General features: G+C 42.9%; 1 protein-coding gene across 1 annotated transcript; it reads left to right on the top strand.

The window, feature by feature from the left end:
- The first annotated feature begins 17,464 nt into the window (after positions 1-17,464).
- Positions 17,465-63,466, top strand: LOC118846697 (nuclear autoantigen Sp-100-like). The gene is given in 16 exon segments (XM_036755466.1): positions 17,465-17,553; positions 19,845-19,995; positions 21,028-21,205; positions 21,605-21,703; positions 31,739-31,843; positions 33,503-33,645; positions 41,080-41,127; positions 41,948-42,025; positions 43,523-43,570; positions 46,620-46,653; positions 48,879-48,992; positions 52,466-52,605; positions 54,430-54,495; positions 56,215-56,279; positions 56,281-56,331; positions 63,262-63,466. Coding segments are annotated over 15 exon segments (1,524 nt in total). The 5' UTR covers positions 17,465-17,553; position 19,845.
- The last annotated feature ends 8,108 nt before the right edge of the window (positions 63,467-71,574 follow it).

Here is a 71,574-nt window from a genome sequence, read left to right as displayed (position 1 = left end):
CAGGCTGGCCCCCTCTCTGGTTTCAGGATCTATCTCTGTGGAGAAAGAGGACCATAAACACCACAATCTCTCCCAGAAGTTACATTGGAAGGAGTGTTGAGGGGTGGGGAGGACAGTGAGGGAGAGGATGTTAGAATGTTTAGAAGGAAGTAGGGCTTGAACATTCATGACCTCAGGAACCTGCATAGGACTGGGAGATGCTGCAGGGGAGATATTTGGGGAGGGGGGAGGTCTCCAAGGTTCTCATAAGAAGATAATTTTTCTGTATTTGCTTTATGACCACAATTTTCTTAAGAAAGCTAGTCACATAACCAACTGGAGCTTGAAGAATTTAGTTAACATCAAATTTAAGCTCCAATGATTACCTAGTTGGTAAGGAAGAGAATTTCTGGCTCAGTTTTATTAGCTCTGTTTACTTAAGACATGCATAACAAGCAACTAGGTATAGCTCCTGGGTTAAAATGGTTAGTTTACAAATTCTAGCTTTATACCTAGTGTTTTCTGACTAGTTTATTATTTTACCTGACGTAGATCTTCCCCTTCTGCTATCTATTCTTTGCTGTGCAAATCTTTACATTCCCTTCTACCATTAGTAGAATTCCATGGTATCCATCCCACCCTATAAACTAAAACCTATATATGGTGCTGAAATGGCTGCCTGGGGTCCAGTGATTTTTGTAAACTGTGGGACTATGCTGATCATATAATAAATCAATTATGAAAATGTTTCTAGTCTTGCTAAGTATGATTGGTACTGTTAACCAGGGGTTTGGGGCAGTTGCCCTAATTACCAGTTGAGTCCAGACTATATTAAGCAGACATGGTTTTATTAGAGGGAAAAAATAGGCACGTATGCCAAGGCAACCAAGTACAGGGTACACTGGAGGCTGAGGCCTGCAGAGAGAGAGGGAGGGAAATAGGGCAGAGAAGGGGAGGAGAATGGGTGGTCTCTCCTTGAGACTGGTGGAACACGGATAGAGGGTGCTGCCTGAAAGAGCTGACCATAAGATTAGTTTAGGCCAGTTTGGACTGCCTCGGGTAGTTCTAGGGGTATACACCCCAGTAAGGAATCTGAGAACAAACAAGACCAAAGCAGAGATTCTTGGGAAATAAGCAGGATTCAGGTTCAGCTGGGGAAGTTCTGTCTGGCTCATTTCACTGTTAGCGCAGTTTCAGCTTCTTCCTGAGATCTAGGGAAAGGTAACTCATGGAAAAAAAGGTTAGACTCTGGTGTTCTTTCACAGCAGTAGCAACTATCAAAGAATCATTGGACTATTTTTTTATGTCATCTTCAATTCCACAAAGTTATGGGGCCAGAAATAGATGAAAAGTACTTGGGCAGGGAAATATACACTTGGCTAGCAGACAATAAGAGAGAAAAAAGAAATGGAAGAAACAAGCAGAGGAGGAATTAAAGTGTGAGAGATGGGTAAAAGTTAGAAAAAGTTAGGCTTCCACAGAAGAGTTAATTATGTTCCACAGAATAATTAATGAAGTGTCAGCTTGAACAAAGAAGGAGTAAAAATTAACCAGGATGAGGGTCCTAAGTCAATGGGAATAGAGTTTGTGGTTTTGCAGAAACTGTAGTTTCAGGATGTTAGGAAAACTGGTCTAAACTGGCCAGATAGTGGTCAGGGTTGAAGAGAAAACTGGGTCAAATGGCTGCCATGAGTGCTCAATCGGCTAATTGAATATTACCTTACACACCCAAGGGAGGAGTTTTCCACCATTTTTGAACATGGGACGTAAGATGAAGAGGGGGGAACATAAGTTGCATGTTGGGAGCATATAGGGAAGATTGTGACCCAGAAGGGAGCAGACCAATCCGTTCTCTGAAGGGAGGTACTGAGCTGATGATGTGGCATCAATCTATGTCAGTCTAAGAGAATAAAGTTGGTCTCACTCCTGTACTCCTCAATCCCTCTTTGAAAGAAGGGGGAAGTCCGCTCCTGGCCAGGAACATTTACCAATTCCTTTGAGTTCCTTAATAATAATAAATTGCCCTTGATGCCTGAATTTCAGTGTCAAGGGTATTTCTAACAATTGGAAGAGAAAAAAAATTGAAGGAGGGAAAATCTGCTGATGTCATAATGTCATAAGTGTTTTATTAAAATTTCTTTTCTACTTGGCTGGAGTACAGTAATTTTATTTGTAAGGAAAACCACATAACTAACTAAAGCTTTTGTTATAGTATAGAATTTATCCAAGACCTCCAATGATTAACTGGTTAGGGATAAAAGAATTTCTGGCTCAGTTTTATGATAATCATTACTCTAGTCACAAATTCCACGGTAACTCCTTTCTGTGTTTGCTGATCAATTTACAACTTGCTCTGATGTAATTTTTCCCTTTCTGCATCTTTGACATGGAAACCTCCTTCTTCTCTATACATTTTACAAGTTTATCTTTGAAATGTAAATGTTTACCTTTCCCTGTTGACATTTATAAAATCCAATTGTATCTCTTCTTAAAAATTTTATCAAACTAGAGACTATATGGGGCAGCTAGGTAGTGAAGTGGATAGAGCCACAGGACCTGGAGTCAGGAAGACTTCTTGAATTCAAATCTGGCCTCAGACACTTACTGAATGTGTGACCCTGGGCAAGTCACTTAACCCTGTGTGTCTCAATTGCAAACCACTCCAGTATCTTTTCCAAGACAACCCCAAATGGGTCATAAGGAGTTGGACACAACTGAAAATGACTGAACAACAACAAAAAGAGACTATGTAAATCTTAGGAAAACTTTATTTGGTGCTCAGTGGTCATTAAGAAAATGAGTCTATGTTATAAAATGTTTCTGTGTGTTTGTAATTGGCAGCAGTACCTATCAATGAATCCTTGGATGCTCCTATATTAAATTGACAGCCCACAAAGGGACAGGAATAGGCTGGAAAGACTGAGTCTTTCAGCTTAGAAGTCCTCCAGCACACACTAGGTAAAATTTCCCTGGGGAAGCGTCTAAGTGGAAAAACTTGACCAAAGATAAATTCTTTAGTTCTAGAAAATTGTAGTGATGTAGAGAACAGTGTTCTGTGAACTTCTGTGTAGCTTCTTGTATTGTGTGTTTGTCTCTTGCACTTAAACAAAATGTTGAATTCGGTTGCACTCAGTCTGACAGCCCTAGTAATGTCCTGATGACTTTGAGTCATAGGAGTCAAAAGCAAGGGTTGAACTGAGAAACCCTGAGGTCATAATTGGAGGTATCTGGCATTTTTTCAATTTCGATATCCTTTTATCCCATTTTCCCTCAGGCAAATGAGCAAGACACTAGTCAGTCTGTTGTGTGTTGTTTGTTATTACTGTACTTTCTGGGCTGTAATCCTTGCAGTCTTGGTTTAGAGCAAAAAAAAATAAAACCTGACATAAAACTCTGATTCGAGTGATTAGTGGTCAGTCTCCCGTTTTGGGTCTGTTCACAAGAATCCAAATCCGACATAAGCCTCAATACTAATGGGGTCGGGGGAGAGGGGAGAAAGGGTCAGAATTTGTCTTTGGGATCTTTCAAGTTACTGTCGATTATATGTCTGTCAACTTACTGTGTTGTCGTTGCCTTAAATCACAAAAAAATTTTCTGGTCTGATTTGGGGACTGACATAAAATTTTCTTGTGGTCAACAATTTTTTAAAGGGATTTATCAGGCTATAGTCATTCCATGCTGGTAATTTGGTTCAGAAATCATTTTTTGATATCTCAGGTCATCCCTAGTTGACTTAACTTCCAATCTGATCGGTCCACCGCCTCTAAAGACACCCCTTTGGGTTGTCTCTTGGCTGTCTGGTAATTCTGATGTATGACAATTTCAGATTCAGAAATTACAATTATTTCTGAATCTGCTCCTGGTTTTGAAGCTCTGGTTTAGTTAAATTCTGAGAAAAGAGAAAACAATTTAAAGTTTAAAATACAACTTCCTTGACCACCCCTGCCCCCAGGATATTTTTTAATTGAAATCTTGCTAATGCTTAAGTTAAATAATGACACTAGATATTTAAATTATCTGGGATTGTCTGTCATTACTACAATTCTAAGATTTTAATGACAATCTTTGCTGTTGTTCAGTGGTGTTGTTCTCTTCGGGACCCTATGGGTTTTCCCGGCAAAGTGATTCATCACTTCCTTCTCAAATGTGTCTTTACTTTACAGATGAGGAACTGAGGCAATGGGGTTTAAGTGACTTAGCCAAGGTCACAGATCTAGTAAGAGTCTGAAAGCAAGTTTGAAACCAGTGCCTCTATCCATTCCACTGCATGCCCTAAAAGACGATCATTATGACCCCTACGTGAATTGAACATGCAATCTTCTGATCTGGAGTCAGACGCTACCATTGTGACACGAGGCCTTCTGTCAGAAAAGGTCTTATTTTTTTCTTAAACTGGGACTTCTACTGTTCCCTTGTTTGGACTTAAAGTTAGAGACAAGTTTCAGGAAGTAGTAGGCATGTCTAGGGATTTCCCCTTTGTTTCTGAATTCTAGTGCACTAACTGGAGGAAGGGGCAATGAGATAAGATGTCCCTTTTTCCGGAACTCCTTTACCATACATTAATTATTTATGAAATGTGCTTTGAAAGTGCTAAAATATCACTGTGGGGCTTCAGGGGCAAAGGGACCTTTTGGTTATTCATCTGTCTCACTCTTTATTGCCTAGAGATATTCTCCTAGAGGACTCTTCAGAGAAGAGAAAAATAATAATATTTTTATTATTGTGAATACAATAGTGAATACAAACTAGTGAATACAAACTTTGATTCTAGGGGGCGAATTTTTTGGCTTACCACTCTAAATGATTTAACAAAGTGAAATTGTCTAAGTGAATAACAAGCTAAAACAGAAACTAGAATGACCTTTTGCTTCCATGAGAGAAAAAAAGAAAAACTTCTGAGATACTGTAAGAAAGAGATTTAGTGCCTGGTACAGGAGGTTTCTGAGTTAATTTCATTAGAATATCGAGGTAAGGCAGAGGATCTCTTAAAACAGTGATTTCCTTCAAGATAGGAATATAGCGTAACTCACAGCCTGAGAAAAGTCTCTTTGGACCAGCTTGTGATCTCTTAGGAGCTTCCATTTTGATCTGTGGGAAACAATGTTGACAGTTTTAGTTCAATTGATATACTGCTTATTTGGGAAGAGAAAGATTGAATAAAGTGAAGGAATGAAGTCTTGGAAAAATAAGTCTGAGATATGTTTGGGATGTCAGGGATGGAGAAAGTGGAGTTTGGGATCAGTGATGCAAGTCGAAAGTTTAAATAAAGAAAGTTACATGAAGTTGGAAACATTGGAATATGCCAAAGGAAAAGCCTGGGATTTAATAAAATACTGCAGATAAGTTTATGAAAGTTTTAGATCTCTCTAAGATAAGAAGAAAATGAAAAGATTTCTATACCTATAAATTTGTCAACACTATTTAGAGATATGCTTATTACAGTTGATTTTGAGAGGTCCTATGATCTCAGAGTTTTATTTCAGCTATTTAGATATTCCTGTTGATAACAGGAAAAGAGCCAGACTTATACCATGATCTATATTTGGCAGAATTCTATTTAGTTATTAATTTGCCAAGTGAAGACTTTAGAAATGTGTTTGCAGCATGGAATTATTTGAGTCTAGGGCAAGGGTGGGGAAGCTGCAAACTGGAGGCCACATGTGGCTCTCTAGATCCTGGAGTGCTGCCCTTTGACTGAATCCAAAATTCACAGAACAAATCTCCTTAATAAAAGGATTTGTTTTGGAAAACTTGGACCCAGTCAAAAGGCCACACCCAAGGACCTAGAAGGCCACATGTGTCCTCAAGGCCACAGGTTCCCTACCCCTGGTCTTAGGGTATTAAAAAAATCTGTCCTTGAAGAATGAATAGAGGTTATAATTCTATCTTTATGTGGGGACTATACAGATCTTCAAATATCAATTGTTATTATATTCAGCCCCAAGATCTTTCTTATCCATTACACAGGTCAATAGGAGTTTGGGGATAACTGGTGTCAACAGAACTTTACAACAATATAACAGGGATAACACAAAATAAGCATATAAAACAACATCATCATTCACCCCCTTGGACGAATGGGGCTCAAAATCTTGGGAAAGGGGTGAAGGTCCCCTCCTCCGTGGCTTCTTCTTGCTGAAATTGGAGGTAGAGCTGTCCCTGTCCCATCCGAGAGGTCAGTTCTTACAATTTAGATTTGAAGATCTTTCCCACTCATTAATAGGCCGTGTGACCTACTTATGTCACAGGAAGCCTAAGTCACCTGTGGTGGGAGGAGCTTGCTGAGAGAAAAAGGAAAGTGTGCCACAGGAAATCCAGACAGAGCAGTTAGATCTGAGGGAGAGAGCCAACTTGCTATCTGTGCTGTGAGTGTTGGTGGCAAGGCCCCAGCAAGGGGCGGGAAGATTATGGGATGGCTTGGTTCCCTGCTGCGATGTTGTATTTTAGATTCTTTGCTGTTATTATAAAGTGGACTTCCTGGTTCTGGAATTTGATTGTTGCTTGGATGGGTTGGATTTATTGGTTTTGGGACCTGATTCTCTGGTGTCTGAATAAATGGTTTATTTCTTCTACCTTCTACACAGAGAGTTTTATATTTTGCGATACAGAACCACATAGGCATATTGACAATTATCATCTATACTGTGATTATTGCCTTGCTAATATACCCACTGCCCCTTGCAGCCCCACCCATCCCCAGCTGTTATCACTTTAGGATTCACTCTCTTTGTCCACATCACTTTTTCTGTACCATCTTTGATGTCATCTACTCGCCTCCTGCCATTCTCTCTCCTTTCTCAAAGAGGGCCTCCTGTATTTGGCCTTTCATCTCATCCCACCTTCATCCTGAAGAATCTCCCCACCCCCAAACACCATGACTCCCAGTTCATCACCTCCTACTTGCGGCTGGCATGGAAGACCACATGGGGAGTGGGAGCAGAGAAAGAAAAACTTGAAATGAATAATAAATATAACATCTAGAAGATGATCTCACCAGTTCTTAGTCTAATGAAGAAGGCCAGAGATTGAATTTGAAGAGAAGAAACACAGAAGGAGGAGAATAGTCCCCGTGCCCAGATCCTCCTTTTAACTTCTGTGACATTGAATTGGATGAAGACATCCTAGACCTGAAGAGAAGGACTCAAGATGAAAGAAAAGGAGAAGGTATTTAGCAAGCAAGGTTAGCAAGAAAAGTAAGAAAAAGTGAATTGGTGAGTAAATCATATCAGGCAAGAATTAAACAAATACATTAACAGGTTAGGGCAAAAAGAAAAGGAAGTGTTGTTGAATCATGTTCAACTCATCGTGACCTCATTTGGAGTTTTCTTGGCAAAGATACTGGAATGGTTTGACATTTTCTTCTCCAGTCCATTTTGCAGATGTGGAAACTGAGGCAAACAGGGTTAAGTGACTTGCCCAGGGTCATACAGCCAGTACTTGTCTGAGGCCAGACTTGAACTCAAGAAGATGAGTCTCCCTGACTCCTGGGCTGGCACTCTATCCACTGTACCACTTAGCTGCCCTAAAACATCCGTTAGTCATTCAAAAAATAAAACTGAGGGGGGCGGAGCCAAGATGGCGGCTGGTAAGCACGGACTAGAGTGAGCTCCGTACCCGAGTCCCTCCAAAAACCTATAAAAATGGCTCTGAACCAATTCTAGAACGGCAGAACCCACAGAACAGCAGAGGGAAGCAGGGCTCCAGCCCAGGACAGCCCGGATGGTCTCTGGGTGAGCTCTATTCCACACAGAGCTGGGAGCTGGGAGCTGGGAACGGAGTGGAGCAGAACCCAGCCTGAGCGGCGTGGACGATCCAGACCAGAAGCCGGGCGGAGGGGGCCCTAGCGCCCTGAATATGTGAGCTGCGGCAGTTACCAGACCCCTCGACCCACAAACACCAAAGACTGCGGAGAAGGTTAGTGGGAAAAGCTGCGGGAGTGGAAGGAGTTCGCGGTTCGGCTTCCAGCCCCGGGGGCAGCGGAGGTGGGGCAGCTACAGCTGTTGTTACTTCCGGCTCCAGGCCCACCTGGTGGGAGGAATTAAGTGGCGGATCAGAGCAGGAGTGCAACAGCCTGCTGAAGATCTAAGCCCAGTCTGGACTGGGGGTTCTTGGGGAAGGAGTAGTGCGGCTCTGACAGAGCTGGCACCTCCCCCCCAAACGTAGAACATAGAACTCGTTAGTCTACAAGCAGTCATACCCCACTGAAAAACTCAAGGGTCAAGTTAGTTGGTTGGGAATATGGCCAGGCAGCGAAAACGCGCCCAGATTCAGTCTCAGACTTTGGATTCTTTCTTTGGTGACAAAGAAGACCAAAACATACAGCCTAAAGAAGACAACAAAGTCATAGAGCCTACAACCAAAGCCTCCAAGAAAAACATGAACTGGCCCCAGGCCATAGAAGAACTCAAAAAGGATTTGGAAAAGCAAGTTAGAGAAGTAGAGGAAAAATTGGGAAGAGAAATGAGAAGGATGTGAGAAAACCATGAAAAACAAGTCAGTGACTTGCTAAAGGAGACCCAAAAAAATACTGAAAAATACACTGAAGAAAACAACATCTTAAAAAATAGACTAACTCAAATGGCAAAAGAGCTCCAAAAAGCCAATGAGGAGAAGAATGCCTTGAAAGGCAGAATTAGCCAAATGGAAAAGGAGGTCCAAAAGACCACTGAAGAAAATACTACTTTAAAAATTAGATTGGAGCAAGTGGAAGCTAGTGACTTTATGAGAAATCAGGATATTATAAAACAGAACCAGAGGAATGAAAAAATGGAAGACAATGTGAACTATCTCCTTGGAAAAACCACTGACCTGGAGAATAGATGCAGGAGAGATAATTTAAAAATTATTGGACTACCTGAAAGCCATGATCAAAAAAAGAGCCTAGATATCATCTTTCAGGAAATTATCAAGGAGAACTGCCCTGATATTCTAGAGCCACAGGGCAAAATAGAAATTGAAAGAATCCATCGATCGCCTCCTAAAATAGATCCCAAAAAGAAATCTCCTAGGAATATTGTTGCCAAATTCCAGAGCTCCCAGATCAAGGAGAAAATACTGCAAGCAGCCAGAAAGAAACAATTTGAGTATTGTGGAAACCCAATCAGAATAATCCAAGATCTGGCAGCTTCTACATTAAGAGATCGAAGGGCTTGGAATGCGATATTCCGGAGGTCAATGGAGCTAGGATTAAAACCTAGAATCACCTACCCAGCAAAACTGAGTATCATGTTCCAAGGCAAAATATGGAGTTTCAATAAAATAGAGGACTTTCAAGCTTTCTCAGTGAAAAGACCAGAACTGAATAGAAAATTTGACTTTCAAACACAAGAATCAAGAGAAGCATGAAAAGGTAATCAAGAAACAGAAATTGCAAGGGACTTACTAAAGTTGAACTGTTTTGTTTACATTCCTACATGGAAAGATGATGTGTATGATTCATGAGACCTCAGTATTAGGGTAGTTGAAGGGAATATGCATATATATATATGTTTATGTATATATATAAGTGAATGTGTATGTATGTATATATCTATGTATGTATGTGTATGTATGTGTATATATATATATGTGTGTTTATATATATATGTGAAAGAGAGAGAGCAGACACAGGGTGAGTTGAAGATGAAGGGAAGATATCTAAAAGAAATAAAATGAAATTAAGGGATGAGAGAGCAACATACTGAGAGAGGGAGATAGGGAAAGATAGAATGGGGTGGATTATCTTGCATAAAGGTGGCAAGAGGGAGCAGTTCTATGGGAGGAGGGGAGAGGACAGGTGAGGGGGGGAATGAGTGAACCTTGCTCTCATCAGATTTGGCCTGAGGGGGAATACCATACATACTCAGTTGGGTATCTTATCCCACAGGAAAGAAGAGGGAGGAAGATAAAAAAAAAATAAAAGGCAGGGGGATGATGGAGGGGAAGGCAGATGGGGGTGGAGGTAATCAAAACAAACACTTTTGAAAGGGGACAGGGTCAAGGGAGAAAATTCAATAAAGCGGGATGGGTTGGGAAGGAGCAAAATGTAGTTAGCCTTTCACAACATGAGTATTGTGGAAGGGTTATACATAATAATACATATGTGGCCTAGGTTGAATTGCTCAACTTCTTAGGGAGCGTGGGTGGGAAGGGAAGAGGGGAGAGAATTTGGAACTCAAAGTTTTAAAATCAGATGTTCAAAAACAAAAAAAGTTTTTGTATGCAACTAAAAAATAAGATACACAGGCAATGGGGCGTAGAAATTTATCTTGCCCTACAAGAAAGGAAGGGAAAAGGGGATGAGAGGGGAGGGGGGTGATAGAAGGGAGGGCTGACTGGGGAACAGGGCAACCAGAATATAAGCCATCTTGGAGTGGGGGGGGAGGGTAGAAATGGGGAGAAAATTTGTAATTCAAAATGTTGTGAAAATCAATGCTGAAAACCAAATATGTTAAATAAATAAATTGCATTAAAAAAAAAGAAATGAAAAAAAAATGTAGAGGAGGTATGAGGTGTTAGAAGACAAGAAAGACAGGAAGCAGGGTATGAAAGGTTTTGAATCAAGCAAGACGATTTTATATATTTAAATTTTTTTATATTTATAGTAGGGAATGGTAAAAAGGAATGGAACTATGATCTCATTGATTTAGGGAACTCCGGGACTTAGAAACTCCCTCTACCAAGGCAGGTAAATCTCTGCAACTTTTAGTCTTAAAGAGACCTGCCTAGAACACTGATAAATTAAGTGAATTGCCCAAGGTCATGTCAGAGGCAGGACTTGACTTTAGGACTTTCTGGCTTCATAAATCTAGTTCTCCACTGTCTCTCAGTAGCAGCGTTAAAAATGAATGAAAAGATTGACATCTTATCTGTGATTCCACTAAGTAACAGAAAAAACACCTTAATATCTACATAAGAAAGTCATAATGAGCATCAAGTAGCACTGTGGGAAAAGCAAGATACACAATTTCCTTCAGTCATAAGGCATTCAACAGAAATAAGTGGCCTTCATCTTCTGCCTACCTCATACTTAAAATGTGAATCAAAATGTCAAGCTTCTCAAGGGCAAGTAATCTTTCAGGGGATTGGGGTTTTTTTTCTTTGTATCCCAACAACCTAGGACATCACAGGCATTTAATGTTTCTTGAATTGAAAAATAAAGATGCTGTCCTACTAAAAAAAAAAATAAAATAAAACTGAGAGTCTTAATCACTATAGAGAGCAACGAATTACATTGTAGTCATTTCTACCACAGGCAGGTGCACTATCTTAGACTGTTGGTCCAAAACAGAACTCATTATCTTTCCCCTCAAAACCCAACTCATCTTCTGAACTTTTCTGTTTGGGTAGAGGGCAACCACAATCCTCCTAGCCACCCAGGCGCATAACCCCAGAGTTATTCTCAACTCTTCCTCTTCCTCCCACCACATGCCACATAAGACATGCTGAATCTCCTCAACATCTCTCCCATCCATATCCTCTCTCCACTTGTGAGCCCTACTAGAGCCCTACTCGATCACCTCTTGCCTGAACTACTGCAACAGCCTTCCAATTAATCTCCCTGCCTCCAGTCTCTCCCATCTCCAATTCATCTGCCACACGGACACCAAAGTGGTTTTCCTAGAGCTCAGTTCTAACCATGTTATTCCCCTGCTCAAGAAGTTTCTAGGTCCCTATAGCCTCCAATATAACATAAAAACTCACTTAAGTTTTAAAATCCTTTAAAACCTGACTCCAGGATGCTTATCCATTATTCCCTTTCATAAGTTCTTCAGTCCAGTCCAATTGGCCATCTCCATGTTCCTCCTCACCCAGGACAGCCTTTCTCTGGTCTCCATGCTTTCTTATGGGCTGTTTCCCACACCCAGAATGCACTTGGAATCCCTAACTTTCTTCAAAGTTCAGGTGCCACTAGTTCCAACATGAAGCTGTAATGGCAAGCAAAGTGGGAATCTTTGAGGTTTTTTCTTTTGGAGTGCTTCTCAGTACTAAGGTATTCAGGTGCCTTTGATTGAGTCTTGCCTTTGTTTGAATCAGGAGTCTTTGACTGAATCAAGAGTCATTTGATTGGAAATAGTATACACACTCTGAGGTTAGCATTTTGCTTTGGGCCTCACTCGTTGGAAGAATATTCATGTGAATTGGACAGATGAGACTCTGGGTAGCCATTAAGGAGCTCCTAGCTCAGAAAACCCAAAATGCTGGTGCTTCTCTCTCTGGTAACTACATGTATTGTTATAGCCAGACAGTTAGAAGCCTGCCTGTTGATTTGTGTTATTCTTTTCTGTTTGTATTTGCTCTGAAGTTCAGAGTGCTGACTATTTCTTTCCAACTAAGTGAATGATATATGTATGCTTAATTAAAGTACGATTGTTGACCCCCGAAACAGCTATCTTTCCTTAGCGAAGCAGATTTAAGAGCCTGCACTAGCAGCCACCCTAGATATGCCAGTGTGGTTGCCCCTACAGAAGCCTTTCCCCATCCTCCAGCTGGTAGTGTCTCCCTGCCTCTTCCATACAGAAACACACAAGTTACTTCCTACTTATGCTGTGGACATTTTGTAATTGGGGAGGAATCCTTGGCTTTTCTGGTCTAGGGTCACTCCCATGGAACTCTGTATGCTCTCTGATGCTTTCTATGGGATGGGTGCTCTGGCCCCTTGCTGAAGCATACACCCGTTGCTTAGATATCATGATTCTAATTGGTGGTGTTCCTGTTGACTGAGGAGCCGCTGATCTGGCCACTGATCTAGAAAAAGCTGCCTGTTCTATGAGCTCTTTGGTGGGGGGGGGGGGAAGGTGGGGAGGGTAGGAGGAATCCAGCACTCTCTCTCCTCTCACTCAACCCCATCTCTAGCTCCAACAGCGATGGCAGCAATCCTGAAAAACAGACATTTTCTATTCTGGCACTAACCTCTTGAGTTTCTGAGTAGGGCATTGGGAATGCAGAGGAAGATGAGTTCCCCAGCAGGATGCTGCTCAAGAAAGCCAGTCATGCATGGCCTGGCCAGGAGACCCAGACCCTGTGAGCTGTCCAGACCTTACAGGTATGAGGTGCCTAAAGTAGCCTTGGCCACTTAGCCATCCAAAAAGAATCGAAAAGGGGGAGAGGGATGGAGCACAGCTTTTTAGCCCTGCTCCCAGCCCACACCTGCCAACACCATAGAGACTGATAAAGAGTTGCTGCATTACCTCAACAAAGTCCATAGCATTTAGCAAATACACCTGCCTGGCTCCATGGTAGAGAGGAGAGAACAGGAAATACAGGGACATCTTGTTCCATGGAGTTCAAAGCAAGCAGAGCTGTAGATTAAAAGTGGACACTGAGCTGGAAAGTCCAGATCTAGCCCTGTATAAAGGAAAGTCTTGGGAGCACTTTAGTGTTCCACCACCCCTTAGTCCTCCAATCAGAGGGGAGAGGAGGCTGAGGGAGGTAGGAAGATGTCCAGTAGCTCTCCAGGGCCCCTCCCAGGATAAGAAATGACCTGAAATCTCATTGTCAATACAAACAGACTTCCTTCCAACAGCATTCCAGTTCATGCAGGGACTTGTCACTTTTAATCTAAAGTCTTGGATTCTTTGGTATATGGAGACCTTACTACTTAAACAGAGCGGGTTGATTTGATTGGTTCGCTCAATCACCACGTCACCCTTACAGTTTGATGCTAAAAGTAAAACTACAGTGAGTAACATTCCAGCATGAGTGTCTGCTCACACAGAGAACTGCCTCATTTATGTGCAGGTCACATGACCAATGCAGATGGAAGATTAGCAAGAGATTAGAGCTAATTTTGAATGCATAGATCCACAAATCCTCACACCCCTAGACACCACATGGCAGCACCTGTAGAAAGAGAGGTGGAAAACGAGAGAGAAAAGCTTGTTGCTACCTCCCTGGTAACCACAGACAACATGACATTTCTGCTAGGGTGCACCTGGGACTTTCCATCTTTGGCAAGTGACTAATCAGTGCCACCTAGTGGTTAGAAATGCTTGTTGACTGATTGATAGTGATTTCAGTCTGGTCTCCCTCCCAGGAAGTGAAGGGATTTAAAGAATACCCCTCTAGGTTATTAAAAATTATAAAATGCCAGGTAACATGTATCTCTCTAGCCTCACCCTGGAAGAGATGATACATCATCTCCTTAGTGAGTGTTCCCCAGGGCTCTGTCCCATGCCCTCTTCTCCTTGGATACTACTTCACTTGGTGATCTCATTAGTTTCCAAAGATTCAACTGTCATCTCTATGCAGATGATTCCCAGTTTTATTTGTCCAGCCTTAACCTCTTTCCTGACCTCCAATCTTACTTCTCCAGCTGCTTATTGGACAGCTCCAACGGGATGGAGACCCTGTAGACCAGAAGTGTCAAATGGGGGCCACCAGACCTCATGCAGTCAGGTAACCCTCCAGAGAACCAGATTAAAATATAATTGGGGGATGTTTAACAAAATAAATAAAAATCCATACAACATAATTTGTGGTTTTCTATGTCAGTAAACCACCAGAGTTTCTATTTCAGTTTGACCTCACTGCTGTAGACATCTTAAACTCAATGTGTCCAAAATTTAACTTATTATATTTCTCCCTCCCCCAAATCTTCTCCTCTTGCTAACTTCCCTGTTACCATTGAAGGTACCACCACCCTCCCACTCAATCCAGGCTCAAAAACTAGGTGTGTTTTCTCCTACTTCTTACTTTCTCTCTCAATCCCCATGTCCAATCAGTGGCCACGTACTGTCATTTCTATCTTTGTAACATCTCTCATACATGTCCCCTTCCCTCCTGTGACACTGCCACCAGCCTGGTGCAGGCCACCATCACCTAAAGCCTGGACTGTTGCAATAGCTCCTGGGGGGAGGGAGGGGAGGTCTCCCTGCCTCAAGTCTCTCCCCAGTAAATGTCGAATTGATTATCCTACAGCACAGACAGGGCTATGTCACGCTCATACTCAAACTCCAAAGGCTCCCAGTTTCATCCAGGATCAAATATAGGCCCCTCAGTTTTGCTCTTAAAGACCTTCACAAGCTGGACCCTTCCTATTTTTCCAGCCAATGTAGTCATGTCACTTTGTTCTTCTTTGAGAACGCAGGACAGCAGCAATAACAAGTTGTGAGCCCGAGGGCTAGGGCTGTCTTTGGTCTTTTTTTATGTATTTCCAGCACTTATCACAGTGCCAGGCACACAGTAAGTACTTAATACATGTTTGTTGACTGACTGATAGTAGCTGTCCTGCAGGACTGTTGCAGCAAACTGCTTGGAGGAGTTTTCAAGCTTCTAGCACCTACCACCCTCCTCACCTTCTTAGCACCCTCCTTTCCCTTCTCTTACTAATCTCTTACCAAGTATCACCAACTACCTCCTGGTCTCATCCTCCTCTACCTGCTCTCCCTCCTCCTCCTCCTCCTCTTTCATCCTCTTCCTCATCCCCTTTTTTCTCCTTCTCCACTTCCTCCCCTCCCCCTCCTCTTCCTTCTCTTCCTCCTCCTCTCCTCCTCTTCCTCTTCCTCCTCCTCCCATCCTCCTTATTCCCTCCTTCTCCTCCTCCCCTCTTCTTCTCCGCTCCTCTTCCTCCTCCTTCCCTTCTGATCCTCTGCCCTGGTCAGTTCCGGGCACCGTGGTTTAAGAGAAAATTGATAACCTGGAGAGAGGCCTGAAGAGAGCTCTGGATAGGGAGTCCAGCATCTCTTGAATGAATACTTTGGGTGGGGGTGAGGGGCAGGGGTAGGCTAGTTGGGCGGAAATACTTGAAGGCTTCTGGTGTGGTTCTGTCTGACCCCAGAAGGCACAGCCAGGAGATGGAGGAGGAAGCTTTAGGGTCCAATTGAAATTTGATGTCAGGAAAAACCTTGTAATACTCATTCTGTCCCAGAGCGGTGTGGGCTGCTGAGGAGGTGGTGAGTCCCCCTTCCTCACATGGGAAACATTCCTCTTGTATATTGGCTGGAGAAGATTCCACTGAGGTCCCCTCCTGCCACAACACACACACACACACACACACACACACAAGCACACACACAGGCACACACATGAACATGCACACCCACACACACGCACACACATGCACATGCACACACACATATGCCCCCACATGCACACACGCACATGCACACACGCACACACAGATACACACACACGCACACACATGCACATGCACACACGCACATGCACGCACATGCACACACGCACATGCACGCACATGCACACACGCACATGCACGCACATGCACATGCACGCACACACACACATGCACATGCACACACACACACACACACACATACACCCAACCCTAGAGCTCTATGTTCCTGTGATAAGTTCCTGTTTAGCAGGTCATGTGGTTTCGAGGAAGATGATTTTGGCTTCTCTAAGGAGGAGGTTGGTGTGTCCTGGTGACTGAAAGCAATAACAACCAGTGACGTGGACATTACACCCAGGGAGGGGCTTCCTGAGGGCAGTTTCCTGGAAAGTTTTGAGAAAGGTTGGGAGAGGTAGTAGAGAAACAGAATCACAAGAAAGGGAAGCCGATTCCATGAGAGGAAGGGCAGGCAGATTTCAGGTGACCTCCAAGATTGTGAACCTGTGTGACAAAACAGGCAAGTAGGAATAAGCATTTATCTGGTCCCTACTATGTGCCAGGTAGTGGGCTAAGTGCTTTTACAAATACGATCCCATTTGATCCTCACAACAACCCTGTGAGATAGGTGCTGCTATTGTCCTCATTTTTACAGTTGAGGAAACTGAGGCAGGCAGGGATTTATGTGACATGCCCAGGGGTCACACAAGTAGTAAGAGTCTGAGGCTGGATTTGAACTCAGGTTTTCCTGACTCCAGACCTAACACTCTATTCACTGAACCACCCAGCTGCCTCTGAGTTAAGTTAAGGAAAGACATAACTTTGGGTAGAGGAAAGGGAACAACAAGTTCTATAACCACAGGGCATAAAGCATTTAGAAAAATATATTAAGCAGAAAACCAATCCACTTGCATGGACTTGCTTGTGATTGGACAATGTTATGGGGCTTGCCCACTCCCTTCTCTCTATGGACGTTGGGGTTAAGTAGCCTGTCCTGGGCTCCTGCTTCCCAGATCTAGGACTGGAAGGGACCTTTAGTCTAACAGGGGAAGAAACTTAGGTGAGGACCTAAGAGAGGTGAAGGGACCCCTCACTCAGGGTCATACAGGTAGCAAGGGACACCTTGCCCTTGCCTACACAGTCTCCTTACCTCAGCTGACACCAGAGGTGTTGTGGTGTGCCCGGGCATGGGACCCTGAGTAGCCAGAAGTATGCCATGGTCAACTGATGCTGCTCCTTTCTATACTGATTCTCCAGCCTCTCTCCCTCGATATCACCCTTCCCTTCACTCTCCTGGGGGCTGGGACAAAAGGCTGGAACCCTGCCAAGCCCGCTGATTCGAGCACTCAGACAGCCTTTCCTAGCCTAGGCTCACCACCAAACCAAACCAAAGGGTTTCACTTTCAATTCTTAAGAAACGAAAGTTTTAGATGGAAGTAAAACTATCTGGTGACACGGAGTCAGGAACCAGATCAGACCTCCCTGTTTCCACAAAGGCCAGACTGACCAGCTGTGAAGCGCTTCAGGTAAGAAGGAGGGGAGGCGAGGGTGACCCAGGTTACCTGCCCAAGGGGGAGGGAGTGGAGAGAGAGGGGCAGAGTGTGCCGGGCCTCCCTGAGGAGGCAGAGAGAGAGACTGAGACCACAGCTAGGCCTCCAGGGCTCTCGGTCAGACTTGAATTTTAGAAAAATCACTTTGGTGGCTGAGTGGAGGACGGCCTGGAGTGGGGAGACCCACACACACAGATAACGGCTATTACCATGGTCTAGCAGTGGGGTGATGACGGGAGCCTGCACTAGGGTGGGGACAGGGTCGGAGGGGAAAAGGGAGGAAGGGAGAGTGACACAAATGACAGCCCACCTCTTAGAGGCTGTTATCCACAATCTCACCTGGCCCTAGCAGAGCTGCTAAGAGCAGTCCTCACAAACCAGGCACAGAGGCATGAGATAACAGTGATGGGGAACCTCAGTTATCTAGACATCTGCTGGGGCTCTTAGGCTGAACTTATCGACTCGCCTCCATGAGCCTTTGGTCCTTCAAAGATGACTGAGCCAACAAAGAGGAATGCCGTTGCATAACAGTAACAGGGAAGGAACAGGGAAGGGAAGTCTGGGTGGCATCTGATATGCACAACAGGTCTGGAGAGAGCAGATTGCAAAAGTGTCAGAGAAAGGATAGGTAGGAAACTATGGAGCGGACTTCCCAAGGAAAGGCAGCCCAGCAGGGATGGGAGACTCCTGAAATAATCAAATTCTGAGGAAACAGAGAGAAACAATTCAAATGAGGAGGAAAATTGAGATTTGTCTGAAAAGGCCAATGTGTGGCTGCAGAGGGAACTCACTAACCAATTTAGGCTTTTAAAAGACATGTACACAAGATGGAAACAAAGCCAGGTAACAAAAGATGAATGAGTGAATGAAAAATAAATGAATGAACAAGTGGATGGATGGATAGATGAATGAACTAATGAATGGGAAAAATGAATGGATGGATGGATAAAGGAATCAATGAACAAATGAAAAGGCATTGATTATATATATATATATATAATATATATATGTATATAATATGTGCAAAGAACTGTGTTAAGTGATGAGTGTGCTAACAGAAAAGCAAGACTGTGCCTGTTACCAAGGAGCTCCCATTGTAATTGAAGGTGGAGAGACAGAACACACACACACACACACACACATACGCACGCATGCAGACACACAGACACACACACGGACACACACACACACATGCATACGCATGCGTGCAGACACACAGACACACACACACAGACACATACACAGACACACACACACACACACACACACACACACACACACACACACACACGAGTTTCAGCTTCAAGTCCAGTGGAAAGTCCCCATGGTCCTTAGGGCTCAGTAGAGGGGCATCTTTAGCATCTTCTGTGTTACTTCCTTTGTTAGAACCACAATCATTTCTGATGCTGGATGATTGACAATACAAAGAACATTCTTCTGGGGTTTTCAGTTACTGTAGCTGCTGAGAAGCTGGGGATCTGCAGCATCTACAGAGGCTATTCTTATCTCCACAAGGACTGCTTCCCTGGACAATGGCTGGGGGGTGAGGGTGAGCTGGGTTGGAAACAGGGTGATCCAAGCAGTACTGCTGTTCCCAGGGCTCTTGGGTATAGGGATCAGGGCTATTTACATAAGGATCTGAGGGGAGGTAGCAATCAAGATGATGGCAGTGGTTTAGAATGTCTGGAATATGTCTCCTGTCTCACCTTTAGGGCACCTTCAGCTAGGCTGACTTTTCTGCCTAGGGTGGCAGTTGGTCAACCATTGGTATCATTATTGGTGGGGATAGCAGACCCCTTTTTCACAGTGTGAGTTGCTCCCCTGGATAATGACTTGGGGGTTAGTGGTCTCAAGCAGTCAACACTGCTCTTTTGGAGGGTTGCCCATCAGAAGCAGTTGGTCAGTGACAAATTACTTTTCTAGTTTTTAGAGATATCCTTGGAGTTTCATCCCCAGAAAGCATAGTGAGTCAAGAGAGAAAAGCCAAACCTCCCCTCTTTGGGAAAATATCTCCTCCATGAAACTGGATCCTAATGAGCCCCTTATTGGAGAAATGGAATCCTAGGCCCCCAGTCACAATTATAATTGCATCAACCATCACGGATGAAGCCAGAAGAAGGGGGGGGGACTCAGTAGCCCCTGCTCTGCATGTTTGACCCCTTCCCGGTTCTGTGGCCTCAGTCTTCTTCTGAAGAGGAAAGATCCTCCAGCTACCCTCAGAGAGCCTCTGTGCATTCTCCCACACACTCCCTATCTTCTCTCCACAGAATGTCAGACCTAGAGAGGAAGATGGTTGAGGGCACCCCTCTCGAGACTTTTAAAAGGAACAAATTGGAAATATCCAAGGCAGTAACTACTCTTTTTCCTTTCCTGGAGATGCTGCGAGACCACTCTCTTATCTCTGAGCAAATGTACCATGTGAGTACTCTCCATCACCTCGTTCATGGCACTCTCCAATACTGCATCAAGCTTACATGTTCAATCAATCCATTAAAGTTTATTAAGTACCTACTATGTGCCAAGCACTATGAGAAGTGCTAGGAGTAGGTGGAATTACAAAGAATGAAATAATTTTTACTTGAAAAAAAATCCCTACTTGACATTCTGATGGGGGAGAAAAGAAGTGTATATAAAACTATAGGTAATAGAAATAACCCAAGTGGATAAATATAAATACATACCAGGCAGTTTGGGAGGGAGGGCACTGGCAGTTGGCAGGGTGTGAGGAGAAGCTTCATGAAAGAGGTTGTGCCTGGAACCTGCAATCAACTCCTCTCTCTCTCCCTCTCCCTCTCTTCCCTCCCCCTTTAATCCTCTCCCCGTCTCTCTTTCTATCTAAATCTGTCTCTCTGTCCCCCACCTCTCCTGAACCACTGTACTTGGCTCCTAGTTGATTTCTCTGCCCCTCTGACTGTATGAACAAAGTAAACTTGGAACTATGGGGACAGAAGGCAGGAGTCTCTTGTAATAATTGCTACAAAGTGAGGGGTCCCTGCATAACAGTACAAGCCAGCATTTGCAGAACATTGAAGGTTTGCCCACCACTTTCCTTATGTTGCTTTAGTTGAGCCTTCCGATAGTCCTGGAAGGTAGCAGCTATTATTATCCCCTTTTTATGGATAAGGCAATTGAGGCTTTGAAAGATGAAGTGACTTGCCCAGGGTCACACAGCTCATGAGTGTCTGAAACAGGATTAGAGTGAGTCCAAGGCTCTTTCTACTACCCTAAGCTGTAGTGGGAGGGGAATCCAGGTATGAGGGGGTGGGCAGGGAAAGATCTCCAGGGCTTCCCAACCACCACTGGCTTGAGGGAGAGGAGGAGGGAAGAGTCCAAAATGATCCCAAGCATGGAAGCTGGGGATGGTCTCAAGATTCTCCCGCATGGTAGGAAGTCTCTTTTTGGAACCATGGAATCATTTGATAGTAACTCTCTCTTGTCAATAATTTTTAGCGTGCTCAGAAGGAGTACCAAAAATTGGTCCCTATGTCCAAGGGGTACCAATGTATATACCACATCCTGAAGGAGCTGGAGAAGAAATTCAGCACCAAGGTCCTGGAAGTCTTGTTCCACCCCATCAATCTAGAGGAATACCCAGCATTAGTTCAGATCCAAAAGCACTTCAAAGATGGTAAGGGGAACCTAGAGCTGTTGGGAGGAGGAGGCTCCTATGGGTGCCGGGAGACAGGAAGAGATATCTCCTACCACTGGCATTCCCAGGGCATAGATGATTGTCCTGGAGGACTTCTACATAGGGGTTGTCCTTTCCTATGGGTAGAAGGAGAGGTGTCTGCTCCTGTCTCCCACTGGTATTTTCAGGGCTGGTAAGGTCTGGCCGCTCTGGGGGACTCCCACCTGCCACACAAAGAAGCTGTCCCATCTTATGGTTGCAGGGACCTGAGCAGCTCCATCCATAGCTGCCCTAGACAGGGGGCTCTGAAAAAGGTGTGAAGAGTCAGGAAGGTGTCTGTCCCTGTGCATCTGCCTCCTTCTCTGACTGGAGTTTTCTTTTGCTTTCTATTGCCTCTAGGCGAATCAGCATCAGGAGCCAATGTGGGGCATCCTGTTCAGAGAGGCAGCCTTGAGAAGAGGGCATCAGCTGTCTGCTCCCCTCAAAGCTCTGTCCAAGGTACTTCAGCTTTTAGGAGATGTACTGCCTCTGCTTAGGCCTCTCTTACACAAATCCTTCTTGTCTTATCCACTTCTATCCCTTGTCTTCTCTCCCTCTTGTGTCCAGTTCTCACCTTTGCCCCTGATGCCACATCATGCCTTCCTCCTATCACTTGGGCATATTGGCTGTGTCAGGTCACTGAGGGCAGTCTGTTTGGTTTTTCATCTTTGTAATCATTGCAATATTACAGGAAGTAAAATGGATAATTTTGATTCCATGAAATTAAAACTCTTTTTGCACAAGCAAAATCAATGCAGCCAAAATTAGAATGAAAGCAGGAAACACAGGAATTTTTAAAAAATTAATATTTTTATTTTTAGTTTACAAAACTCATTTCCACATGATTTCGAGTTCCAGATTTTCTTCCTCCCCCTCCCCCCCCCAGATGGCATGGAATCTGATATATTGCATTAAACTTATTTACACAATTGTCAAGTTGTAAAGATGAATTATGTCCAATGGAACGAATCATTAGAAAGAAGAAACAAAAAAGAAAAAAAACAAAAGAAAAAAAAGGAGAGCAAATAGTTTGCTTCAATCTGCATTCAGACTCCATAGTTCTTTCTCTGGATGTAGATAGCTCTCTCCATCATGAGTCCTTTGGAGTTGTCTTTGAAACTTGTATTGCTGAGAAGAGCAAGGTCTATCAAGGTTAGTCATCATAGAATCCATATATCTGTGGTTGTGTATAATGTTCTCCTAGTTCTGCTCCACTCACTCAGCATTATATCATGTAGGTTTTTCCAGGTTATTATGAAGTCCCTATCTACCCCATTTCTTATTGCACAATAGTATTCCATTACATTCACATACCACAACTTGTTCAGCCAATCCCCAATTGATGGGCATCTCCTTGATTTCCAATTCTTTGCTCCTACAAAAAGAGCTGCCATAAATATTTTTGTACATCTGGGTCATTTTTCCACTTGTGCAATCTCTTTGGGATACAGCCCTAGAAGTGGTATTGCTGGGTCAAAGGGTATGAACATTTTTATAGCTCTTTGGGCATAGTTCCAAATTGCTCTCCAGAATGGCGGGATCAGTTCACAACTCCACCAGCAGTGTAACAGTGTTCCCATTTTCCCACATCCTCTCCAGCATTTATCATTTTCCTGTTTTGTCATTTTAGCCAATCTGACAGGAGATATGTGGTACCTAAGAGTTGTTTTGATTTGCATTTCTCTAATCAGTGGTGATTTCGAGCATATTTTTTCATATGCCTATAGATATCTTTAATTTCTCCCTCTGAAAACTGCCTGTTCATATCCTTTGACCATTTCTCAATTAGGGAATGACTTGTATTCCTATCAATTTGGCTCAGTTCCCTGTATATTTTAGAGATGAGACACTAGTTGTAAAGATTTTCTCCCAATTTTCTGCTTCCCTCCTAATCTTTGTTGCATTGGCTTTGTTTATACAAAAACTTTTCAATTTAACATAATCAAAATTATCCATTTTGCATTTTATAATGCTCTCTATCTCTTATTGTGTCATAAATTCTTTGCTTTCCCATAAATCCGATAGGTAAACTATTCCTTGCTCTCCCATTGCTTATAGTATTAGCCTTTATTCCTAAGTCACAAACCCATTTTGACTTTATTTTGGTATATGGTGTAAGATATTGGTCTATGCCCAGTTTCTGCCCTACAATTTTCCAATTTTCCCAGTAGTTTTTTTTAAATAGTAAATTCTTAGCCCAGAAGCTGGATTCTTTGGGTTTATCAAGGAGTACATTGCTATAGTCATTGACTACTGCATCTTGTGTACCCAGCCTATTCCACTGATCCACCACTCTGTTTCTTAGCCAGTACCAAGTAGATGATTGCTGCTTTATAATACAGTTTAATATCTGGTATGCCTAAGCCACCTTGCCTAGCATTTCTTTTCATTAATTCCCTACATATTCTAGACCTCTTATTCTTCCAGATGAATTTTGTTATTATTTTATCCAGCTCTGTAAAATAATTTTTGGTAGTTCAATTGATATGGCACTGAATAAATAAATTAATATAGGTAAAATTGTCATTTTTATTATATTAGCTCAGCCTAACCATGAGCAACTGATATTTTTCCATTTATTTAGATCTGACTTTATTTGTGTGAAAAGTGTTTCATAATTATGTTCATATAGGCCCTGGGTTTGTCTTGGCAGGTAGACTCCCAAATATTTTATTGTGTCCACAGTAACTTTGAATGGAATTTCTCTTTCTATCTCTTGCTGTTGGGCTTTGTTAGTAATGTATAGGAATGCTGAGGATTTATGTGGGTTTATTTTATATCCTGCAACTTTGCTAAAATTGTTCATTATTTTAAGTAGTTTTTTACTTGATTCTCTAGGATTCTCTAAGCAAATCATCATATCATCTGCAAAAGTGATAATTTTGTTTCTTCTTTGCCCATTCTAATTCTTTGAATTTCTTTTTCTTCTCTTATTGCTATGGCTAACATTTCTAGTACCAAATTGAATAATAGGGGTGATAATGGACATCCTTGTTTCACCCCTGATCTTACTGGGAATGCATCTAGCTTATCCCCATCACAGATAATGCTTGTTGATGGTTTTAGGTAGATACTATTTATAATTTTAAGGAAGGCTACGTTTATTCCTAGGCTTTCTAAGTGTTTTTAATAGGAATGAGTGTTGTATTTTGTCGAAAGCTTTTTCCGCATCTATGGAGATGATCATATGGTTTCTGCTAGTTTGTTGTTGATATGATCAATTATGCTGATAGTTTTCCTAATATTGAACCAGCCTTGCATTCCTGGAATACATCCTAGCTGGTTGTGGTGTGTTATTCTTGTGATAAGTTGCTGCAATCTTTTTGTTAATATTTTATTTAAAATGTTTGCATCAATGTTCATTAGAGAAATTGGTCTATAATTTTCTTTCTTTGTTTTGACTCTTCCTGGTTTGAGTATTAGTACCATATTTGTATCATAAAAAGGATTTGGTAGGACTCCTTCACCTATTTTCCCAAATAGTCTATAAAGTACAGGAATTAATTACCAGTTTCAAAAATGAAAACAGTGAATTCACCTCCAATGGAGAAGAAATTAAGACAATAATTAGGAATTATTTTGCCCAATTGTATGTCCATAAATTTGACAACCTAAGGGATATGGATGAATATTATTATTCATATTATGAATATGAATATTGCCCAGGTTAACAGAAGAGGAAGCAAAATACCTAAATAACCCCATCTCAGAAAAAGAAATTGAGCAAGCCATCAATGAACTCCCTAGGAAAAAATCTCCAGGGCCAGATGGTTTTACATGTGAATTCTATCAAACATTTAAAGAACACAGGAAATTTTTTACAGCAAGTTTCTCTGATAAAAGTCTCATTTCTCAAATATATAGGAAATTGAGGCAAATTTATAAAAACAAGAGCCATTCCCCAGTTGATGAATGGTAAAGCGATATGAACAGGTGGTTTTCAGAAGAAATCAAAGCTGTCAATAGTTATATGTAATAACTGCAACAGAAATAATAACAGCTCTCATTTTTGTGGCGCTTTAAGGGTAGAAGTGGGCTCACAAATATTGTTTTATCTGAGCCAGAACAGATAAGAAAACTAAGGAAACTTGGAGATGTGAATTGACTTACCCAGGGTCACAAAAAGGTGCTTCTGACATAGGAGTGCCAATTCTGTAGTCATGGCACCTGAGTAAATGAATTTACTCTCCTAACAAACTTAAGTGGGCCCATGGGCCCATGCTGATTCTCACAGATTCTCCTAAGCCATAAATGTAGGTCCTCTGGGCTAAGGGAAATTGGGGGGAGATAATTATATGGAGAAAATTAAATGGTTTCAAAATAATAAGTCATTTTATTAACCATTTTTTTCAAAGAAGTCTCATGGAATAAATACCTTGTCTCCATGGTAGGATTATGCCCTGTGTCGGACAATCTTGCACATATTTGTTTCAAAAATTAGGCCATGCATGCCCTCACCATGGATAGTGACCCAGGAAGTTATGAGAGGCTTACTGAGTGAGTCTCAATTCCCTAGCAAATCTAGGCCCAATGAGCTGAACAGCTAGGCACAGTGGATAAAGTGCCAGGCTTAGAGTCAGGAAAACCTGAGTTCAAATCTGGCCTCAGACATTCACTAACTGTGTGACTCTGGGCAACTCACTTAACCTCTATCTGCCTCAGTTTCCTCATCTGTAAAATGGAGATAATAATAGCCTTTGTCTCCTGGGGCTGCTGTGAAGATCAATGATGTAATACTTGTAAAACACTTAGCATAGTGCCTGGCACGTAGTAACAGTGATATAAATGTTAGCTATTATTATTTCTGGGAAAATCCTATAACTGGATCATTAAAGAGATGGTTTGTGAACAGGTAGAAAAGGAAGCAGTTCAGAAATCTCTGAGAAGGGTTTTGTATCCAAGACATATATGTATGTAAGTGTGTGTGTGTATGTATGTATATATGTACATATATATGTATGTGTATATATGTATGTATATATACATATGTATATATGCATGTGTATATATGTATGTGTATACACACACACACACACATATATATATATAAAACCAGGAACCATTTTTCCCAATGAATTATCCAAATCCCAAGGATATGGATAAGCATTTCTCGAAATAGAATGGCAAATTATTAACAACCATAAGGAAAAAAATTCTCCAAAATATTACAAATAAGAAAAATCCAAATCAAAGCAACTCTGAGGTATCATCTGGAAAATTCAATTTAATAAACATTTATTAAGCACCTACTAAGTGCCAGGCACTGTGCTAAGCACTGGGAATACAAATAAAAAAAGAAAAATAGTCCCTGACAACAAGGAGTTTACAGTCCAAGAGGTGAAGACAACACACAAAAGTAAGCTGAAAATGGTAGAACAGGGGAGACTCAGTAAGAGGGAAGTCAGTTGAGCTGCTGATGGAAAATGGACTGACCCAATCAATGGAGGTGGTACTGATGTGATTTAAGGCATTCAGGGACCCCCCCCCCCCCCGCAAGAACTGAAGTACATGAGAGGGTCATCTGGAATGAATTCACAGACTCAAGCACTCTTTAAGTCAAGTTGGCAAAGGTTCATTGTAATGCCAATATGGCGGGCTGAGCTCCTTAGGGAACTTGAAAGCTGACAGGAATGATACTAAAGCTTATATAGGAAAAGTAGTGGGTTATCTGGAAGATATGCTAAATAGGTGATAACATGCAATGTTGATCACAGGTGTCATTCACTACTGGAAACCAGGGGATGCGATTTCTCAGGGGTGTATTTTTGGTCTGTTGTATCTGTAGCAAGATAGCTTTAAGAGTTGATGTCTACAACTTGACTTCTGAATTGTATACAATAACTTTGGGAATCAATACATGATAATTCTATGGTTACAAGATAGTCCTGTTTCTTACAGGAGAATTTCTTCAGAGGTCAGTTGTTCTTGTGATGGGGAAAGATAGTTTGTTTTACTGGGGCCCACTCACGAGTAATTGCAGGGAAAAGTAACTTGTCTTACTGGTGCCCACTCATGCATAATTCCTAGGCATGGTATCCTTGGGCTTGGGAGAAAACTGTCAGGGATAGTGTTTTGAAGCTAGGGAGAAATGTGATCTTAAAATTGAGTCCAAGCATAAGCACCCAAGCACCCCATCAGTACTATGGAAAGACAGGCACACTATGTACTTCTGGTAGAGTGCTGAAGTAATCCAACTATTTTGCAACTTGGAATTATGTAATGAAAATGGCTAAAATGCCCATGCCTGTTGACTCAGAGATTCTAGTCGTAGGAAATTCTATGATTCCATGCCCTATAGAGATTAAAAGAAAGACCTCACAGTAATAATGAAGAGATACAAACCAAGTAGAGGCCCACTGATTGTGGAATGGATAATAAATGTTGTGGTACAAGAACATATGTAATATTACTGTTCAATAAGAAACAATGAATTTAAAGAGTTTAGAGAAGCCTAGAAAGACATATATAAACTGATGCAGAAAGAAGTAAACAGAACCAGAAAACAACAAACCAAATGACTGCAACAATGTTTGCATAAAGAATAACAAATTGAATGCTATATAATTTATAATGACCAAGCTTAGTCTCAGTAAACTTGAGGGGAAGAAAACATCTCTTTTGCTTTCTTGAAGGGGAGGATTATGGGTATGGAACATATACTGCATATATTGCCATATCAAACAATGTGTTAGTTAATTTTGGCAAATTGCTTCCCCCCTTTTCTTTTTTATTCTTCATTACAATGGGTATGTCTTTGGGTAAGTGAGGGAGGAGGGAAATATTCAGGTCATAAAGGGAATGTGGAAACAAAAGTTATCAATAAAAAATTTTAAAGCAAAAAAAAAACCACAGAGAACAAGTATAGCTTCAATAAATACAGGTCATGTCAAACTAACTTATTTTTCTCTTTTAATACAGTTACTGAATTGAGAGTTCAGGAGACAGCCATAGATGAGTTTTAGCTCTATTTTAGCAGTCTTTGATAAAATTTCTCACAATTTACATTTTTCCTTTTTAAATAATGTGTTCTTGATGACTTTGGATTGTACGATATGGTTACTTGTAGATATACACTCTCCAGAAATGACCTCCCTTTTAATATCATGGTATTAGAGAAGGAGCACTGACTTGGAGTCAATGGATCTTGGTTCATATCCTGGCTCTTCTCACTTACTGTGTGTCCTATGGAAATTTAATACTGTCCTCCTCTAAGTTCTTCTCTCCTCCATTGACTTTTGTATCCTTTCTTGGCTCTCCTCTTACCTGTCTGACCACTCCTTCTCAGCATTCACTTCCTCATCTTTATCCATGACTCACCTCCATTCAGTCTTTGCTTAGCCGCCCCTCCTAGAATCCCTAGCTTCCTCCAAGGCTCAACACATATGATATCTCCTATAGGAATCCTCTCCTGATCTCCATCTTCCCCCCACACCCACACTCACTCCTACCTCCAAATAATTTTGTATTTATTAGTATCCATCTTGTATATCCTTCTTGTGTCTACATTGTACATCTCGCCCCACCCTTCTCAATGAAGGCTGGGACTGTTAAGCTTCTGTGCTCAGGGGCTAGCACACAGTAGGTCCTTAAGGAACATGTGCTTTTTGTTCAAGTGGATTGAATCCTTCATAGTGTCTACTGTTTGTCTCAGACTGACAAGAGGCTACCATGGTTCCCCTTATTCAGGAGCCTCTTGCTCCCATTACAGACCATCCTCTCAACCTCTCAACAACCACTCAGTTGCTCCTAGAGTTTGCAGCCACATCCCTGGAGCATGGGAGGTGCCCACCCCCTTCACAGGAGGAAGCCCTTGGAGGGATACCCTGCATTGGTCCCCCTCTGAAAGGCTCAGATCCCACTGCTTAGGCCCAAAGGTCCTCTTCCTTCTCTGTGCCATGGGGGCACCTTTCCTGGACCAGGATTCCTCTCCACCTTTTTGAGTCTTTTTCTCCTCCCATCCTTCCAAGAAGCCCTTTCCTTGCAGCCTCCATCCTGGAAAACCTGGAGCAAACAACTCCAGTAACCCTGTCCTGGCCTTTGTTTCTTACATATTGGGGTCACTTGGCACCAAAAGAAACACAAAAGGCACACTCAGCAGCTGCCTGAAACCTGGTCCTTCAGACAATCAGAGTATTTCATCAGAGAATGAAAGGCAGAGACAGAGAAAAAGAGTCAGAAGGAGAGAGAGATGGAGGCAGAGACAGAGAGAGGAAGAGAAAGACAGAGATGGAGAGACAGAAAGAAAGAGTCACAGACAGAGAGAGATGGAGGCAGAGAGTCAGAGACAGAGAGAATGAGACAGACAGAGATAGAGAGTGATAGAGAGAGACAAAGACACAGAGAGAGTCAGAGAAAGAGACAGAGACAGAGACAAAGAGACAGAGAAAGAGCTCAGAAGTCCAACTGAAGAAGACTCTGGCTCTAACTTACTAAACAAGCGGTCATTCAGATTGTGTTTGAAGGCCTCTGCTGAGGAGGAGCCCACCCCCTCCAAGGCCAGCCTGTTCTCCGGTTAGAGAGCTCTCATTGTGAGGAAGTCCTTCCTGATCTCCCATCTGCAATGCCCCCGCCATTTCCTTGTTTTCTTTTCTTTCCTCTGAGACCAATGAGAATAAAATCAATCACTGGACCATATGACAGTTCTTCAAAGTTGGAAAACAGCTCTCTTAGCCCCACCCACCACACACACACACACACACACACACACACACACACACACGCAGATGCCTGTTTCTTTGACTGATCCTCATAGGATGGGCCCATTCCACACCTGCTCACACTGGGAGGAAGAGTCCTCCAATTTGACCCCACCACTCTCTGGTCCTCCGATCCCTCTCCCCTAATGTGTAGTTTAAACACCCTACGAGTCTTTAAAGGCTCCCTTCCCTTCCCTCACCACCCTCAGCTCCTGTCTAGCACTGGCTCTCCACAGGAACAATGCTCATGCCAGGCCTTGCCAACCTTCTGGATCCATCCATTCACTGTCTCTTACTTATTATCCCAGCAGTGTATTCAGCCTGGAGCTCATTTGGCCCTGATTTCAGCCACATAGGAGGCTGTCTGGGTGGGGAGACATGAGGCCCACCCTATTGTCAAAGTGGCCAGAGACATCCTCTCCTTCAGCCTTGATACCCACCATTCCCAGGAAGTAGACTGAGTCACCACTGTGGTCTCAAGAACAGCAGAGAGGTTAGATGGGGCTAGGTGGTGCAATGGATAGAGTGCTGGGCCTGCTATCAGGAAGACCTGAGTTCAAATTTGATCTCACACACTTATGACTGTGTGACCCTGGGTAAGTCACTGAACTTCTGTCTGCCTCAGTTTCTTCAACTACAAAATGTGGATAATAATAGCATCCACCTCCCGGGGTTGTTGTAAGTATCAAAGAGATAATATTTGTAAAGTGCCTGGCATATAGTAGGCACTTAATAAATGCTTGTTCCCCTTTCTGAGAAAATTTAAAAATTAACCATAGGGAATTATTTTCATGAAACCATGGGACCATAAGATTTAGAGCTGGCAGAGGTAGTGACTTGTCCAATGCCAGGTCAGAAACAGCAGCAGCAGAACTCAAGAAAGATCCCATGCTCTTTCCATCACACCTTGCTTCCTTCCTCGAACCCAAGGTATGGGACTCTAAGCCCCCTGTGCATTCCTCTGGGCCACCTGACTTCTGACACCCTGATAAATTTGCACTTAGTCTGGGGAGGGCTTTGCTGGGAAGGCTGCAGATGATATGGGTTCAGAGCTGGAAGATGCTTAGTGACCATCGAGTCTAAGCCCCTGGTTTTCCAGAGGAAGAGACTGATGCAGAGACACAGAGAGAGACAAAGACAGTCAGAGACAGAGACAGGGATATTCAGTGACCTGCCCATGGTCATTCAGTAGTAGCAGGAATAGGATGAAGATGATGATGATGATGACAATGATGATGATCTAGCATTTACATAGTGCTGTGAAGTTTCCAAAGCATTTTACAAATATTATCTCATTTGATCTAAGGAACAACCCTTGGAGGTAGGAGCTATTTTATTATTTCTATTTTACAAATGAGGAAACAGAGGCAGACAGACATTCATTGACTTGTGCAGGGTCACACAGCTGGTAAATGTTTGAAACAGGATTTGAACTCAGGTTGTCTTGTAGCCTCAGTAATTTGAACCCAGGCCCCTCTGCCTCCAGAGTCCCAGGGCTCTTCCTGCTTCCCCACACTGCCTACTCAAAGGTGAGCATCTCTACCATGCTTTGAGGTCTCAGCTGACCCTCACAAGGACCCAGGGAGGGAGGCATTGCTACTCTGCTGCTCCAGAGTAAGTTGTCATGGCCCCATAGGCAGTGAGCCTCAAAGGCAGGGCTTGGATCTCTGTGTCCCTTACCTCCAAGGCTGGCACTGTTTCCTGACACTACTCTGGAGCCCCTGGTGATGTCTTGTTTTGGGCGGGGCACAATGTGGGTGGGGGAAAGGTCACATCAAATTGGTCATTTCTCTTCCAGGTTCTGGAAAGGCCAAAGATCCAAAGATGAATTTCCATCTCCCTGAACTTCCTGTCACCTGTGGGGCGGCAAAGGGGACTTTACACAAGAAAAAAATGGAGAAAGGTGAGCCTGAGGTCCTCTGGCTCTTGGGATAGTCAGGCCCAGAGGGATCGATGGTAGGATGAATGAAAGTATGAATGGAGGGATGGATAGAGTGATGGTTGGAGGAATGGATGGAGGGATGGTTGGAGGGGTGGATAGAGGGATGTTTGGAGGGGTGGATAGAGGCATGGTTGAGGGGTAGATAGAGGGATGGTTGGAGGAATGGATAGAGGGATGAGTGGAGGGGTGGATAGAGAAATGGACAGAAAGTTGAATGGAAGGGTAGATGGAAAGATGGACAAAAGGGTGAATGGAGGTATAGGTGGAACCATGGACAGAGACATGTAAGGAGAGGTGGATAGAGAGATAGATGGAGGGTACAAGAATGTCTGGTTCTTTGAGGTCACAGGACCTTCCTGACCTTTTCTAAACAAGCTTGGAAGCCCAACAAATGTTCATTAAGTACCTACTATGGGCATAACCTGTGCTAAGGGCCAGGGTAGTTAACAGGATTAGAAAAAAAAAACAGTCCCTGCCCTCTAGGAGTTTATAATCTTATTGGGGGAGGGACACACAGACACATAGAACCCTAGACACTTAATGCCCATAAATAGGGACCAGACCTGCGATTTCCTCGGGGAGGAAATTCCTTCTACCAGTGCAGGTCACCACCTTCTCTGCAACTTGCAGTCTTAAAGATTTACCTTTTTGTTATTCAGTCATTTCAGTTGTGTCCCACTCTACATGACCCATTTGGAATTTTCTTGGCAAAGATATTTGAGTAGTTTGCCATTTCCTTCTCCAGCTCATTTTACACAAGAGGAAACTGAGGCAAACAGGGTTAAGTGACTCACCCAGGGTCATACAACTAGTAAGAGTCTGAGGCCAAATTTGTCTTCCTAACTCCAGGCCTGGCTGTGCCACCTGGCTGCCCAAAGATTTGCCTAGAGCAGCAGTTCTCAGACTTTTTGGTCTTAGGACCCCTTTACACTCTTAAGAATTATTGGAAGAGTTTTTGTTTATGTGGGTTATACCTACTGATAGTTAACACATTTGTCAGTTGTTGTGGAATTAATGCAAAGAGAATTCATAGGAAGTCGTTAAAGACCAAGGAGTTTGGAGAAGCTGCACTCAGGGCAAGAGTACCCCTGCAGCAGCCAGCCAGTCAGTCCACAATCATTTAAGTGCCTACTATGTGCCAGGCACTGAGCAAAGCTGGGGATACAAAGAAAGGCTACAGAACAAAACTAAAACAGTCCCTGTTTTGGAGGAACTCACAACCTAAGAGGGAAGACAACTTGGGAAGGACTCTGTCCAAACAAGCTACAGGCAGGATACCTTGGGGGTAATCAACAGAGGCCTCACCTTACTTGGTTTATACTGATGGGGTTGGGGGATGGGAGGGTGGTTGGGAGAGGGGAGAGTGTCTACCTGGGGTGCTCCTACAGCAGGCCAGGGCCAAAGAGAATTCACAGAATCTCTCTCAATGTCTCTCCCTGTCTCTGTTTCTGTCTCTGTCTGTCTCTCTGTCCCTGTCTCTCTCTCTCCCTCTCTTCCCCTTTCTCTCTATCTCTCTCCATTTCCCCCTTTCCCCCTTTCCCCCTTTCTCTTTTCCCTCTCTCCTCCTCTCTCTTCCCCCTCCGGCTTCTTTCCCTATCTCTCCCATCCCCCCAAATCTAGGCTCTTCGGAGAAGTGCATCGAGATGGCAGATGGGACGTGGGTCACCCTGAAGGAGTTTGAAATCAAAGGCGGCCGCGAACTTGCCAAGAACTGGAAGAAGAGCATCCACTGTGGTGGTCACACACTGCAGTACCTGATCGAGGTAAGGTTCGGAGCGCCCCCGCCCCGCCCCGCCCTTGGCACCTAAAGCTCCGCGGTCCGAGGCCGCACAGGGATGCTCAACCTTGCCCCTTGGCCGGCCAAGGCTGGCGCTGCCTCTCCCGGTCTCACGCACCTGCCGACCTACTCCCAGTGAACTCCCCTCACCCTCTCACGCACGCGAACACCCCATTCACACTCACACACATTGACACAGTCACACCGGGCACAAATAGTCCAACCAAACCCTCTTTGGGAGAAGTCGTGGCTGCTGGCTCAGCGCCCCTGCCCGGCGCTCGGGTTGCCCCTTCGTTGGAAGGCAGCCGTGTTGGGCGTATGACCTCTGGCAGCTGGGAACTCACCACGTACTCTATTGAGCTCGCTCTGATTTCTAGGGCCCTTACGAGGTGTCTCCAAGAGTCCAGTTCTACTTTCAGCGTGAATTGTTCTGTTGTCTCAGAGTGTCTCTCTTTGTCTCCCCGACTCGATGAGTGTCTGTCCCTGTCTCTCCCCCTGCGTGCCTCCCCACTCCTCTGCCACCTTATTTGCCCACCCCACCCCAACTCTCCACATTTCTCTGTGTTAGTCTGGTCCATTTTCTGTTACCTGCCCTTGCTTCCATCTTTTGTATATCTCTCTAAAATCTGAGTTGGTGAGTGCCCTGTGCCTCTCCATCAGTCTCTTCAAACAAGTCTCAATTTTCCCCCTCAGTAGAATTGTTTCTTTGTGACTTTGGAATTTATTCTTCAGAGTTTTCCGTCCTTCCTGAACTAGCTTTCCCTGTACAATTTTAGACCATGGGATCGTACCTATCTTCCACTGCTAATCTCACCATTGACTTAGAGCAAGTAAACATGAAATCATCATTTGCTCATTACCAGTTTTCAGGCCTTTCTAAACCTTGTTAAATTTCTTTTGGAGGCTTGGCCAATGGAGGCATTCAAAGGCCCAGTTCTGAATTTGTTAGCTGGAAACAATTACATTTTCTAACTTAATAAAGGAGAAGTTTTATTGTGATGAGTATATTCAGTTTTAGGAATAGCAAGAAGGCACACTGGATTAGAGCTTTGAGCCTGGTATTGGGAAGATCCGAGTTCAAATTCAGCTTCAGACACTTGCTAGCTGTGTGACTCTGGACAAGCCACCCAACTTCTATTTGCCTCAGTTCTTCATCTGTAAAATGGGAACACACTGGAGAAAGAAACAGCAAAGTACTCCAGTATCTTTGCCAAGAAAACCTCATGGATATGTCCATGGGGTCACAAAGAATCAGATGCGACTGAACAACAACGAATGCTCAGCTTTGAATGAAATGCCTACTTGACTTGCTTTCCAATGAATCTCTTTTCACTTGTCTCTTTCATTTCCTTTCTCAAGGAGTAATTTTTCACAATTTGAATCAGTGTTGGCTTTTAAAAATATGTGAATTACTTCCTTCTGGTTGTTGGTAAGAGACTTTGCCATTGAAGCACTCTGGATTTCGTGATAACTTTACTGAGTGAGTTGCATATGGTGTTCCTCTCTGATGGGCTCCTATGGGTAAAGTACAAACTTCATCTTGATAGTTCATATCATCACACAATCTGGCTTCAGCCTGCCTTTCCAGATTGATTTCACATTACTCCCTGTCATGCACTTATGCTCTGTCCAAACTGGTCTTGCTCTTCCCTTTACACAACACTTCCTCTTCCACACTTACACAGGCTATCTCCCTGATGCTCCCTCTCCTCTCTTCTACCTTTACCTTGGAATCCCTAGCCATCATGAATCAGCCCAAGTACTACCTCCTACACAAGGTGTTTCCTGATTGCTCTGGTTTTTCATAGCACCCTCCTCTGCCCCATCCCAACATTACTTGGCATATTTTTAGTATTTAGTTTATATATGTATACATACTGTTTCCTCCAAAAAAAATCTAATTTCCTTGAGGGCAGGAACTGTGAAGCTTTGTCTTTGGATCCCTAGCACTTTTCACATAGGGATACAGCAGGCATTTAATAAATGCTTGTTGAAATGAGTCAAGTTGTATTGTCATAGTCCAGATGAGGTAATCAAAACCTTTCTTATGGTGGTGTCAGTGAGTATGTAAAAGAAGGAAAGGATGGTAGAGACATTGTGAAGGACCATACATAGGACTCCTCAGTCACCTTTAGGTGGGAGGTTATGGAAAGGGAAGCACATGGGCTGCCTCTGAGGCTCAGATCCTGAATGGACAGAGGGTGGACGTGTCCATCACAGGTTGTACAAAGTCAGAGAGGGCAGAGCCAAGATGGCGGAGTAAAAGCAGGGACTTGCTTGAGCTCTCCCCCAAACCCCTCCAAATACCTGTAAAAATTACTGTAAACAAATTCTAGAAAAGCAGCACTCACAAAATGACAGAGTGAAACAAATATCTAGCCCAAGACAACCTGGAAGGTTGTCAGGAAAGGTCTGTTGCACCAGTCTGAGAGAAGAACACTGTCCAGCATGGGACATGCTAGTGGAACAAGCCTCAGGGGACTGAATCACTGGCAGTTTGTGGTGGTTTCCAGACTTCTCAATCCACAAAGGCCAAAGACAAATTAGAAGGTCAGTAAGAAAGATCTGTCAGACCTTGGGGGTAATCAACAGAGGCCTCACCTTACTTGGTTTACACTGATGGGGTTGGGGGATGGGAGGGTGGTTGGGAGAGGGGAGAGTGTCTACCTGGGGTGCTCCTACAGCAGGCCAGAGCCAAAGAGAATTCACAGAATCTCTCTCAATGTCTCTCTCTGTCTCTGTTTCTGTCTCTGTCTGTCTCTCTGTCCCTGTCTCTCTCTCTCTCTCTTCCTGGGGCTCTGCCCCAGGCCCAGGGTGGCAGCAGCCCTGGCAGCAGCAGCAGCAGTGGCTGCTCCTGAAGCTCTCAGCCCACACACAGTGGGGAATCAAGTCACTGATCAGAGGGTGATTGCAGGGATCCCTTTGCTGGTACTGAGGCAGAATTCTCTTGCTTTGCCTGTGCTTAGATCTAGGTCATGGTCCTGGGTGGTGGTTTTGGGTCTGGGAGGAGTGCTAGCATGGTGGAGATTGTGGCAGCAGTGGAGAGGGAGTCAGCTTCACAGTTCTAAGCAGAAAAGAGTGCTTGTGGTCCCTCACAGGCCAGAGTACAGACCAGGAGAGGAGTAAACACCTCTCCTTTGATCATACAACCTAGGAAGAACTGAAAATTTACAGGTCCCTAGAAATATCTCTGAAAACAGCTGCACAAAACCCCTGGACCTTGGGACAGTGCAGCCTCCATACTGGAACCAAAGACCTCCCTTAACAAAGAGCTAAATAGTCAAGTAATTGGGGCTAGGAAAATGATCAAACAGAGGGAAAAAAATCAGACTATCAAATCTTACTTTTGTGACAAGAAAGATCAAAACATAGAACCAGAAGAAGACAACAAAGTCAAAGCTCCTAATCCAAAGCCTCCAAGATAAATATTAATTGCTTGTAGGCCATGGAAGAGCTCAAAAAGGATTTGGAAAATCAAGTAAGAGAAGTAGAGGAAAAATTGGGTAGAGAAATAAGAATGATGCAAGAAAATCATGAAAAACAAGTCAATGACTTGCTAAAGGAGATCCAAAAAGTACTGAAGAAAATAACACCTTAAAAATAGACTAACCCAAATGGCAAAAGTCCTCCAAAAAGCCAATGAGAAGAAGAATGCCTTAAAAGGCAGAATTGGCCAAATGGAAAAGGAGGTCCAAAAGACCACTGAAGAAAATACTACCTTAAAAATTAGAATGGAGAAAGTGGAATCTAGTGACTTTATGAGAAATCAAGATATTATAAAACAGAACCAAAGGAATAAAAAAATGGAAGACAATGTGAAATATCTCATTGGAAAAACTGCTGACCTGGAGAATAGATGCAGGGGAGATAATTTAAAAATTATTGGACTACCTGAAAACCACTATAAAAAGAGCCTAGACATCATCTTTCAAGAAATTATCAAGGAGAATCGTCCTGATATTCTAGAACCAGAGAGTAAAATAGAAATTGAAAGAATCCACCAATTGCCTCTTGAAAAAGATCCCAAAAAATAAACTCCTAGGAATATTGTAGCCAAATTCCAGAGTTCCCAGGTCAAGGAGAAAATACTTCAAGCAGCCAGAAAGAAACAATTTGAATATTGTGGAAAGACAATCAGGATAACACAAGATCTAGCAGCTTCTACGTTAAGTGATGGAAGGGCTTGGAATATGATATTCTGGAGGTCAAAGGAGCAAGGATTAAAACCAAGAATCACCCACCCAGCAAAACTCAGTATCATGCTCCAGGGCAAAAATATGGATTTTCAATAGAGGACTTTCAAGCTTTCTCGATGAAAATACCAGAGCTGAATAGACATTTCAACTTTCAAATACAAGAATCAAGAGAAGCATGGAAAGGTAAACAGGAGAGAGAAATCATAAGGGACTTACTAAAGTTGAACCATTTTGTTTACATTCCTACATGGAAGGATGATATTTGTAACTCATGAAACCTTTCTCGGTATTAGGGTAGTTGAAGGAAATACACACACACACACATATATCTATCTATCTATCTATCCATCTATCTATCTACATATATATATACATATATATAATATATATATATATATATACATATACAGAGGGCACAGGGTGAGTTGAATATGAAGGGATGCTATCTAAAAAATAAAATAAAATTAAGAGGTGAGAGAGGACTATATTGGAGGAAAGGGAGATATAGAATAGGGTAAATTATCTCACATAAAAGTGGCAAGAAAAAACAGTTCTATTGGAAGGGAAGAGGGGGCAGGTGAAAGGGAATGAGTGAATCTTGCTCTCATTGGATTTGACTTAAGGAGGGAATACCATACACACTCAATTGGGTATCTTACCCTACAGGAAAGTAGGGGGAAGGGGATAAGGGGGGGGATGATAGAAGGGAGAGCAGATCAGGGGAAGAGGTAATTAAAAGCAAACACTTTTGAAAAGGGACAGTGTCAAGGGAGAAAATTGAATAAAGGGGGACAGTATAGTCTTTCACAACATGACAGTTATGGAAGTGTTTTGCATAAAGCTACATGTATGGCCTATGTTGAATTGTTTGACTTCTCAAGGAGGGTGGTTGGGGAGGGAAGAAGGGAGAGAATTTGGAACTCAAAATTCTTAAAACAAATGCTCAAAAAAAGCTGGTTTTACATGAAACTGGGAAATAAGATATACAGGCAATGGGGTATAGAAATCTATCTTGACCTACAAGAAAGTAAGGGGAAAGGGGATGTGGGGGGAGTGGGGTGACAAAAGGGAGGTTAGACTTGGGGGAAAGGAGCAATCAGAATATATGCCGTCTTGGAGTGGGGGGGGAGGGTAGAAATGGTGAGAATATTCGTAACTCAAAATCTTGTGGAAATCAACATTGAAAGCTAAAAATATTAACTAATAAAAGAAAAGATGCAAGAATAAATAAAAAAATAGACTAACCCAAATGGCAAAAGAGATCCAAAAAAGCAATGAGGAGAAGAATGCCTTAAAAACCAGAACTGGCCAAATGGAAAAGCTCACTGAAGAAAATAATACCTTAAAAATTAGAATGGAGCACATAGAAGCTAATGACTTTATGAGAAACCAAGAAATTATAAAACAAAACCAAAAGAATGAAAAAATAGAACACAATGTGAAATATCTCATTGGAAAAACAACCAACCTGGAAAATAGATCCGGGAGAGATAATTTAAAAATTATTGGACTACCTGAAAGCCATGATCAAAAAATATCCTAGAAAAGATCAAGGAAAACTGCCCTGATATTCTAGAACCAAAAGGAAAACTCCTAGGAACATTGTAGCAGAATTCCAGAGTTCCCAAGCAAGGAGAAAATATTATAAGCAGGCAAAATTCCAGAGTTCCCAAGTCAAGGAGAAAATATTACAAGCAGGCAGAAAGAAACAATTCAAATACTGTGGAAACACCATCAGGGTGATACAAGATTTAGCAGCTTCTGTATTAAGGGACAAGAGGACTTGGAATATGATATCATGGAGGTCAAAGGAGCTAGGATTAAAACCAAAAATCACCTACCCAGCAAAACTGAGTATAATACTTCAGGGGAAAAAATTGACATTCAAAAAAAGAGGACTTTCAAGCATTCTTAATGAAAAGACCAGATCTGAATAGAAAATTTGATTTTCAAATACAAGACTCAAGGGAAGCATGAAAAAGTAAACAAGAAAGAGAAATCATAAGGGACTTAGCAAAGTTGAACTGTTTACATTCCTACATGGAAAGAGGATATTTAGAACTCATGAGACCTTTCTCAGTATTAGGGTAGCTGAAGGGAATACACACACACACACACACACACACACACACACACACACATACACACATATATACATATATCTAGACAGAGAGCACAGAGTGAGTTGAATATGAAGGGATGATATCTAAAAAATAAAATTAAGATGTGAGAAAGGAATTTACTGGGTGAAGGAGAAAGGGAGAGAGGTATAATGGGGTAAATTATCTCACAAAAAAGAGGCAAGAAAAAGCTTTTACAATGGAGGGGAAGAGCGGGGAGCTGAGAGGGAATGAGTGAACCTTGCTCTCATCAGATTTGGCTTAAGGAGGGAATAACACACACTCAATCGGGTATGAAAAATCTATCTTACACCCCCGGAAAGTAGAGGGGAAGTGGATGTGGGGGATGATAGAAGAGAGGGAAAATGGGAGGGGGGGTAATCAGAAGCAAACATTTTCGAGGAGGGACAGGGTCAAAGGAGAGAATAGAATAAAGGGGGGGCAGAATAGGATGGAGATAGCTATAGTTAGTCTTTTACAATGTGACTATTATGGAAGTGTTTTGTATGGTTATACATGTATAACCTACAAAGAACTGCTTACTTTCTCAATGATGCTGAGTGGGGAGGAAGGAAGGGAGAGAGTGTGAAACTCAAAATTTTAAAAACAAATGTTAAAAATTGTTCTTACATGCAACTGGGAAATAAGATATACAGGCAATGGGGTATAGAAATCTATCTTGCCCTACAGGAAAATAGGAGGGAAGGGGATAAGAGAAGGGGTGTGGGAGGGGTAATAGAAGGGAGGGCAGATTGGGGGAAAGGTTAATCAGTATGCATGCTGTCTTGGGGTGGGGGAGGGGAGATATAGGGAGAAAATTTGGGACTCAAAATCTTGGGTAAGTGAATATTGAAAACTAAAAATAAATTAATTAAAGAAACAATTTTTAAAAAGGAAGTGCAAAGTAAGAAAGAGGAGCCATTTGCGGGGATGGGGGGAAGGAAAGGCAAATGGAGAGCTTTGTTTTAGATGTCTAGAATTTGTTCTGATGAAATATGGAGATGGTGATTGTTAGTGCAGATTTAGAAATATGGAACTTGGAGTGGGGGAGCAGGAGAGGCCACAAACAGGAGACCCTGCTCATTAACTTTTTGTCCCTTTCAGAAAAAATTTCTGACTTATTCTCCAAAAACACCTGGCAAGAGAAAAAAGGTAATTATGATCTGACCTTACCCAGCTGGCCACATGGCAGCTGTTCCTGCTCCAAGTCTTATCCAGATCAGTACTGTCAAACTCAAGTAGAAACAGGCCATTAAACTGTATCTAAGGATTGTCGCCAACTGCATACTGACGTAGAAAACCACAATCAACATTATCTATTGTATTTTTACTCATTTTCTTAAATATTTCCCAATTACATTTTAGTCTGGTCATGCTGGCAGTGGACCCTACCATCCTCTGACCTAGGGGTCCCTGAGGGCATCAAAAAAGATGAATGCCCACTCCTGGGCAGAGTCTCTTGTATTTATTTTTAATATGTTTGTCTTACACTTGGTTTCTCTCCTTATCAAATGTAAAAACCCTGAGGACAGAGTCTGTTTCATATATGTCTTTATACACTTAACACAGAACACAAGGCCTATCACACAGTAGGTATTTAATAAATGCTTTTTAAAAAGTGATTGGTAGTTGCAGCTTAAAGAAAATACTTTGTGAACATTGCCTCATTTCCTACAATCGAGGAACCAGGTATGCTTCAAACCAGTGAAAGAGAAGAACTGGAGTAATGAAGATGTGTTAGAGAAAGATCTGGGTGTCACAGTAACCACTAAGCTAAATAGTGAGAGTCAGAAATTTCAGTGCTGCCATTGGGGTGGATATCAGGAATGCCACACACAGGGAAAATAAGATCGTCTTTCTTTGAGTTTTTACCACCGTTTTCACACAAATATTTCATCCTTCTACCCTGCTGGTCACAGTAAATGAACTCAGAACTGAACTAACAGATACTAACTGAGTGTTGTCTCTATAGACCCTCCCTGAAGATGAAACTAATAGACAGCCAACAGCCAAGATAAGTACACCTCCATGTCAGGCTGCACCTGCCCAGGTAAGTCCTTTCTTCATCAAGAAACAGATGACTCATGGGTTTCAACCCTCAGCTTTATTTGGCTCTCTCTCAGCCTTCTATGCTTTGTTGTTGCTGGGAGAGAGTCCACTGTCTTATTCAAAGTCCCCACTGGTTTTTCTAAACTGTTGGGTCTCAGGTTTCTCCTCTTCTATTCTTCCTTCAACTATTCTATTTCCATCCATGCAGATGACAAAATCTCCTTTGAATCTCAATGAATTCCAACTTCTCTGAAGGTTCTCATGGTCAGCCCTTTCTCCTTTGGGGAATTCCAGTCTTTTCCTTTCAGAGATCTTTCCTCCGCTTCTTCCACCATTCATTGTGTGTGGGCTCATTTCTCATAGTACATGTTTGTGGGGCAGAATAGGCCAATGGGGTCTTCTATTCAGTAGCTAGATAGTATAGAGGACAAAGTGTCCGACCTGGAGTCAAGAAGATTTGAGTTCAAATATGGCCCCAGGTATTTACTAGTTAGTTGTGTGACCCTAGGAAAAACCCTAAATTGCCCTCAGCCTCAGTTTCCTTATCAGTAAAATGAGCCCAATAATAGCACCTACCTCTCAGGATTGTTGTGAGGAACAAATGAGATAATATTTGTGAAGTGCTTTGCTTAATTAAAGGCACTGATAGTAAATGATAGTTATCATTACCATCAGCATTATTATGGTTCCAGCCCATCACACAATATAAAAGTATTGTCCTTAGCTCAAAGGACCAATTGCATGGGATTCTCTCTTAATTAGTGGATATTGATGACCTAACTCCCCATGCTTCCTGATGGTGAGGGCTGGAAGCCAGAAGGGCCAGGATCTCTCTTCTCTACGACTGTCACCAATTCCACTCCTCTGACATGGGTTGGAACACTGAGTGATCAGTCTCCACCAACGAGGGCAGAGTTCTGTACAATTGGCCCTTGGAAGGATTGACCCCCTTGTAAGAAGGAGCTTTCCCTTCTTCATTTTACCTGTGACTCAACGTACAACAACCTTTGGTTCTACTCACAGTATTTCAAGAACTCGACAATTGCCTTTTACAAAGCTCACCTCTTGGGACAGAAGTCCAACATCATGGCTGGGTGATTCCTGTGCACGTCACTGCTCACCTTCTCTAACGAGAAGCATGAGCTGGTTGCACAAAGAAATAGCTGGACCTCTGGAGCCATAGGCACTGTGCTGGACAATGGGAAGCTTGCAGGGAGGGATGAGGACCCTGCCCTCCTAGAGCTTACAGTTCATTCAGAGAGATGGAGCAATTTGCACAAAGAATCCTAATGCAAAACAGGGGATGCAGCAAAGTCCAGTAGGAAGCCAGAGGTGTCCCCGGAGCAGACTTTGTGTTTCAGGCGTTATATTTCAGTAGACAGAGCTGAGGCGACTGGAGGGAAGTCTAGGCAGAGGGAATGGTGTCAGACAAGGCATGGAGGTGGGAAAGGTCATTGAATCTTCAGGGGCCCTGCTCATGAAGTGTTTCTCCTTTCAGAATGCACCTCCGTCTGAACCTCAAAGAAGTTGCTTCCAGAAAAAGAAGGTAATCCTAAGGTGACTTTTCCCCAGGAGGTGTTACTGTGCCCCAGAAATCCCCTGAGCTCAGAAGCAGCAGCTCTCACTTGGGCGGGGGGATGTGGTGACTAGCCTTGGGGTTCTCCTGGGAGGAGGGATCACCCTGCTTGGCCCCCAAAGACAGAGCCAGGAGTGGGGGAAGGCAGAGGGAAGCTGCAGAGAGGGTTACATTGAGGCTCATGTCAGCCAAAGCTTCCTCACTCTGAGAACTGTCCCCTGGTGGAAGGGTGGTCACTGGTTGGGGGAGGGAGGGTTGCCATAGTTGGGGCTAGTGGATTCTTGTTTAGGTCTGGGTTGGACTGGCTGGCTGCTGAGGGTCCCACTGGCTCTCATGTCTGAGATTCTTTGAAATCTGATGAGTCTTCCCTTGCAGGCAGAGTCTCTTCTTATTGGAGTTTCATTTTCAGGAAAGGAGAGGGTAAACTTTCTTGCCTTAATAGCTAGACCAATTAGGACCAAGGACCAAGGATAAATTTGTCCCTCCTCCACCCCACAACTACTCTGACTCCGCAGGGCCACATGGAGGACAATTACTGCTCCTGATGGGGAAATGCATAGCCCTCAGAATCAGGGCGTAGCAACAGGAATAGAGTTAGAGACAAGTAATTCCTAACCCTAATTCCACCTCTCCTCCCTTTAATTATTGATCCCAGAGCTCTGCCAGGGATAAAGTGAAGTTCATTAGCCCACCCCCTTTGAAAGACTGGCCACTGGCAGTGTGGTGCCTTTTTGCCTCAGATCACTGGTGGGCAAGGCTCACAGTCAGACCTGCCAGACCCTCCTGGCCTCTGGTTTTCTTCATTGCCCCAGTGAATCTGTACCCTCCAATTGGAAGGTGTTGACTCACCCATGCTCACTCCCACTTGCCACGTATGAGTCCTCCCCAGGGATGTCAAGGGCTCAAGCCATCTTGACAAGACCAGACAACCTCCTGGTCATGCTGTACATTTCTCTGATAATATCTTTAGGTTTATAATTGATGTCTTTTGTTTTCAACACCGTTGTCATATCCCAACATTCCTCCTCCCATTTCTTCATCCGGTGACGCACGTAGCCCACTTGTGCCCCTGGGCAGGATTCCCTTACTGCTACTGATGATCTGAGACACTGGCCCCTCAGAGACTGCCATATTCCAAGGCTCTGTGCCATGTGACAGCCATACAGGGTATCTCTAGAAGAATGCTGATGTTTTATGTCCAAGAATAAATGAAATATACGCAAAGTAAGGATAGATCTGGAGTCAGAGACCGGGCTAGTAATGTCGCTGATACAGGGACCTTCCAAAGAGGAATCTCCATTTAATTAAGTCAGCACCATCTCTGAAACAGAAAGTGAGAAAAATGCTCAGAGGCCCAAGATGGTGAGCAGCTTTACCACAGGGCCAAGTCTATCTCAGAGGTGACTTGAACCCGGACCTTCTTGGCTTGAGAGCCAGTTCTCATATAAAATGCTGCCTCTTGTACAAAATAAATAAAGGTTATTTTGAAAGGGAACATTGGGGTGAGGGAGGGAATGAGGAAGCAGATAAAGAAAGACTTCACATAGGGAAGTGCATCTGAGGTGAGCTTGGAAAGGAGCTTGGCAAACTGGTGGAGGTGAGGAAGGGGTCTGTGGGACAGACAGCCAATGCAAGCGCCCAGAGATGTAGACTGAGTGCTGTGTGGGAGGACCAGAGAAGGCCTGTTTGGATGGACCTTAGTGAGTGGGGAGGGTAGTAATATAGATTGGAAAAGTAGGTGGAAATCAGGCTGTGAAGGGCTGTCAGCTCCAGGGGAATTTATATTTGGCCTTGGAGCTCAAGTTAAAGTGAAGATCTGGGTTCAGGAATTTCTAAGAAATCCAAGAAATCTAGGAAGTGGATATAAGGAAGTGCAAGTAGCCAAACACAAACATACACACACAGACACACACAGACACACACACACAGACACACACACACACACACACACTCACACACACACACACACACACACTCACACACACACACATACACACCCTATACGGCTATAGAAGTAAACAGATTCTCCCCACAGATACAAGAAACTCACCCAGTTCAAGAGGGAGGGAGACATATCAGGGAAGAAACATGCTCAAAGTTGGGGGATGTCATGAAGATAGAAGCAAAACTTGGCGACAGATTGACTAAGTCGGGGGTCAAGAAGGACACAGAAGTTACTTGCGCCATCACCATGCTGGAGAGAGGATGTTCCTAATGTTCCTCCTAGCTTGCAAGTATGGGTGCTCTGCCCCCTGGGGTCTTTGTCCTGGGCCAAGGAAGCCCCTTAACTCTGAGTGTAGGCCTGGTATAGACCTAGCATGTGCACTAATGCATCAAGTTATTTTTCACAGTGTTTCCCCAGCCAAGAAGGGAAAGACAAGGCTAGAAGGCCAGTTCCCAGGTTGGTGCCCAGTGACCTGACCCATTGCTGGTTTTGACAGAGATAAGAAATCTTTGATTCTGCCAGGCTAGGAGAGGGAGGCCCAGGACCAAGGGTCTTTTGTCTCGATGGGCAGGGGCCCTGACAGCTTGTCTCATTTCTTCAGGAATTCCCCTGGTAACTACCAGATGCCAGTTTTCAGGATGCCAACCCCAAGAATGTCCCTCTCTTTGCCCGGCTCCCTGACGCCAGAGTGAGCATGAGCATGTGAGGGCACTCAGTCACATGGGCAGCCTGGGAGGTCTTTCCTCTGGAATAGAGAGGACCGTTGAGGACTAGGCTCTGTGAGACTACTGGGTGGAAGGAGGCTGGACTTCTCAATGGAGTGATGAGACACACACAACTCTGGGCTCCTCCTCATCCTAAGGAAATATAGGATCAATGGGCAGCACCATGCCCAGGTATTCCAGGACAGCCCCTGGGACAAAAGTTGGCTTATACCTTCCATGTTCTCTCCAGAATTGTGGAGGAGAGGACAGAAGGTCCTGGCGTTCTTAGGTCCATTCCCTAAGGAAGATTCGTTCTGCATAGTCCATAAACACACCCTGACTGGTGTCTCTGTTCTCTTCTTTGTCACAGCAGGGACCGGGAAAGACTCCGTCCCGGGTGCCAGGTTAGTACGAATTTTTAACTCTGTGTAAGGTTTATAATTTGCAAAAGGAACAGATTGTGACTTGGGGTCATGACAATAGGTGAATGTTCCCCACTGATTCCCCCGCATAGTGCTTTAGGTTGGCAAAGCACTTTATACATTAACTGATTTGATCATCACAACAACTCTAGGAGGGAGGTGACATTATTATCCCTATTTTGCAGATGGGGAAACTGAGGTAGGCATTGGTTAAGTGACTTGCGCAGGGTCACACACAGGATTCTGATTCAAGTCTTCCCTACTCCAAGACCAACACTGGTCTTCCTGGTTGAGCCACAGCAACTGAACAGGGACAGAGAGACAAGAGCTTTTGTCAATAGCACTGATGATCACACCTCTATCTTTCTGTCTGTCTGCCTGTCTCTGTCTCTCTGTCTCTGTCTCTCTGTCTCTCTCTCTCTTCCTGTGTGATTGTCTTGACAGGAGAAAAAGCAAGGAGGTTCTGGGAGAACTTTAGATGTCTTTTTAAAAATGCATTTAAAAGAAATCAAAATTTTAAAATTTATTAAAATTAAACTTTAAAAATCCCTTTAAATATATTAACCCCTTTAAAAATAAATTAAATCTTTTGATTCATTAAAAACAAATTAAACTTTCAAAATGTATTAAAATTAAACTTTAAAAATTCATTTAAAATATATTGACCTTTAATTAGAAACAAATTAAATCTTTTAATTTGTTAAAAACAAATTAAACTTCTAAAATTTATTAAAAATAAACTTTTGAAAATTTATTAAAATGAAGCTTTTGAAAATTTAATTTAATTTAAAATAAATCAAAATTCTGAATTTAGTTTTCAATTTATATTTTACTTTTGTTACTCTGAACTTGACAGTCATCAACAAGCATGAGCATTTTTACATTTGACATGCACAGAAGAACAAGGAAAGGGGACTGTACAGGAAACCATGAGTCAATAGTACACGAAACTTGTGTTTGTAAAGAGAATGTCCTACATTTAACACATCGGTCTCAAGGCTGTCCTGCTTGTCTTCATCATCTGAACTTCCTTTTGCTTTCTTCTGTGTGTAACTAACTGGGTGTCTCTGAAGACTGTGTCCCAGCTGTCCCCCTTGGGTTCTTCCCAAGAACTATTTGTAGATACTGATGATCGTGTCCTGCTCCTCCCTCCCTCAAGTGTCACTCCACTGGGCATGGGGGTGACTTAGGATGCCCAGCCTATAGCACCTGTAAACACCATGTTGTTCCCACTCTGTGCAAAGTCGAGGGCCAAGGGGGCATCCACCCCAAATTCTTCTCTGTGTGTCCCCTGAAGAGTCAGGATACATGCACCACTCAGGCCTCAGAGGTGGTCCTACTCAAGTGTGTTCTTGGTTTTTAAAATGGTACTTCAGAAAAGCAAATAGGGAGCAGCGTAGGGAGTGGTAAGAATAAGCGTTTATTAAGCACCTACTATGTGCCAGGCTCTGTAGTAAGTGCCATGGATATAAAGACTAAAGAAAAATAGACCTGCCCTCATGGAGCTCACATTTCCCTGGGGAAAATAGCACAATCATCAAAAAAGTCATTTTGGGGGGATGGTGTTGTTGAAGTCCCCTCCCCGACCACTGAATAAGCAGTCCTGCCCTCCCTTCCTCTCTCTCTCTCTCTCTCTCTCTCTCTCTCTCTCTCTCTCTCTCTCTCTCTCTCTCTCTTCCCCTCCTCTCCTTCCTGATTCTCTTTTTCTCTCTCCTGTCATCTCTTTTTATTTCCTTTCTTTTGTCCGCTTTCCTTTATTTCTCCCTTCTTCCTCTCTTTCGTTTTCTCTTTTTTTTCTTTTTTCCTCCATTTTATAATCAATCTGTCTCCATGTAACCTTACTCCTGGCTGGGTTTCCTCAGGCATGTTGGGCTATGTGGGGGACTTAAGGCGAACTTTCACTTGCTTCATCTATTTCGTGGGATTTTCACTGGATTTACCAGAAGGTGGACACCAGTTTTGCCCTTTGGAAGGATGGGTTTGACTGTAACTTTTTTGTAATGTTTCCTAGCCTCCTTTATTCTCTGGTTGTTTAAGTGAAATCTCACTCCCAGACATACAATGGCTTCAGTTTTCATCCCCTGGAGAGTGACCTGTCCCCCTGACCTTATTCCAATTGGGGCTAAGGATCAGTAGGGATTCTTTGGCACCTCTGAGCACTGAACAAACATCTTCATTTTCATTTTCTTGTGACAACAAAAAAACAGTAGTTTCACTGGCCGATCGACCAAAGTACCAGGCCCAACTCCAAGCCAGGAAATGGATTCACGTGACATGCGGACAAAGCAGTGAGCGCTTGTTCAAGAACCGATTTGCCTCACGTAAGTTCTCAGAGAGGCAGCTGGTTTGCCACTCAGGGCCTTTCTGGCTCATTACACATCACAGCCCTTGGTTCTAACATCCTCACTCGCCAGACTGAAAAATCTCCCTAATTTACCCCAGTGCACCTCCCCCTCCTCCTCCACTTTTCACAGAAACTTCTCATGGAACAAATAACATTTTTATAAAGACCATGAGGAAAAAGAAAGGCGGAAAACCAGAATAACACCTAAAAATATGTGTAGTTTACATTTCTGGACTCCCCACCTTCCCAAAGAGGTGAGGTGAGGTTGTCTTCTTATATGGGAAGGAGAAGCGACTAAGCACTTACACAGCGCCTACTAGGTGTCAGGCACATGCTAAGCACTTTACAAATACTATCTCATTTTTATCCTTATAACAACCCTTGGAAGTATTTTACAGTTGAAGCAACTGAGGCAAACAGAGGTTAAATGACTTGCCAGGGTCACATGACTTGTAAGTATCTGGGTGTGAATTTGAACTCAGGTCTTCCTGACTCAGTGCCCAATGCACTGCACCACCAGCGCCTCATATCTCCTCTATGGAGCCATGCTCATTTTTTATACTTTTGCAACATTCCCTTGATGTTGTCGTCATGTGTGCTGTTTTCTTCGTTCTGTTTACTTCACTCAGCATCAGATATGTGAATCTTTCCATTAATTACATCTAATACAGTTAATTACATTCATCAATTCTTTTAGCACAGTCATATTCTATTACATTCATATTCCACCATTGGTTCAGCTGTTCCCCAATAAATGGGTATGTACTTTGTTTCCAATTCTTTGCTATCACAAAAACTGCTGCTATAAATATTTTGCTGTATACAGGGACTTTCTGCTTAGCAATGGCCTCTTTGGGGGTATAAGCCCAGTAATGGAATCTATGTGTAAAAGGATATGGACGTTTTATTCACTTCATTTGCATAATTCCAAATAGCTTTCCAAAATGGTCATACTGATTCGCAACTTCATCAACAATGCATTAGCATGCTCATCTTTCCTCAACCCCCGTAACACTGAATATTTGCATTTTCTGTCATTTTTGCCAAATTTCAGAGTTTAAGTCAAAACCACTGGGTTGGGTTGTTTTGATTTACGTTCCTCTTATCATTAGCGATTTGGAGTATTCTTTCATGTAATTGTTAGTAGTTTACAATTCTCTTTTTGAGAATTCTTTGTCCATTAACAGTTTTCTTCACTTCTAAGGTGCAATCCCACAAGATTTGACTCACTTAGGTTAACAAATTGAGTATCCTCATAAGAATCCTCTTCATCCTCTTTCCAAGATAAAGGTTACATATAGTAAATGATTTTGGAAAGGAAGATCCTGACATCTTCTGTGTCTCTATTCTTTCTCCAGATATCACAAGAAAACAGTATCTTCAGTTTTTCTCAAGCCCTGATAAAATTCTCTTTATAAAATTTCTTCATAACATACAACAGTTCGCCCAATGAAAAACTTTCTCCTCACCTTCCTCTCTGTCTTCTCCATACTGTATCTCACAGATAAAAATTAAACACACATAATGTTCTCCCTGACTTCATAGGGTGAAGTACCTCGTAGAGCGATGCCTAGAATGCTAACTCTTAGGATTGCTGAGTCTTAAAGAGACAATAACAATCTTTATGGCAGGGATTTTTAACATGGGGTCTGTGCACTTGGTATATATATATATATATATATACATATATATACATATATATATGTGTGTGTGTGTGTGCACGCATGTGAATTTCAATTCAATTGGTTTCCTTTGAATTTTATTTTATGCATTTAAAAGTATTATTCTAAGAATAATTCTTTTTGTAAGAATAATACAGAAATAATAAATCTAAGAAGCATTTCATAGGCTTGCCCAGATTGCCCTAGGGGAAGTCTGTGAGACAAGTAAGATGAAAAATCTCTTGTTCAGTGCCCTCCGGGGGAAAGAGTGTTGGAACACTTTGCTGAAAAGAAATCAGACAGATAAAAAAGGAGCAGCATCCCCTGTTTTCCACATGCTGCTTTTCCAATCCTGAATTCCCAGCTACCTGTTAGACATTTCCAAATGGAAACTGGACCTTACCTTGGGTCCTACCATTCAACTGGTCCTGAGATTGTGCAATTGAGCTATCATCTAACCTACATCTCCTTTGTGTTCACAAGGATCCCTGGGAGAGGCTGTTGCGTGCTTTGCCAGAATCTTGGTAAACCCTAGAACATTCTCCTTGTCTAGTGGTTTTGAGCCTTGGGGCCTTAGGATCATAAGAGATGGGAAGTGCCCATCGGGGCTCTTCTTAATCACTCACTTGTCTCAGGTTTTGACTTTGTTTCAGGGCATGACTGAAGAGCCTGCGCAAACAAGAATGTCATCTCACTCAGGGCCAGCTTGAAGGGAGGTCTCTAGGGGTATGCCTCAAGTTCCCATCCTTGGCATTGTCTTGGCCAGTGTCTTACTAATAACTTGGATTAAAGAGAGAATGTGTGGGTGGCAGGGAAGGATAGGTAATTCAATGGATGGTGGAACTAAGCCTGAAAAGGATCATCACAAGCTGAAAAGGTGGGTCCAGAGCATAGAGAGCAAAGGAAAATTTTACATCTAGGTCCATGTAATGAACGGTGCACATATAGCTTGAGCAGGACTGGCTGAACAACCTTCATGTGGGAACTTTTCTTGACCACAAGTTCACCATGAGCCAACATTGTGGGGGAGATGGTGGGTGAGAGGGCATGCTGGGGAGCAGGGTTGTCATTGCTGATAGGGCCAAACAACCTGAAGCCATGAGACTTCTCATCATGGGGAGCAGTGATGACCTTATATTCTTCATCGCTGCCAACCTGAAGTAGAGGGCCCACTGAAGAACAGCTGGGGGACCGTTATCCTGGATAAGTCTATAGGGATGGTGTACTCACACTCCCTTCCAACGTGTGAAGGGAAGTCCTGTAAATGAAGGAATTAGACACCCTCCATGTTGCCCAAAGGGGGAGAACTCAGGCCAATGGGTAGAAGTTTTAGGGAGGCTGACTTCAACCCAGTGTAGAACATAAGCTCCTTGGGCAGGTTTGTGTTTTGGGTTGGTTTGGTTTTTTGCTTTTGTGTCACCAGAACCTAGCACAGGGCCTGCTAATTTGTAATTGCTTAATCAATGTTTGTCTGTCTAAATTGAGTTGAATATAAAGAGCTTCCTAAAATTGAAAAAAAAACTACATTAGGTAATGAGCACCATGGAAATGTGTGCTAATGGTGGCTGGGTATCATCTGTCTTTTAGTGTTGTTATAGAAGGGGCTGTTAGGTAACCTCTAAGGAATTTCGATTATTCTGCAATTTCTTATGACTGATCGTGTGTCTCCTTCTGGAAAGGTCATGAATAGCAGGGCTCAGACAGGCCATGAGCACTGAAGACTGAGCTTGAGGCAAGAGGGCTGCCATATTTTCCTTCTCTTCCTAGTCTCTCCCTCTCTTTTTTACAGTCTATAAGGGAAAATGCATCCTGACAGCGAGAGGGTGGTGTACCCCGCAAGAGTTTTTGGCCACAGGCCCTGAGATCGATATGTCCAAATGGACCCATAACATCCGCTGTGGCAAACTGACCCTGCAGACCCTGATTGAGGTAAACTCATAGGCTCAGCTCCTCCCTGGAATTCTGGGCAGTCCAACGTCATGCATGCTTATGACAAGGATCGTTCGGATGACATGAGGTTATAGGAAGGTCAGGTGTGGTCCATAAGCATCCAATGCCCTGGACTTGGGCTCAGGCTCTTGTCCTCTCTCAACCCCCAGTCAGAACTTATCCATCTTGTGTCCCTCTCATCTCTTCAGGACCCTGGCTTCTGCCAGCTAAGCTGAAAACAGTATAATCTGATCCACTAAGGCAGATGAATGTGTTTTAATGAGAGCTAATGGGTTAATAAGAGAGGGCAGTTCCATCATGACATATCCCACTTATCTCTAAGCTACATATTTTATCATGTGGTCTTCTTGATGGAGAATCCTACCTTCCTGCCCTAAGCAGGACTCCTACATAAACTATTGGCAGTAGAATGTAATCCCCCTGAGGGCAAGACTTACTTCACTTTGGTTTTTGTAGCCCCAGCAAGTGCCTGGGATATAGGAGGTGCTTAACAAATGCTTGGTGCCTTGAATTGAGTTGAATCAGAGGGCAGGGACAAGAGCAGGGCAAAGACAAGCTGGCCAGAGAAGGGCAGAGTTTCAAGCACAGGGGAGGGGCCTTGTGATTCAGATCACAGTCTATAGATGGCTGCCTTCCCCACATAGGCTGTGGACCACAGAAGCTCCCCTGGAGCATTTTTGGTTAGAACCAAGATAGATGTAGCCCCATAGCAGGCTGGGGGACACCAAGCCCTGAGCCAACTTGAGGCACATGCAGCCTGGTTCTCTGCAAGGCTCATGAGGTCCTAAGGCATGTATTACTCTTAACAAACTGAGGCTGAATGTCGAGGAGGAGAGCTCAGGTTCTCTGATCTTGGCCCTGGCCATGTCTCTGACCTCCAGGAACTGTGCAGGACAGCCTTTACCTGCCAGTTTTATGACTCTGTGCTCCTCTCCCAGTAGCCTAGGGAGGCATAATGATGATGCTTCCTGAAATGAATGGGGCTCATCTTCCCTGACAGGAGTGGCCAGAGTGGGGAGGTCTCCTAGCCATTTAACTCTCTGAATGTTCTGATCAGAGCACTGGAAAGGACATTTAGTCATCCAACAAGCGTTTATTGAAGCACCTTCATGTATTTATCGCCAGGAACTGTGCTAGGTCCGGCTATACAGACAACAATGAAACAATCCCTGCCCCCAAGACCCTCACGTTCTATCAGGGGAAGCGTGGCCAGGGTCCCCAGCGTGCTGGAGGCCAGGACCCTGCGGCTTCTACGAGAAATCCCAAGAGAATGGGGATGTGCCTGCAACATCTTGTCAGGGATTCAATCGTTACTGACCCCTTGGCATAGCACTATCCCTCCTCAGCCCTCTGGTGTGCTTCTCCCCACTGCCCCAAGCAGCTCACAGGCTCCAACATGAAAGACTTATCCCAGGAATACGCACTTCCCAAAGTGACACCAACCAGGTTTCCTGGGGCTCTTTTGCTCTCTTGCTCCCCTTCCTTCTGACTCCATCAGTCTCAGCCCCAGGAGCAGGGTCAGAGGAGAGATGTCAGCCCAGGATTCTTCCTGGGGTGGTGGCCTCATGTGGCTTGACTGCTCTATCTCTCTCCATGGAGCCCCCTTGTCCTTGAGATGTGGTTCTGCCTTTCCTCTACAGTGGAGTGGACAGCTCCAGGAGCTAGTGGGAGGAAGATTAGAGCATGTCAGTCAACACAGGCTCAGCTGTTCCACCCACCCCTGGGAGAAGAGATCTGCCCAAGGAAGGGCTCAGTGCCCCAGCAGGCACCTCACTCAATGACACCCCATCTTCTCTCTAACAGAACAACATCTTGAAGCTTCACCCGGACACCTGCACCTGTGAAATCTGCCAGGATGAGGACCCCTTCGTGAGTTCTGCCTCCCTCCCTTGTCCTGTCTGCCTACATCTCTCTCTTAGCACAGTGAAGCTAGGCTGGAACTTCTCCCCCTTCTCATCTACCCCTGAGGACACTGGGGTGGCAGAGGGTCATCTGCTTGTCCAAAATCCCCTAGTGGAGGAGCTAAGAATAGAGGCCAAGCCTAGTGACACACCATCCAGGGCCCTTCCAGTGTACCTCGGGCCTACCTCATGCCAGATACACTCATTTTTTCATGAAGGGATAAAAAAGTAGCAGCGTGCATATGTCTTGTTGTTGTTGAGTTGGTTTTTAGCCATATCTGCCTCTTTGTGATCCCATTTGGGATTTTCTTGGCAAAGACCCTAGAGTGATTTGCCATTTCCTTCTTCAGCTTTTTTTATAGATGAAGAAACTAAGGCAAACAGGGTTAAGAGACTTGCCCAGGATCCCACAGCTAGCAAGTGTCTGAGGCTGGACTTCAACTTGCCTCTAACCGCTGTACCAACTAGCTGGCCAAGCATGCATGTAGAGCCCTTAAAACGTGCAAAATGCTTTAGAAATAATATCTGATTGGCTCCTCACAACAACCACAGGAGGTCAGTGCTATGGTTACCTTTATTTCACAGATGAGGAAACTGAGGCAGACAGAAATTGAGACAGAAATCGAGGGCTTTTCCCCAGGATCATACGGTGACTGAGGTTGGATTCAAACTCAGGTCTTCCTATTTCCAAATCTAGCCTTCTGTCCACTGCCCCACCTGACTGCATCCCAAGGTGGCTTAATAGGATCTGTGCTGGAAGGAAGTGCCCTCACTGGTAGAATCAGCAATCCCTAAAGAACTCAGGAGGCACCATCCTATTGCTACCTACCCTCATGTATGTGTAACCGGAAAGCCCTGTATAAAGGTAACTTGTTATTATTACATCTATACATACATATATGTGTGTATATATATATATATATATATATTTAAATCAGAAGCTCACAAAAACTGGAAATCTGTTTCATGCCATTTATGTCAATTAAAAAGATGCATGGGGGTAGAGCACCAGCCCTGCAGTCAGGAGGACCTCAGTTCAAATCTGGCCTTAGACACTTGACACTTACTAGCTGTGTGGCCCTGGGCAAATTGTTTACCCTTGCTAAAAAAAAATGAACCAACAACTTAATAATTGGAGAAATCGTTTGGCAGAGAAGTCTGTGAGACTGTTGTGGTGCAGTGAGGACCTGGGTTTGAATCTGTTGCTCATTCCCTATATATCTTTTTGAAAAATTACAGAAGTTAATTTGATACCTATTAGGGATCTATATGGCCTTATAGATATCACTGGGTCTTGGTGGGAAAGGAATCCCTTATTCAAAAGGAGGAGAAAAGGAGAAAAGGAATTAACATGGTATATTAAGAATGTATACTCATATGGAGGGAGACTATGGTGAAAACCAGTGGAAATGGCTGCATAAGTGATATCATCAAGGAAGTGTACTATAGACAACTGGAACAGAAAAAGGATATAGATGAGAAGTTGGAGAAACATCATAAGCTTGGAACAGAGGCACCCACTCCTTTCCTATCTCATCCATCTGTGTGGTTTTCCCTATATTTCCTGGGTCGTAGATTTCCTCTTCACAGGAGAGGTCAGGTACTTCCAAGAGCAGAAAATCAAACAGCTCCAAGACCTCCCCGCCCAGATCTGCAAGTAATCCTTTCTTCTCTCTCACCTTTTCAGCCAGAGCATGATGATGAGAGTTTCATGTATGAAGATGAAGGTGATCCATGCTTTTGTGCCTCATGCCAAAGCCCTCCACAGGGACTGCCACATCCCCGGTGTCTCTTCAGAGATTAGGTGAGCTCAGAGTCCAACATGAAGAGTATCTGGATGGGGATTGTGAGGTGGGGCCCCTATAAGTTTCAAGCTTCCAGGGTCCTGGGTTATTTGATAAAGGGACAGCCCCTCTTTAGATATCTCCTGAAATTGATGACCCTGTCCCAGGTTTCCCAGAGATATAATTCTGTTCACCAGTAGGAATAGTATAGGGACTCTTGTATGCTAGGGAGGGGGACCACATCAATATGCGCAGCTCTGAGTTTGACCCATAGTTTTTTAGTTAAAATTGGGAGTGTGATGATCATTTGAATGGGTTGGTGGGGCCTAATGTGCCACAGCTGGCCAACATCAGGACCCTGTCTCCATCAGGGGTCCAATGCTGGCAGCCCCCAGGACCCGGGGTCAGCTTAGTATTAGTCCTTTAGAAAGAGAAGGAGGGGAGAAGCAGATGCCCATTTGTAATGGAAATGTAAATTTGAAGATCTTCCCATCCATTAATGGGCCCATATGACCTGCTTATGTCACAGGAAGCCTAAGTCACATGTGGTGGGGGGAGCTTGCTGAATGAGTGGAACAGGAAAAGGTGGAGCAGGAAAGTAGTCAGTTAAAGCATTTAGAGCTGAGGGGGAGAGCATATGCAGGCAAGCTAGCTGTGCTGTGAGTTTGTGGAAAGGTCCCAGAGAGGGGGGGACAGGGAGAATGGTTTTGAGATGGAGCAGCTCCCTGCTGTGATATTGTGTGTTAGCTTCTTTGCTGCTATGACGGATTGGACTTACTGGTTTTGGGATTTGGTTCTCTGGTGTCTAAATAAATGTTTTGCTTCTTCTGTCTTCTATATGGAGAGTCTGTTATATTTTGTGATTCAGAACTATGATGGCATATTCAGAGCCATCGTCGGTGCCGTGAATATTGTTTTGGTGATACATTTGGTGACAAGGATGCGATCACAAGGTATAAAACCTCTATTTGGAGGCAGAAGGGCTTTAGAGGAAGAAATGGAAATCCCAGGATAGGGGGATTTACCTTATTCCTCCCTAGCAAGGGAATGGGATAAAGGCACCAGACACTGTGAAAATTGGGAACAGAAGCTACAGACCAGAGAGCCTAGAGATTTGGAAAGATGTTTGCAAGGAATTAAAGTTCAGCCAGGGAGAGAATTAGCATCAGTGTCTAGGAGAGGCTGCGTTTTACTAACAGTTTACCATATTATACGTAAAAGCAGAAACAAACTGTTGGAAGAAAAAGTTCAGATGGAGAGGGAATTGGCTGGTGTGTTACAGCATTCAAGCTTTCCTTCAGAAGAGCAAAATGGGGGATCTCAGGTGGCAGAAGAACAGGTTACTATTTGGGAATCTGCTGATTTGAATGAGGATTTTGCTGGTAATTTATCTAAGAAAAAGCAAAGAACAAAGAGCTTAAAAGTACATACAAGTTCAGCACAGGATGAGTCTAGTTGCCATGGCAATGACTGCCACAAGAGAGTGCAGTAGAAATTGATGCAATGTTAAACCAGGCAGATACATGCCCAGTACTGCAAAGGATGCAGGAGACCCAAGGAGACAATACACTATTTATTTTATTTTTGGGGTTTTTTTGAGGGAGGAAGGCAGGGAAATTGGTGTTAAGTGACTTGCCCAACATCTCACAACTTGTAAGTGTGTCAAGTGCTTGTGGCTGGATTTGAACTCAGGTCCTCCTGACTCCAGGGCAGGTGCTCTACTCACTGCACTACCTAGCTGCCCCAACAACACAGTATTTAGAGAGGTGCTTGAAGATTTTACACAGCAAGAGATCACAGATGTCTAGAGGATCATTAATATCTAGGATAGTGAGAATCAGTGATGAAGGGGCTGGAAGAGTTTTGGTAGATAGCGTGGATTGTATGAAATTCACAGATATTAGTCAGAATCCTTTTGTACATCAAATTTTTACGATTTCCACCTGCAAGGAGATAACAGGATGATTAATCTGTTAGCTTTAGCTGCAACAGGCTGTAATAGGCAATATCCTGTTGACTCAATGTGGCCTACTGGAGATAGGCCCTAGTATTCACTTAGTGACTGTATGAGAAAGTTAAAGGAGGAGGTAATGAAGACTGCTATCATGATGCCGAGGCATACTACAATATTCCCTTAGCAGTTTTTCATAGAAATATTATAGTGAAGATGGTTCCTTCTGCTTATAAGCACCTAGTTCTGACTCTGCTAATTGAGGAGATAGGGCACACTGTTTTGGAGGTACTGGATAAGATTTCACAGTTAAGTGACTTAGTGGGCTATGGAAAAGATAAATTTCCTCAAGAGGGAAGAATGAATAACCAGCAGATTCAAAGTCAGAATAGAGTGACAAGAAGAGAAATGTTTACTGCTCTATTGAGAGCAGGGGTAGATTTTGGAAGTATAGATGGTATACCAACTAATGAACTATACAAAATGTACCAAGATAAGGGGCTTAATAGCAGACAGATTAGGAAAGTAAGAACTGCCCCTACAGATCCTACTGAACCCTTGCATACAAGTGTGTCACACCTTCAGGGAGACTATGAAATTGGCCAAGCCCCAGCTCAGATTAAAGAAATACACAGATGGGATTACAGACCCCATATTAATCTGACTATATATTGAAAAAATGTATCAAAAACTGTAACTAGAGCATTGAAAGATACTGGAACAGAGGTCTCCCTTATTTATGGAAACCCTGATAAGTTTAAACATGGAACTCCTATTACCATAACAGGACTGGAAGGGGCTTAAATATTAGCCAGAAGAGTCAAACTAACAATGAAAATTGGACAATTACCTAAGAAAGAATATACCATGGTAATTGTACCCATTCCTGAATTCATCGTTGGAATAGATATATTGAGCAGTATGACTCTAAATTTACCTGAGGGGAGATACCAATTTGCAGTATGAAAGATAGGAATTAATACAGTTTTAGTGGGAAAAATAAAAATGGACCCAATCACTTTACCTGAACCTTCTGAACTAATTACTTTAAAGCAGTATTGTGTGCCAGGTGGGCAAGATGAAATTACCAATACTATAAAGGAATATGTTGAGGCAGGAGTGTTAGTCCCTACAACCACTCAATGGAAAAATCCTGTCTGGCCAGTCCAAAAGTCAGATGGAATGTGGAGAATGACAATGGATTATAGAAAATTGAATAAAGTGAATAAAGTGACTCTTCCTTTGTATGCTGCTGTTCCAGATACTGTTACCTTAATAGAAAGGATCCAGAAATAAGATAGGACTTGGTACACAGTTATTGATTTAGCCAATGCTTTCTTTACTATTCCAATAGATTCTAAACAATAGAACCAGTTGGCAAGGCTGACAATATATTTTTACATGCTTACCATGAGGATATCTGCATAGCCCCACTATTTGTCATAGGATCGTGGCTGAACATTTGGATGAATTCAAGCTACCTGGTGCACAGCTTATCCACTACACAAATTATATTATGATACAAGGAGAAAATGTAAAAGAAGTGGAGAAGAGTTTGACACTTTTAATTGAGCATATGAAAAGCAAGGGATGGGAAATTAATCCTATAAAGATTGAAGGACCAGCTCAAACCATAAAATTTTGGTGTATACAATGGAATATGGGGCTGGGAGAGATTCTTCCGCAAGCCTGACAAAAGATTCAAGATTTTCCTATCCCCATCAATAAGAAATAGACCCCAAATTTTATAGTACTATTTGGATATTGGAGACATGACATTCCACATTTGGGACATATTTTGAAACCCTTATATAGAGTTACTAGGAAAAAATATGAATTTGATTGGGGACTTGAACAGAGTAAAGCTTTTGAAGAAGCCAAGGCTGTATACAATTGGCCCTAGATTTATGATGTATTCAAAGTGGCCCAGTGGAATTACAAGCGACTGTACAGGATGAATATGTGAACTGGAGTTTATAGAAAAAACAACAAAGCCTGAATGTACTGAATGTAATAGAATTTTGGTCTAGGAAACTGCCTTCACCTGGAGTTCAGTATACACCTTTTGAAAAGCAGTTTTTAGCTGCATATTGGGCTTTAGTAGAGACTGAACAACTGACTCTGGGCCATGAAGTTTTATTAAGGCCCGGAATCCTGATTATGACCTGGATAATGAGTACCCCAGCTTCTCACAGAATTAGACATGCACAAGAGGCTAGCATAATTAAATGGAAATGGTATGATCAGAATAGATTGAAAACAGGCAAAAGTGGAGTTTCTGCTCTACGTGAATCTACAGCAAACATAGACACTGAGGGAAATGACAAACCCCCTAAATCAAGGCAACAGCTGCTACAACGGAATGAAGGATATGATGGATTAACTGAAAAACAAAAGAAACATGCATGGTTTACTGACGGGACAGCAAAATATTTGGGCCATAAAAGACATTGGAAAGCAGTAGCCTATAACCCATGTGCTAGATGAACTTTGGAAAGTACTGAGATAGGTAGAAGTAGTTAATATGCTGAACTTATGGCAGTACATCAAGCTATCAAAACAGAACAAGGAGTACAGTGTCATATATTCACTGATTCATGGGCAGTAGCTAATGGGTTAGCTACATGGATGCCCATGTGAAAAAATCAAGATTGGGAAATTCATGCCAAACAAGTCTGGGGCAAAGAATTATGGGAAAATATATGAGACATGTCTTTGGTTACTAATTTGTCAGTTTTTCATGGAGATGTTCACATGGTCCTCACCATGCCATAATGTTGAGTACAATGCACATTCTGATTGACTAGCAAAGATTGCTACTGAACATATTGTCCCTACTCTGACACCAGAGGATGATTTGGTACTAGCAAAATGGGTCCACCAAATGGCCGGCCATTTAGGGGTCTGTATCAGTAAGGCAAGATTCATAACCCTAAGAATGACCATGAACATGCCAGTATGGTTCAGAATCACAAAGTATGAAAAACACTCTAGGTAGACAGCAGAGGAAGTATAACATTTATTTAGACACCAGAAGATCAAATCCCAAGACCAACAACTCCAATTTGATAGCAGTAATCATATTCCAAAACCAGTAAGCCTGCCTCAATGTAGCAACAAGGAAATTATAACATAGTATATAATAGCAAGGAACCAAGTCATCCTGTAACCTTCCACTCTGATGGAGCCTCCCCATAAACACTCATGAATCCTAACTGTCTATTTGCCTCCATTCTCTTCCCTCAGTTCTCTGGTCTTGGCAGCTCCCTGGTTTCCACTCTACACTCTGTGCTCTCTCTGCAACTCTGTGGACTCCAAGTTCCTGCTCATTCTCCTTGGGCTGAATTCCAGCTTCTGAAGTCTCTGCAAACTCTGAGATCTATGGCTACCTTCTGGGTATATATACTCTTTTTAGGGTCCAATGGCTTCACGCCTCTTGTGACCAAATTGGCAAAAAGGTGTGGGCCTGGGGCCTCAGGCCTGATGTGGACCTGGGGCTTCTAACCTAGTAAGCAAAGGGTGTAGGCCTGCCTACAATCAAGCCTCTCCTAATCAAGTTCCCTTTAACTGGCTCCACCTGAGAAACTTCCTTTAACTAGCTCCACCTGAGGTCTATTGAATGGGTGGGAAAGATATTTAATCACATTATCACTGCAGGGTTCAGGCCACACACTAGTGGGCACAAGATCAAGGTATTAGTATCTCTCATTCATTGTTAAAACAAGTAGCAGAGGATTGTTATACATGTCAATTGGAAAAGGAAAGAACTGTTTCTCTTGTAGTAACTGGAGAGATAGCAAGGAGAAAAGTTTCAGCCCAAATTTGGCAGATAGATTATATTGGACCACTACCCCACTACATAAAGGATTCAAATTTATATATACTGATGTTGACACCTATTCAGGTGTACTAGTAGCTTGTCCTTATAAGAATGCAACTCATAAAAACACCTGTAAAATTCTAGATATCATAAGTCTATATTATGAAACCCCAATACAGATTCAAAGTGACAATGGGTCACATTTCAAAGATAATGAAATGAAGAGATATTGTATATGGAGTAACATAGAAGTGATATATCATATTCTGTATTATCCACAAGCAACTGGGCTAATTGAAAGAATGAATGAATTATTGAAAGAACAATTAAGGAAGTTAAGTTTTAATAATTCGTATCAACATGGGAAGGATAATTTGTTCACTGCTTTATGTAATCTGAATAATAGACCGTTAGGAGGAAGTACATTTCTAGCCAGAATGATGACCTCAAATCTTCAAATTAGAAAACAGAAAACACACAAGATCCCAAATACCGAGTATTGGACTATGAGGGAGGATATCCCAGCACTATATCCTGGAACACCTGGTTTGGCAGGATATGATATATATTATTTAGAGGACTTTTGGTTGGAGAGAAAAGAAATAAGAAAAATCTCTACTGGAATATGTATGAGAATCCCTAAGAATCATTTTGGATGGATATTACCTAAATCAGGATTAGCAGCTCAAGGAATATATGTATTGGCTGGGGTGATAGATTCTAATGATCAAGGAGAAATTATTGTGACACTCCAAAATTTGGGTGAAGAGCCCATAAAGTTTTGTAAAAATGATAGAATAATTCAAGTGATTATTATTCTTTGTGAAACAATACCCCTTGTGAAAACTGACCCTTCTTCTGAAATAAGTAGCGGAGTAACTGAAGGGTTTGGTTCTACTGATAGAATAAAATTGGGAGATGATGTATGGGTAAAATGGAAGCCAGACAATGTTCCAAAGGCTGGGGAAATTATAGCACATGGGAAAGATAATACTGTAACTGTTGTTTACTCAGGCGAAGATGATTACCAAATTGTACCCTTAACTCATATATTCTACCATGAATGAGGCTATGATTGTTTGCTTGTTTCTTTTTGGCTTTTTGTCTGTTACATTTATTTGCTAGATTTGTTTCCTTCAGGCTTAGTACCCTCCACCTGCAGATGCCTGATTGCTTAAGCCAGATGTCACCCCTGGACCTATCCATAACTGTGGACCTGGTGTCGACCAAGCTCTGGATGCCAGCTAAAGAAGTGACCTGTCGAATGGGACTCTTGCAGCAGGAATGGCTCTACATCCACTTTCAGCAGCAAGTAGCAATGAGAGAAGAGACCTTCGCCCCTTACCCCATGATTTTGAGCCCCATTTGTTCGAGGGGGGAATAATGATATCATCTATGTGCTTATTTTGTGTTATCCCTATTATATTGGTGGAAAGTTCTGTTGACACCAGTTGCTCCATTGACCTATGCAATGGATAAGAAAGATCTTGGGGCCGAAAATGATGTTAATGTAAACCTGCTTATATCACATATGGTGGGAGAAGCTTGCTAAATGAGTGGAACAGGAAAGGGTGGAGGAGGAAGGAAGTCAGAGCAGTTAGAGCTGAGAAAGAGAGCAGATGCAGGCAAGCTAGCTGTGCTGTGAGTGTGTTTGTGGGAAGGCCCCAGCAGGGGCGAGGGGGGTGGTGGTTTTGAGATGGAGCAGCAACTTGCTGTGATATTCTGTGCTAACTTCTTTGCTCCTATTATGGATTGGACTTACTGGTTTTGGGATTTGGTTCTCTGGTGTCTGAATAAATGTTTTGCTTTTTCTGTCTTCTATATGGAAAGTCTGTTATGTTTTGTGATTCAGAGCTATGCTGGCATATTCATAGTCATTGTCAGTGCTGTGAATATTATCTTGACGATACACCATTGTGCCCTTAATGTGAGTGATGGCATCAGCCAAGGATACAGGATACATATTCACGGACCCAGGGGCATGGTAAAGCATCTACAAAGTCATATTGGAATAAGAGATGTTGAGTCAGGGAGTCAGGAGATTATGACTAACCTACCCAGTGGACTAAAAGCCCTCTCCATCCTGTCTTGTTGTCACCCATATTCAATTCCCAATGAGGTCAGGGACTGTCTTTTGCCTCTTTTTGTATCCCTAGCACTTAGCACAGTGCCTGACACATATTGTTTATTGACTGACTGATGGACAAACTGACTGTTTCTCTGACCTCTCAGTGCTGAGTGGAACTGCGCTTTCTGCATAATAAGGAAGAATAAGGCCTAGAGAACAATCCCTGTGAGCAGGAGTTTAAGGATATAAAGCAACAGATGTATCCTGAGCAGCAGCTGGTGAGTCAGAATACCATCCTTTGTGAAGGTCAGGTCCTTTCTGATTGCACAGTTAGCACCAGCATCTCTGCTGCCAAGCATGTGAACACAGAGAGAGAGAGAGAGAGAGAGAGAGAGAGAGAGGGAGGGAGAAAGAGAGGGAGAGAGAGAGAGAGAGAGAGAGAGAGAGAGAGAGGGGGGGGGGAGGGAGAGAGAGAGAGAGAGAGAGAAAGAGAGAGGGACTGATCGCTAGGAAAGTGATTGCAATGTTCCCATTTCACTTAGACCTCAAATCTTTAACGGCAAAGGAGACTTTCAGCCCACTTTCTGCATCTTCCAAATGCCAAGGATTCTTGTGCTGTAGACAGAAAACGCCCTGCCCCAATGATTCTTTAGGATAGAAGTCAATAAAAGGGTTCATTTTGGCCTTTGTTGCAAGCCAAGGCAGAGAGAAGCATCATGCAGCAAGTGAAAGTCAGCATTTAAGTCACTTTCTATAAGTGCTTAGAATGTTCAGAAAATACAGTTACGCTGTGGCCCCAGTCATTAAGTCACTGGCCTTAGGGGGAGTCTGTTGAGGTTCCAAGCCAGGGAAAGAATACTTCCTAATCTGCTCATCTATTGTTGGACTGAGGGTCTACGATAGGATGGACTCTTTCTTTTGTTTGGGCTGGCTTGGTAACTGGGAAAAATGAAGGCAAACTCCAGGGTCAGAGGGGATGCCCACTCATATGGAAATAGACAAGACCTCCTCTCCAGTGAAGTCACTCATGTCAAGTAAGGGAACATACAGGGTCCACCTCACTAGCATATTCAGCTTGACTTTGAGTGTATCAGGCCCTCCACTCTTTGGAGACACTAGGTGTGACACCCCCCTCTCCCCAGTTGGCCTGGCTTTGTCTCACACACAAACTTCATCTTCTGCAGAAATGTGAGTTTCTCCTGATGAGAATGTACTGCTGCAGAGAAAGCTTCCTCTTTACTGGAGATTCACACCATGTAAGTAACAGTGATTCAAATAATGATTTTACCTCTGATGGGCCAATTTATTAAGCATTGATTAAACTCCTACTGCCTGCCAAGCTCTGTACTGGGCACTGAAGGGGTCTCCTGCAGCCAAATGTGTCTGCCATTACCTTGGGTCCCTTGGATTCACCCAGTTTCCACGTGGGGCTGGAGTTCCCAATTATTTCATCAGAAACTGATGGAAGCAGCTTCTGGGTTGGAGCTGATGTGCTCTCCATGTCTTTGTCAACAGTGCAAGGCGTATTCCCCGCTTGTCAGAAAACCCATGTGGCTAGACAAGGTGAAGGAGCATCTCAGTGATGAGACTTATAATACAGTGGAGGGCTTTGTCCTGGATATGTGCCTGATGTTTTATAACTGCAAAAAATTTAACAAGATGAGTGGAACTGTCTGCTTTCCAATGACCTGGCATCCTAACCCTGGCTCTAGATTCTGATTTCCCTCTAATGCATCTGCCCTTCAGTTCTTACCATCTTCCCTTTCTCTGCTGTCTGCTTGGACAACTCAGTGCCTGACTTGCCCTACCTTCCATGTTCTGTGTCCTCTTGGTTGCTGCCTGGCTGCCCACCTCCTGACCCACTGATTACCTCACCTGGGTGGGGGGCATCTCCTCGTGGGATCTCACTGTGATTCCAGTGAACTCCAGCCAACATTTACTAAAGAACCCACAGCACACCAGGCTCTGACTTGCCATCTTGTTCTGTCCTTGGACTCCTCAGTACTGCCTGCTCTGGGTAACTGTCTTGGCTCCCAAGGCCAATTTCCTCCAAGATCTTTGACCTTTGGATTCTTCTTCTTAGATAGCCTTTTCCTAAGCTCGTCCTCCTCACCTCCCCCCACTTCAAGCCCAGGGTTGTGATTTGCCTGGTCACCTGACCTGGATCTCTGAGGCCAATGGAAAGTTACCTTCTGAAATTGAACAACTCATAAGAAGCTACAGGCCTGGGTAGGCCATGGTCATTAGAGGATTGTGGCCAGTGGACCAGAAAGATGTCATGGTTAGGAGCCTCAGAGCTCTCCAGGAGGGAAGAAGAGAAGGTGCTCTCTGTAAGCCTGAAGGCCCACAAAGTCTCATTTATGCTAATTAATATCATTGTGCTCATCTCTGAAGACAGAGGGGGAAAAATCAAACTTGTGAGGCAAAATTCTGGATTTCTTCTAAAATAGATATGAGTGCTAAGAAATCCATCCAGACCACAATATTCATTCATGTCTATGACAGGATAGAAAGGATTGGTGGGTAAACATTCACAATAAAAAAAACATTCATAACAGTTCACAGAAAATCCATCTATTTGGTGTCTGATGGTTATACCTGCCAGCGCTCTGGCCAGCTGCCCCCAGACCTCAGCACACTTCTTTCTCTCTCCTCATTCTTTTCCTCCTCCCTAGCCCTCCGTAGTTGAGGAATTTCACCATTCCAGATAGGCACAGGGTACTGCACTCACCAACTACAGTTGTGCCCCAAGCCTGGATAGGAGACCCAGATCATCCTAAGGAAGCCAGGATCCCTTATTCAATTTCTATTTTTAAATTGTAATTATTTTTCTATTAAAAAAGAATTTTCTTTCCCTTTCCACATCCTTTCCATTGAGAATGAAGGAAGGGAGGAAAGAAGGAAGGAAGAAAGGAAGGAAGGAAGGAGAGAGGGATGGAGAGTTGAAGGAAGGAAAGAGGGAGGAAGAAAAGGAAGGAAGGAGAGGGTAAAAGAAGGAGAGCGAGAGGAGAGAAGGAAGGAAGGGAGGAAGGGAAAGCTCTTAAAACAATAAGGAAATATCCAAACATAAGTGTCTCATTTTGCCTTTTGATCCCATCATCTCTCTGTTAGGAGATGAGTAACACTCTCCATTATCCCTCAAGTTTTTCAAATGTTGTTTGTCTTTGCAATATTGTTGTGATGGTATAACTTGCTCTCTTCATTCTGTATCAGTTCATACAAGTCTTCCCAGGATTCTCTGAAACCATCCCATTCATTATTTCTTACAGCACAATAATATTTCATCACATACATATACCATGACTTGTTCAGCCCTTCCCTAACTGATAGGTATTCCCTCTGTTTCTAATTCTTTACTACCACAAAAAAGAGCTGTAATCAAAATTTTTAACATGTGGCTCCTTTTCCTCTTTCTTTATCTCTTTCAGATAGAGGCCTGATAGTAGTATCACTGAGTCAAAAACCATGCACAGTTTAGTGATTTTGGGGGTAAAACTTCCAAATTGCTTTTCAGAATAAATTGGATCAATTCACAGCTCCTCTAAAAGCATCACTTTTGTCCATTGTCTAAGAGGCTAGGTAGCACAGTTGATAGAACATGGCACCTGGACTCTGGAAGACCTGAATTCAAATCCTGCCTCAAACACCTACTGTGTGACCATGGGCAAGTCACTTACCCTTTGCCTGCCTCAGTTTCCTCATCTATAAAATGGAACTAATGATAACATCCATCTCCCAGGGTTGTTGTAATGATCAAATCAGATAATATTTGTAAAGTGCTATGTAAACATTATCTTTTATTTTTTTCTTTCAGGACAACCACTTTGGTCGTTTGGAAGCAAAGTTGGAGACAAAGTTTGAGAGGGATTTCAAAGCAGTTTTTGATTTTAAGGAAACAGGTGAAGACAAGAGACTTTTGTTGCCATGACTCCCTCCCTCTGGTCCTAATCTTCATTCAGATCCTCTTAAGTTATGAACTAATCCAGGCCAGTGTGCTGCTGAGGCCCAGAGACTTTCCCGAGGGACTTTCCCAAAATCTCACAGGGAGCAACGGTCAGGTCCAAATCAGGAAGGTGAAGCTGGAGAAGGAGGTAACAGCAAGGCAGGGAAGGGAAAGTAAGTATCCATACAGTCAGGTAACAGGAGGGGATGGGCCAATGGGGGCCAAGGTATCATGGGTAGGAATAAAAGTGGGGCAGCAGGGAAAGCCTTCATCTTCCCTGATGGTGAGTTCATCCCTCCACTAACATCCTCTGCCACAGATAACCTGGGCAGTCTGGGGCTCACTACCTGCTGAGTCTCTATTTCTCTCTGTGAAATGCACTTTGTACCTAACCCCTTCTCTTTCCCAAGGGGGAAGCCAAAATTCATTTGATTCCTTAAAAGGCAAACCCTGGTGTGTGTGTGTGTGTGTGTGTGTGTGTGTATGTATGTATACACGTACATATAGATATATGTATATATCCATGCTTAATTGTAGCCTTCTTGGGGGCGGGGAAGAAGAATAAAGTAAAGAGTACCCAGCAGAGAGCAAAAGAAAACCAACAAAGAAGCAAAGAAAAGCTGGGCAGCTTTGAAAACAATGTGTAGTATTTATTATATAGGCTTTCTTGAAATGGAAATTTATTGTTTTATATTGAATCCTCTCTTATGGTCTGCTCTGTACATGGCAATATTTCTCTCTTTTTTCTTTTCTCATTTTGTATTTAAGTTTAAAACAAAAAATTTACCAAAAAAAAAAGACAAACCCTGGAGCAAAGTCAGGGAAAAACTAGCAAGCCCTGCATCATGGGAGAAAGTAGGTTTCATTTTGGCCCCTCTAACATGAGGACTTCTGTCTTCCACAGCACAAGTATTATTCCTTCCATGTCTGTTTTGGCAGCAAATGCCCTACTTTTCTGGAGGCCTCTCCTTCTATTTTTGCCCATAAAAGACAGAACATTTTAATCATCAATAAAACATGAGCAAGAGACACAAATGTTCTGTCCTTATTCCCCTCAGGAAGGCTTTTGACTTATCAGAAGACCAGTCATTCAATAAGCAATTATTAAGCACCTACTTTGTGCACCAGTGGGAGAGATACACATTTATATAGCACCTACTAAGTGCCAGGCACTGTGCTAAGCACATTTACAAATATCTCATTTGATGTGCCAGGCACGATGCTAATAACAGGGTATACAATCTAATAACATGCAAAAAGCTATGTGCCAATAATGTGTATATAAGATAGAGTAGAGGTCATATCAGAGGGGAGGCGTTAAGGCTAAGGAGGACTGGAGGCAGAGACAAATGGCAGAGAATCAGGAAGAAATACAACAAGCACCTTGACTCCTCTTCCAAACTCTCCCAAACATATATAGATAATGTGCCATACTATATCCTGATGGGGAAATCGAAGAAAAAAAATCAAAGGCTGTTACTCCTCCAGCCCAGATCAGGATAGGGAGATAAAGAGGTCTGCAGACCCTGGTGATGGAGTCTCACCAATAGTATGCCCCAGGGAGCACTCCAGGACCCTGGAAAGAGAAACCATATCACCAAGGACACCAAGACCTTGTGCAGGGAACTGGAACAGGTGCTGTCCAGCAGCTTTGTTGTTCACTAACCCATTCTAGGTCATAGATCCAGGGCAGATTAAGAAAGTGACCTGTGCCCAGGTGGAGGGGAGGACCAGTCAAGGGTGAGGAGCCATAGCAGGGACCGAGTTGTGGAATCATGCTCAGAAGCAGCACTGGTGTGGTTCAGATCTCAGAAAGAGAGAGAGAGGTCTCAGTTCCAGTTTCTAGCCTAATCTGAAGATTGCAAAGGAATAATCAGCTCAGGAACCCCAGACCAAAGGGAAGACTAGAGGCCTGTCATTCTGAAGCAACATAACTCCCCAGCTGGCTGATGGGGGCTGAATACAGCATCACTTTGCTACTGTTCAGACCCAAACCCATGTCAAGCATGTGCAGAATTCAGACCAGGGGATGGTGATCAGACTTTACCCCAGATCAGACTACTGTAGAGGTGCTGAAAGCCTGCAGGTCCCTAGTCTGAGCTGGCTCAGAGATCCTGAAATAACTCAATACTCAATGCTCACAAGAAAGTAGCAGGAGGACCAGCCCAGGCCTTTCCTTCAGAAGTATACAGAATCCATGCCTCACATCAAGTTCAAAGTCATGAAGTAGGTTGGAAGAATGAGCAAGAAAAAAATCCCACCATAGAAAGCTATTATGGTGACAAGAATACTCAAGATGCAATCCCAGAAAAGGATGATTACAAAACACCTACAAGTATAGTCTCAATGTTAAACACAGTTTGTCCACAAATTCAGCTAGAATTCCTGGAAGAGTTGAAGCAAAGGTTTTTTTTTCAAAGAGTTAAAAATATCAATGAAATGAGAGCATTAGAGCAAAAAATTAGAAGAGAAATGAGAGCTGAGAAAGAAAGAATCAAAAAGGGAATTAACAGTTTGGCACAAGAGCTACAAAACTTTGCCTAAACAAATAAATAAACAAACAAATGAATAAATAAATGGATGAATAGATATAGATAAATGAATGAATGAATAAACAGACAAACAAATAAATAAATAGAATAGAATAGACCAAATAGAAGCCAATAATTCTTTGAGATCACAAAAATATTAAAACAAAGTCAAAGGACTAAAAAAAATAGAAAAATGTAATAAGAAAGAATTGACTTGGAAGACAGATTAAGGAGAAAAATTTAAGAATCATTAGACTATCTGAATGTCAGGGCCACAAAAAGAACCTAAACATATTTCAAGAAATCTTAAAATAAAACTCCCTGGTTCTCTTAGAACAAGAGGGCAAAGTAGAAATAGAAAGAATCCATTGATTACCTTCTGAAAGAAAGTCCAAAATTAAACTCCCAGGAGCATTATAACCAAAAGCCAGAGCTCCTAAGTCAAAGAAAAAATATTTGCAAGCAGCTAGAAAGAAAGAATTCAAGTATTGAGGAGCCACAGTTAGGATCACACATGATTTAGCAGGCACCATGATAGAGTAGAGGGAAGTTTGGAATATGATGCTTCAAAAGACAAAGCATATAGGCTTACAGACAAAAATAACTCAGGTATGAAAGCTGAGTGTAATCCTATGAGAGGTGGGGTGTGGGGGTGGGAATGGATCTTTAATGACATAGAGAACTTCCAATTATTCCTGATGAAAAGACCCAAGCAACATAGAAACACTGAAGTTCAAACACAAGAGTGAAGAGAATCATCAACAGGAGAGCAGGCTTGAACAATTAAAAGGGACTAAACAAAGATAAACTGCTTATAATATATAAATATGGGAAGATAATGCATGGCCCCATCATCATCAAGATTCATAGAGTAAATCTAATTAGATAGAACTTCTAGGAAAGTTCCTATTAGATCTTAATGATCCTCAAAGGAGAATGGAAAGACAGAG

This window comes from Trichosurus vulpecula, chromosome 4, assembly GCF_011100635.1.
Source record: "Trichosurus vulpecula isolate mTriVul1 chromosome 4, mTriVul1.pri, whole genome shotgun sequence".
Taxonomy (NCBI): Eukaryota; Metazoa; Chordata; class Mammalia; order Diprotodontia; family Phalangeridae; genus Trichosurus; species Trichosurus vulpecula.
This window is presented reverse-complemented; position numbering and strand designations above follow the sequence as displayed.